The sequence below is a fragment of the Beta vulgaris genome, chromosome 1 (genome assembly GCF_026745355.1).
Source record: "Beta vulgaris subsp. vulgaris cultivar EL10 chromosome 1, EL10.2, whole genome shotgun sequence".
NCBI classification, from domain to species: domain Eukaryota; kingdom Viridiplantae; phylum Streptophyta; class Magnoliopsida; order Caryophyllales; family Amaranthaceae; genus Beta; species Beta vulgaris.
The window spans coordinates 34005745-34077833 of NC_079202.1; the positions used below are offsets into that span (position 1 = coordinate 34005745).

The 72089-nt window shown below is 38.5% G+C and overlaps 2 protein-coding genes and 1 pseudogene across 2 annotated transcripts in view; all 3 read right to left on the reverse strand.

Annotated features, from left to right (window-relative positions):
• Window positions 1–17509: 17509 nt before the first annotated feature.
• LOC130589994 (uncharacterized) lies at window positions 17510–18989 on the reverse strand. Its single transcript, XM_057391795.1, has 2 exons — window positions 18665–18989; window positions 17510–18549 (listed from the first exon to the last, which is right to left on the reverse strand). Exons 1-2 carry the CDS (start codon window positions 18987–18989, stop codon window positions 17510–17512), a joined length of 1365 nt encoding a protein of 454 aa, XP_057247778.1.
• A 115-nt stretch (window positions 18990–19104) lies between these two features.
• LOC130589996 (uncharacterized) lies at window positions 19105–49908 on the reverse strand (annotated as a pseudogene).
• A 21290-nt stretch (window positions 49909–71198) lies between these two features.
• LOC104897694 (uncharacterized) overlaps window positions 71199–72089 on the reverse strand; it is a 1945-nt gene continuing 1054 nt past the window's right edge. Inside the window, exons 2-3 of the mRNA XM_010684634.1 lie at window positions 71561–72089; window positions 71199–71517 (exon numbers count right to left, since the gene is read on the reverse strand). The exon at window positions 71561–72089 is cut by the window's right edge and continues 885 nt beyond it. Coding sequence (XP_010682936.1) covers window positions 71199–71517; window positions 71561–72089 — 848 coding nt within the window. The remainder of the gene's footprint in view (window positions 71518–71560) is intronic.

Consider the following 72089-nt stretch of genomic DNA (forward strand, 5'->3'; position numbering starts at 1 on the left):
CCATATCTCGCGGTCGCGACGTTCACCTCAGATGGCAGGACAGCTTCACACCCATAAACTAACGAGAATGGCGTTTGTCCTTTCAAAGTGTGCGGTGTCGTGCGATTAGCCCGCAAGATGGAAGGTAGTGCCTCTGCCCACTTACCCTTCTTGGCCGTAAGGCGTTTCTTCAGGGTATCAATGATTGTCTTGTTGCTAGACTCAGCCTGTCCGTTGGCTTGCGGATACCTTGGCATTGACGTTAACAACGTTATGTTCCATTCGTCACAAAATTGCTTCGTTTTATTGCTAATAAACTGCGACCCATTGACGCATATTATTTCTAACGGGACACCACACCTGCAAATTATGTTAGTATATATAAAAGAAATCACTTCCTTATCGCGTACCTGTTGAAAACAACCAGCTTCTATCCACTTAGAAAAGTAGTCAGTTAGTGCCAACAGAAAGACCTTTTGAACTGGGGCAGGAGGTAATTTGCCAACTATGTCCATGCCCCATTTCATGAAAGGCCAAGGTGTTAAAGAAGGATGTAAAATCTCACAAGGTTTATGCGTCATACCTGCGTGTCGTTGATAGCTATCGCACTTGGCAACGTACCTTATTGCGTCTTTCTTCATTGTAGGCCAATAGTAACCCATACGCAACGCTCTGTTGGACAAGCTATACCCTCCTGAATGATTTCCACATGTTCCTTCATGTAAGTCTTCCAAGACTTGCTCGCACTAATCCTTTTCAAGACAACGCAAGTAGGACCCTGCGGCAGATTTTTTGAACAGTACTCCTTGAATGAGCACGTACCGTGACGCTTTGAACCGGATTCTGCGCGCCTCTGCCTTATCTGCTGGAAATACATCGTTAATAAGATAGTCGTAAAACGTTTTTGTCCAACTGACACTTACTTCCTCGATCGGGGTCGTTCATTGCTGCGACACTGCTCCCATCCCAGCGACATCTTGGTCGTCCTCCGGACGTTCAGCCGTTGAGGCGACGATTTCTCCATTATTTTTAGCAACTGCAGGGTTTGCTAGGTCGACTATAGGGATGGAAGTGAATGAAATGTCCCTTTAGGAGGATCCAAGGTTGGCCAATGCATCTGCCTGCGCATTCTGGTCTCTTGGTACTTGTAAAATCTCAAACGGGTTAAATACTTTACTCTTACGCTGAGCTATCTCTAAGTACATAGCCATTTTGGAATCTTTTGCCGCGAATTCTCCTTTAACTTGGCTGACTATCAACAATGAATCGCTGAAGACTTTTAACTCCTTTGCTCACATGTCTTCTCTAACTCTGGGATAAAGTCCGCCACAAAACCTGCCAACGCTTGCGACTTCATGGCTGTTCTCGGACGAAACTGAATGTCGTACCCACTTAGCGTTATTGCCCACTTACTCATGCGTCCTATTAATTCGGGGCGTCACAAGAGAGACTTGACAGGATACTTAGTCATAATAATAACAGTATGCGTCTCAAAATAGTGCCTATGTTTTTTAACAACAACAACTATAGCTAAAATGAGTTTTCCAATGAGGAATACCTGGCCTCTAAGTCTAGTTGAGACTTACTGACGTAATAGATTGGGAGCTGCTAACTTTCTGCTTCTCGCGTCAGGACAGCACTGACGGACACACTACTCACAGCGAGAATAAAGCTGCAACGTCTCTCCGTCGCTGGGCTTTGACAGCAATGGTGGTGACGCTAGGTATTTTTTGAGTTCTTGTAGCGTGTCTTCATGCTGCTGCGACCAATCGAAGCCTTTATTCTTCCTCAGGACGTCATAAACTAAATGGCATCTCTCGAACGACCGGGATATGAAGCGATTCAACGCGGCCACGCAACTGGTTAACTTCTGCACCTCTTTGACGTTCCTTGGAGATTGGATATTGATAAGGGCTTTTATTTGATCCGGGCTAGCTTTGATTCCTCGTAGCATAACGACATACCCTAGGAACTTTCCTGCAGACACTCCAAATGTGCACTTAGTGGGATATAATTTCATGTCATACCTTCGCCGAACATCGAAAGCTTCCGTCAAATGTTGGACGTGGTCGCTTGCTTGTTTGGATTTGACGAGCATATCGTCTATATATACCTCCATGGTGTCGCCCAATTATCTTTGAACATCTGGTTGACCAATCGTTGTAGTGGCACCTGCATTTTTCAAACCAAAAGGTATAACCTTATAACAATATATACCTTTGTCAGTGACGAACGCTGTCTTTTCCTGATCGTCCGGATGCATCAATATTTGATTGTACCCAGAATATGCGTCCATGAACGTCAAGAGCTCGTGGCCTGCCGTCGCGTCAACCATTGCGTCAATATGAGGGAGAGGGAACAGATCCTTGGGACACGCTTTGTTCAAGTCTGTGAAGTCTATGCAGACTCTCCACTTCTCGTTCTTCTTGCTCACGACCACAACATTGGCTAGTCAATCTGGGTATTTAATTCACAGATTTTTCCAGTGTCGATCAGCTTTTGGACTTCGTCATTGATGATTTGGTTCCTCTCGGGAGCGAATTTGCATCTTTTTTGCTTTACTAGCCTGTAATCGGGATCAACATTGAGTTTATGTGTTATGACGTCGGGACTGATTCCTGTCATATCCTTCATGGGACCAAGCAAAACAATCTTGATTAGCCTTTAAAAAATCAATTAACTGACCTCGTATTTCCTGCGACAGCGTCGCTCCGATTCGAACGACATGATCGGGGATGGACGGATCGAGCATCACTTCATCCATGTTCTGCTCACTAGGCGCTTCGGGTGCTGATCCATCCTTTAATTGCTAGATGGTTGCCTTTGGAGGTTTGAGCGACGACCTATAACACTCTCTTGCAGATTTCTGCTCGCCCTTTATTTCTTGGACGCCCCACTTGGTTAGGAATTTCAACGTCTGATGCTTAATCGACGGGACGGCCTTCATCTTGTGTATCCATGAAGTGTCGAGGATGATGTTATACGCGGACGGGCAATCCACGACGTTGAATCTGGTCGGCAGGTTAACTCCTTTGGCTAACGTTGGCAACGTGATCTCTCCGACAGTGTGTTGGGCTTCTCCACTAAAACCAACTAAGACCGTAGATTTTTTAGTAATATCTTTATCAGACAATCCCATACCTTCGAGGGCACTTTTGAATATGATATTAGCTGAGCTGCCCCCATCGACCAATACTCGCTTCAACGGGCAATTACTGACAGTCAAGGATATGACTAGTCCATCATGGTGCTCTACGTCGCATATGTTGTCTTCGTCGAAGGTAATTGCCATTGCTTCCAATTTGCGTTCTTCTATTGACCTGCAAGATTTAAAAACGTCGGACGAGGGGCTACCCTCTCTTGCTAGCCTTTTGGCTGCGAAGTATGTTAGTCCACACACATCAGATCTACCAGAAATGACATTAATTACCTTTACGTGTGTCGGTGACACAGGCGGGACGGACTGCGCAGGGTTTGTCTCGAAGGAGGCTTTGCCTTTGTCGCTTAGGAGATCTTTAAGATGCCCCTTATTGAGTATGAACGCAACTTCTCGTCGTTACGCAATGCACTCTTCAGTCTTGTGGCCATGATCATGATGGAACTAACATCATATTGTCTGATCTTTTTGCGCCTCTGGTCGGTCACTTTTCCTTGGCTAACGGACGGGTGCCCCGATCTTGGTTAAGGCGTTTACGTAACCTCCGACATCGACGGAGAATCCATAAGAGTCGAGATCTGGGAATGTTGGTGACTCCATCCTCGTGTCATTACCTGCATTATCGACAACGTCAGTTACATTATTTACCTGATTCGAGCAACTGTATGGATGGTTTCGCCAATTATTCTTCTTGGGGACGAAAACCTTCGGGTCGTTAGGATTTTCTGGCGCACGACGCGTTGATATGGTATTGAGGATGGCATCATCTTCCTCCAACCTCATCTGTGCTAATGCTCGTGATTTGACTTCCTCGAACGTTTGACATGGATACTTCGTCAGACGGTTGTAGAGTTTTGATCGCAGAATTAGACCTTTCTTGAAACATTCAATATCAGTTTTAGTATCAAGATCCTTAATGCTAATCATCTTTTTGTTAAAGCGATTATAATAATCGCGAACAAATTCTTTTGGTCCTTGGACGACGCCATATAGGTCGCTCGTCTGCTTCTCCAGGCTGCGACTGCCTTCAAATTTCTCGTAGAATTTATTGACGAGGGTGGAAAAATTGCCAATGATACCGGGTTTCAGGGATCCAAGCCATTTGAGGGCAGGACCGGTGAGCAAGGTGACGAAAGATTTGCACATACAGGCTTCCACCAGATGCCAAGGAATTGACACTTGCCACATCCTCTGCTTGTATTGGGCAATATGCTCGCCTGGATCAGTCGAACTGTCTTAATTAGCAACAAGGGCGGGCTTATTCAGCTTCTTGGGGAGTACGACCTTCGAGATCCTCTCTACGAATGGTGATGCCGCATAACCATCAGGATGCTCTACGATGCTTGGCGTTGGAGCTCCGGGGAGCTGGGACATGAGCTTCATCAGGCGCCTATTCTGCTTTTCAATTAGGATCACGCACTTCGCCATATGATTTGCTTCTCCCTTGTCAGGATTCTCTTCTGCGTCATTTGAGGGTTCTTCGTCCTCGAGCTTTGCATCATCTTCAGATTCGGCATTATCTGAATCAGAGAGATCCTGAATAAGAGGAATGTCGTTCATATTAGCACGACGCCGAACCTTTGAGGGTTTGGATGACGCCAGCTCTTCTTGCAGCTTTTGAATCTTTTCTTGCGACGATGAGAAGTCATTGGCTAGTCGCTCATTAGCTTGCTTCATTTCGAGCATCTCTGCCCTCATTTGGTCATATAACCTCTGCATGTCATCAAGACTTGGAGTTTCTCCCATTTGATGGATTTTGAACAGTAGTTGATCTGGTTAGGCCCCGCGATGGGCACCAAACTGTTTATGCTAAAATTTGCCTCTTACGACAGAATTAAAGTTAGGGATACTTTAACCAGATTATGTATATGTCAATGCAAAGAATGAATGCAAAAGGGGGATCAAAGGGATGAACACACAAAGATGGTGATGCAGAAAACCCCAATGAAGGTGGGTAAAAACCGCGGGTGGAGATAGTTCCACCAATCTACTATCGATGACCGTCGTTACAAATGAGGGATGATTGATTACAGCTTAAGTATCTCTCAAAGTACCAAATGTCAAGTAGTCTATTCTAATGATATTAATTTTTCTTTTGTATGTCCTTTGCCGTATAATTTTTCCTTTGGCTTTTTCCGAATAAATGCACTATTGAATTCCTAGATAATTACAATGGTAACGGTCCCTTGATTATAGGAAATCCTCCTAACCAAGCTCCAATGGCAGAATCTTCTTTCCTTCTTTATGTAATTTATTTCCATCAACGACTATCTTGGCTGAATAAATGTCGCGCTGAACTCCTTCCTTTTTTGGACAATCAGTTACAAGTTTTAGACGACTTGGTCTTCGCGTCCTCCCGTCGTGTCTTAGTATTAGAGTCACTATGTCATTATGTCAATGTCATCCTGTAAAAATCAGCCATAACACTCTCTACTCTCAAGGATGCAATGGACGAACGATAAAGAAATAAATTGAAGAGTTAGAAATTTCAGAATTGGGGTTTGATGAAGAGAGAGAAAGTTGGGGTTAGAGAATTAGGGTTGAAATTGACAGTGAAGGTAAGAAGGGAGAATCGTCGACGACTATTCTGGTGAGGAAGGGGAAACCAAGGATATTGACGGGAGTTATAGCTCGTAAAAGTGGGTTGTGATGGTGGGTTTTTTCTCAGAATTTTGAGGATAGCTTCATCTCTTTAATTTTGTGTCACTCGTTATTCCTAATTTGGTTTCTCTCTCTATATATGAGAATTATGATTTATGGATATGATTGGTTGGCAAAGATTTGGGATTTACAGCAATTGAAACCTCAGAGTTGCAAAAGAAAAAAGAAGAAAAAAGCAGGTCCATTATGGTCCAAACCCGGACCGGACCGGAATTTTCAGGTACGGACCGGTCTAGACCTCCGGTCTAGTCCCCGGTCCACAAAATCTTGGGATTTTTTTATGCTAAAATTTATCTTTGACGACGAAATTAAAGTTTGGGACGATTCAACCAGATTATGTGTAAGACAATGCAATGAGTGAATGCAATGGGGATCAAAGGGGATGAACACACAAAGATGGTGACGCGGAAAACCCCAATGAAGATGGGTGAAAACCGCGGGTGGATGGAGATCCACCCATCTATTATGGTTGACTGTCGTTATGAGCTAGTGACAATTGTTACAGAGTATGTTTTTCTTTTCTCCTAGTACCAAAGAATGTTCCGTAGTCCTATCTCATCATGCCTCTTTCTCTTTTGTATGCCTTTTTCCTCTTTTGGCTTTGTTCCAACAAATACATTAATAAATTCTAAATTTATTACAATGGTAACGGTAGCTTGATTATAGAAGATCTTCCTAATTATACTCCAACGTTGCAATCTCTTTTCCTCCTTTGTATAATTCACTCTTCACCGACGGATCTCACGGCTAATTTAATGGCTTGCTGAACTCCTTCCATTTTCAGACAATCCGTTACTTATACTTCGACTGACTTTACCTTTGTATCTCTCCATCGCGTCTTTGTGTCACAGTCGTCGTGTCATCATGTCATTATGTCAATGTCATCCTGCAAAAACTCAGCCATAACAGTTTGCCCCCCATTGTTGAATCGGGGTAACACGAAAACCATGAGATAATTGTTCAAAAAACATTAAACCAAACGGAGAATCTTTTATGTAACCAAGGCACTTTACTAAAAAAGCATAGAAAAAGTTTCATACGACAAATGTAGGAAATATCCTACGGAAAAAACGTAAGGAAGGAAACAAAATCCACTTGAGCGGTTATATTGGGCAACCCAAAGGTCTCAAAACGAAAAAGGTAGTTTTTGTTTTTTAAATAGCCGTTTAATTCTAACCGTTGGCCCAAAGTCATGATTGTTTTTGAAGGCATAAATATTGTGGGCGGTTGAGAATTTCAATCCACCAAATCTTTCTCTCTCCTTAAGCAAGATAGTTTCCATAACTTCCATAATTCTCTCCGCCGGAAAACGATCACTAATATCAGGTAATTTTCTACTTTCTGTTCGTCAATTTCTTTAATTCGCATATTTTTCCTCTCTTACTCTATCGAATTTATGGCACCTAGTAGACGAAGTATTAGGACATTTGTAAAAAAACCAGGAAAAATCGAGAGGCTAAGAAAAAGTCGTGGAACAGGGGAATGAAAGTGAAGACGAACTGTCAACGATGTCAGAGGAAGACGTGCTAAGGTTTTTAGACTTAGGGAATTTACCCGGCAACACTGTTATTAGAAATGCCGAATCTGATGAACCACCAGAAACATGTCCCCCCAACTGGGCGGTCCTCTATGAGTACCACTTCAAAATAGGCCTGAGACTTCCCTTCACCCCCTAGCAAGAGACCTGATGCAAATTTACCAGATTAGACCTGGGCAGATTATACCCCAAGTCTGGCGGATTCTGAGCGTCATCGACGGGGTGACGGCGTCATGGGAAGAAGCATTCACCCTTCACGACCTACTGATGTACTATGAAATTAGGGTCAAAGCAAAAAATAGAATAGCCCTACATGCAAAAGCGAGGTTAGAACCTCTAGTTGGGGGAGTTCTGTCGAATGACAGAGGCTAGAAAAACATATTTGTGTTTGTGAAGAAAGTCTTCGCTAGGGGAAGCTGGGAAGTCCCTGATTAGTGGCTGGAACACTAAAGGTGTGTTTATTTCCAGTCTTTTTACATTCGTGTCGCGTCGTTAACACTACTCTTACACCATTTCTACTGCAGGTCTTAACCCAAAATTACTATCGCCTCGCGACGAGTCTTAGATTCTTTGCGACAAATTTTTGAAGTACCGGAAGAAAACAGGCAGTTCAGAAGAATTCTATTCGCTTCGCCAGATAGTTGTTCATCTATGGCATCTGGTAAGTTTATCTATTCTTTCTGTTTTAGGGTTAAACTTTTACCAGAAAAAATCACTTTACTGACTAAACGCTATTGGACAGGTTCATCACAATCGCACCATAGGGGGAGTCTGGACAGCCAAGCATTGGCTGAAATGCTGCGCAAACGCAAGAGGGAATCCTCTGCTGACACTGAGAAAAAAGGACACAACGATCATCGTCCACTCGGACGATGAGCAAATGTCGCGTCCAAGACGCGCAAATCTGACTTTCTAGCCCCTCCAGACAAGAGTGGGCCTTCATACACTGTGATCGTCCCTAAAGACTTTATGTCGTTGGAGAGGTCCATATGGCCTGAGGCTGACAGGTTCCTTTTTTTAGTGCTATGGAAAGGATTAAGGAACACACTCTTCCTCGTATGATGTCGGATGGATTAAAGCTCCTATTCCAGGTATAGACGCTTAACTTACTTTGAGACACTATGTAATTATGACAATGACTTATAACTACCAAATGACACACACACTCTCTTATTTATGCAGTCCTCTAAACATCTCCTTATGGCGAAGAGGGAGATCTCATCCCTGTTGAAAGGTCATCTGACCATGGATCAGAGGATGGAGAAGGCTGAGTCGGACGCGAAGTCCAAAGACACTGAAATGGAGTCTTTCAATAAGAGTGTGGAGGACATGGAGGCAACTCTAAAGAAAAATGGAGAAGAGCTAGAGGAGATTAGGAAAAAGGCGAGTAAGTTGGAAGAATCCTCGCGTCGGGAGATCGAGACTCTCCAAGCGAGCGTTGACGCACAGAAGAATGAGCTTGACCTTCTCGAGGCTGAAGTGACGACCAGGGTCAGGGCTAAGCTAATGTACCAGTTCTTGATGAAGAAGACGGCATCGTGGACGTCACAGAAGGATATCGACTTGTACCTCAAATATATGGGGTCGATGAAGGATCTGATGGACGAAGAAGACTTGGCTGCGATGGCGGATTCTTCATCAAAGGTGGATGAGAATGCTCCGTCTTGTGCTGGTTTTATAGCGTCGGACGTGCCGCCCGACCCAGAGACTAAGAAGGCGGTACCAGTCGTCGCTCCGTCTTCTGCTGCGTTGCCGGAGAAGGAAGCTAGCAAGATTTCTGATGCTTACTTTTTAGCATTTCTAGATTATTCCTTCTTTCTTTAAACTTCATCAAACTTTGTTTTGGGTCACTCAAGTGAGTGACTCTTTGCTTTGTACTTTTTGGGTCACCTACGGGGGTGACCATAACTTATGATATTTATGCTTCTGGGTCGCCCACTGGGGGGGCCATAACTTTGACAATTGTGCTTTGTGCTTTTTAATCTTATGCTTTTACTTTGTGCAACATGCGTGTGTTTTGGTCGTTATTCTGACGTTCCTAAGCCATAGTCAGGCGCTTAGTAAGCCTTCGTTGGTCGTTCAGACGTGACTTTTGGACTTACAACTTTAAATACATATAGGAAATACATAAACACTTACATGCAATTGCCAGAAAAATAAATCGAACGTCGAAAGTAGTTATGGCTTTGAATAGCAATGCCCCTGTCGTAACGTTTAGCTGGGGTAGGTAAAGATCGAAAGGCTTTCGAAAATGATGACTATCGCTTCTTGCTTTATTGTATAATGAGATGCAACTTCACTTGTTACGTCGTAAAGACCATCGCAGCGTTATTGGAACAAGTGGGGATGTCTTGCCTGGAAGTCAATAACACACAGTGAGAGAACACTAAGGTCCCTAGCGGTTAGCGACTCAGAGATGATAATAACATCATTTATTTCTTACACAATGACAGGGAAGCAAAGTAAATTACTTAACTAGAAGAAGTATCGTTTGACATGTGTAGCGTTCCAACTGCGTGGTATGGAGCTTCCGTCGCGTTGGACTAGTTGGTAGGCTCCATTGCCTACTACCTTACTGATTTCATATGGTCCTTCCCACTTAGGCCCTAGCTTAAGCGTTAGCTTCTTGTGTGTTTTGAAACACTTTTCTTAGGACTCAACCACCTTCAACAAAGGATTTGGCTTGGACGTTTTTGTTATAACTCCTTGCGACTACTTGCTGCTGAGCCACCATGCGCACCAACGCTGCGTCGCGCAACTCTTCAATGGTGTCCAAATCATTCACGAGCTCGTCACAGTTCTGCTGCTCCATCGCTAGACCACATCTCGCAGTCGGGACGTTCACTTCAGAAGGCAGGACGGCTTCGCAGCCATATACCAGTGAGAATGGTGTTTGGCCTGTCGCAGTGCGAGGGTTTGTGCAATTAGCCCACAAGATGGAAGACAACTTTTCCGCCCATTTACCCTTTTTGGCTACAAGTCGCTTCTTCAAAGTGTCAATGATCGTCTTATTATTGGATTCAGCCTGCCGTTGGCTTGCGGATACCTTGGCGTTGACGTTAATAACGTTATGTTCCATTCGTCACAGAAACGTCTTGTCTTGTTGCTAATAAATTGCGACCCGTTGTCGCATATTATTTTGGACGGAACACAAAACCTGCAAATAATGTTAGTATATATAAAAAAGAATCACTTCTTTGTCACGTACCTGTTGGAAAGAACCTGCTTCTATCAACTTAGAAAAGTTATCAGTTAGTGCCAACATAAAGACCTTCTGACCTGGGGCTAGAGGTAATTTGCAACCTATGTCCATGCCCCATTTCATAAAAGGCCAAGGTGTCAAAGTAGGGTGCAAAATCTCGCAAGGTTTATGCGTCATACCTGCGTGTCGTTCACAGCTATCGCACTTAGCAACATACCTTATCCCGTCTTTCTTCATTGTGGGCCAATAGTATCCCATGCGCAATGCTCTATTGGACAAGCTACGTCCTCCTGAGAGATTTCCACATGTCCCTTCATGCATGTCTTCTCTCGCTTGCCCCCACTGATCGTTTTCCAGACAACGCAGATAGGGCCTTGCGGCAGATTTCTTGAATGATACTCCTTGAATGAGCACGTACCATGACGCTTTAAACCGAATTTTGCGCGCCTCTACCTTGTCTGCTGGAAGCACGTCGTTAGCAAGATAATCATAAAGTGGTTTTTTCCAACTGACACTTACCTTCTCAGCGTCACGGTCGCTCATAGCCACGAGGTTACTGATGTTACCAACGACCTTTTGGTTGTCTTGAAGCTGTTCAGTCGTTGCCGCGATGGTGTCTCCAACATTCCTAGCGACTGCGGGATTTACCAGATGAACTATAGGGACGGAAGTAAAGGAAATGTCCCTTAAAGAGGATCTGAGATTGGCTAACAACTACAATAAGAAAAATTATAACTAGCAAAACAACTACAATAAGAAAAATTCAGATCATAACTGAAAAATTTAAGAATATATTAGATAAGTTCATATCAGATAAGAAAAATTCATATCAGATTAAAAAAGTGCATTTGATTTAACTTATTTAAGCATTCTATTGCTTATTTAAGAAAAAATCAAATCAAATCAAAAAAATTCTAATAAGATTAGACCAGGTTAGAAAATTTCAAATAATATAAGAAAAGGAAAATATTCAGATAATCAGATCACATAAGATAAGAAAAGTTTCAGATGAGATTATAAAAATTATAATTACAAAATTAATTATATTCAGATTAAATCAGATCAGATCAGAAAAATTTAGATAAGATAATTAATGTCCAAAAAAAATCCAATAAGATAAGATTAGATAATAAAATTTCAGATCAAATAAGATAAGATAAGAGAATTTCAGATCAGATCAGATCAAACAAGAAATTTATAGATGAAACAAACGCACCCTAACTACAAATAAGGGTGTGTTCAGTTCGTCTGAAATATTCTGATATGATCTGATCTAAATATTTCTTATCTTATCTGAATTATTCTTATTCTAGTTGTTTTCATAGTTTTAATTTTTCTGATCCAATCTGAGCTGAATTTTTCTTATCTTATTCAATATGATCTAATCTGTTTATTTTTTTGGATAATCACTAGAGTGCTTTTATAAGTTGAATTGAACTCACACTAGGGATGTGTTTAATTCGTCTGAATTTTTCTGATCTGTCTGAATTTTTCTTATCTGATCTGAAACTTTACTTATTATATTTGTTTTTATAGTTATTATTTTTTTGATCTGATTTGATCTGATCTTAATTTTTCTTATCTTATCTGAATTATTCTTATTTGATATGAATTTATCTTATCTTATCTTATCTTATCTTATCTTATCTGAATTATACTTCCTCCGTTTTTTTACTCGCTACACTTTTTTTTACTTATTTTGGTAACTTTTTGTTCTAAAAAAATTCTTGGGACCCACACTCTCTTCCCTTTACTATCACTATTGAAAAAATGCCTAGGAAAGCGCGTATACAAAAGTGTAGCGACTAAAAAACGGAGGAAGCAATTCAATATGTATGACAACGTTACGATAATAAAACAAGATTTCAACATTTGCGAGAATATAATATTTCATAGCGACACACTCATAAGTTCCATAAATAAACAATAGTGTATTCTAGATATTAAAATTCCAATTATAATCTATTGTTTTTTATTAAAAATTTAATAATGAAAGTTTAAAAAATATGTTAAATTCATCCATTTACATTGACGAATCTTATTGTATAAACGATTGTTACGGGTTGATATTATTTGGATTTCGGATAGTCTTTTTTTCGGGAAACTCGGATTTCGGATATTTCAATACCGGATTGTGGCGGATTCGGATTATATCAGCTGTCGGGTGTAGGTACTATTCGGATTATATCAAGTTGATTAGCTTATTTTATTGCATATTTTCAACCCTATATTTTAGTTATTTGAATATATTTTATATCTATATATGGTTTTTCGGATGAATTTTATTATTGCATACATTCCATTCAGTTATTATTTTTATCGTCTATTGAACTTAATTAGTCTTTTATCTTATGATAGGTATTCAGTTTGCGAAATAAGAGCTCAAGCGTACGCAGTTACACAACTCAAGAATACTAAGCGGGCTCAAGAATTGCACTCAAGGGTATAATTACAAAGTACTAGTTACTTACTAAGACAAAGTACTAGTTACTTAGAGCACCATTAACCATGATTGAAAAAAAAGATCATGGAGGTGATTGAGAAAAAATGGGTCTTAACCACAATTGGGAAAAAGATTGTGGGATGAATGAAAGTGATTGGAAAAAAAAAAAGAGATGGGACGAGTGAAATGGTGATCATGTGTGGGAGTGGGACCCACTGCCTGGTCAGCATTGCACTAATTTTTTTTGCCTCACCGAGCAGCAAAACGCTGCGTTTTGCTGCTGGGTGAGGCAAAAAAAATAAAGCTCGCTAACACGCTGCAGCTGGCAGCTAACACGCGTGTCAGCGCTAACTGTAGCGTGACACTTGTCTCACTCGCCAAATGTCAGCTTCCTATTGGTTCGTTAAAATTAACCGTTGTAAATTTTACAACGGTTATATTTTAAAAAATATAAATCAAAAAAAAAAAATACAACGCTCTATTTTTTCGAGATCTAAATAGAGGACAATTTTCTCTATTTTGGGCACACTTAATTTCTCCCTCTACATAATTTTTCTATTTGTTCTAAGTCTTCTTCCATTGCTCTTTAATTTCAAATTCTTATAATTATGGATCCTAATCATCCTAATTATAAGAAATTCTCAAAATTATTTCCTCAATATGATAACCTCTACATGAATCCCCATCTGAAAATGTCAACCTATCATATCGTCAACTTGATCCTAATTATGGTTTTCTCAATACCAGAAGATGCATCTCCGAACAATGATGTTGATCACGATGGTGGTGAATGCGAAGAAACTAGGCATAAGAGGGTTTGGAGTGAACATGAAGATGAACTCCTGATCTCCGCATTTATGAACACGACTCTTGATAAGGTGAGTGGTACGAGCCAAAAGAAAATGTCTTCTGGGAAAAAGTTTGGGAAGCTTTTGAGGCAGGAAGAATAGCACACCCAACAAAAATTGCTCCAAGAAATGCTGCTATGTTGAAAGGTCGTTGGAGTAGACTTGCCAATACCATGTCAGAAATTTGGTGGCAATGCTAATTAAGTTTGAAATTTTGATATGGAGAAGTTTTATGCACTTTTTTTTTTAATTAAGTTTGTAATTGTCGCGCCAATGTAGCATTTTATGTATTTCATTCTTAAAATTATATTAAAAATGCTAATTGTGTCTCATATCATTAAAAACGCTAACTAGTTTCGTATTTAATTACTTAATGAAAACGCTAATTACATATGCTATGTATTAATAAAAAATAGATAACTTAATTATTAAAATGATAATTAAAATTTTAATTTTAATTTTATTTATTTAATTAATTAATAATAAAATATCAATTAGTAATTAATATTTCATATCATTAGAAAATAAATAAAATATTGTTGATGGTAGTTGGGTGATGAGAGGGAAAGTAGTTGGGTGGAGTCAAAAAGTAAGAGGAGAGGAAAAGTATTGGGATGATTGAAAATGGTTCATGGTTAAGGAGATGAGTGGAAAAGATTGTGGGATGTAATTTTTTAGAGAGAGAAAGTTAGAAAGAGAGTGGGATGATCTTTTTTTTCAATTGTGAGTAATGGTGCTCTTACTAAGACAAAGTACAAGCAATGGAGAAAAGCAAGTCTACCTTTACTCTTCAAATATCACGTGAAGTTAACAGAGAAAATTAGAGAAGCAAGCAAAATAAAAGAAAAATAGGAAACTATTCTGTTTCCTTTCATACGCACAAGAGTAAAAGCAAGAGGACAATTCTCCTAATTCCAAGATTTCTTCCCTTAATTCTCGAGTGTAATTAGGAATTAGGAAGCACAATCATATTACATTTTCTCCTCTCTACAAGTAATTTTCCTAATTACAGTGTTGGAGGGATTCAAAGGGGTATAAGAATATACAATTTCACATTAGTTGGGGGGACGACATATAGCTTTAGGTTTTAATTTTTTTTCTAATTCAGTCTAAATTGCTTCGAATCCTCGGTGACAGCGGCGACTTGGATTACAATTGGTTTGGGTTGTTTTCATTTTTATTCGTTCAAGTGCAATTCTAATGGTAATTTCGTTCCTTTCTTTCTCTAATTTTTATTGTGTTCGTTTGTTTGGTACTCTGCTTTTCTTTTTTGGTAAAAATGTAAGAGTATTATTACCAAAACATGCAAGCACCAACTACGCCCTGAACATCCACACATACAGCAGAGGCACGGTAACTAGCTTTACAGGCCTAAAACAACAGCAGCAAAAAACTACAACCAATTACAGACACCAGACACCAAATACAGACATCAGACCATAGAAAAACATCAGCTAATCTCAGACTTAAGGTTCTCAATCCAGTGGCACTCAGCCTCACTCCATTTATTACATACTTTTGCTTTGACTCTACTAATAACATCACACTGTATCCAAACAGCTTCATTCCAAAGAGCATGATTCCTTCCCTTCCATATGTAGTAAACAGTTGCTGCCAAGCTAGCATAAGCCACTGTTTGTTGATGTTTTCTTTGAAACTTCCTCCCCCATTTTTTCCAGTGCACATACATATTCTCACTCCCACAGTAATAAATTTTCAGCCAATTCATAATCCCTTTGCAAATGCGACTACTGAACTCACATTTAAAGAAGAGGTGCTGGCAAGAATCCATACCAGTATCACACAAAAGGCAACTAATATCTCTACAAATACAAGCTTTATTTAGTCTTTCTCTGGTATTTAGCCTACCCCATGCAGCAAGCCAAGCTATATATGAGTGCTTAGGGATGTTCATTGAGTTCCAGACCCAATGATACCATCTCACTTTCTCCATATCTCCTTTGAGCCACTTATAACCATCTTGAATGGTATATGCTTTCCTATCTCCCAACCACAAATTTCTCTGATATGCAGGTTTCAGCTTCTCTTTTACTCTACAAATCATCTTCCAAGCCCAACTTGCTGTACTTGGTGGATTGTAATCCCACCAATTAGCTGCACAAATATAGATACTATGGATCCATTTGATCCAAAGAGTATCTTCCTTCTTAGCTATTGCCAAATGTACTTTCCTATTGCTGCTGTATTCCAAACCATACAATCCCTAACTCCAATCCCACCACACTTCTTAGGCCTACAAACCCAATCCCAAGCCACTAATGGAGGTTTATGAAGGAAGGTTTTCCCATCCCATATGTAAGCTCTGCATATTTGAGTAACTCTTTGAATGACATATTTAGGGAGAAGGAATACTTGTGCCCAATAGCAATGAATGCTCAAAAGCACAATATTTACAAGTGTAGCTCTCCCTGCATATGAAAGGTGTCTGGAGGACCAACATAGTATTCTCTTCATCATTCTATCAATGAGAACATCACAATCTGAAATGGATATTCTCTTAGAAGTGATTGGTACTCCTAAGTATCTGAAGGGAAAAGATCCCCTTTGAAATCCAGTCACTTGAATTAAGTAATCTGCTTCTAGTTTCCTCTTGTCCATTACCAAAGTAGATAGCAGACTTCCTTTGATTTGCCTTTAACCCAGCAGCATCTGAAAAAGCTTTGAGAGCTCTAACCATCAATGTCACAGATTGGATGTCACCTTTACAAAACAACATTAAATCATCTGCAAAAATGAGATGATTCAATCTCAACTCTTTACACCTATGGTGAAACCCAAACGTCTCTTTTTTCCCAACCTTCTGCAAAATCCTAGTAAAATATTCCATCACAAGAACAAAGAGCAGGGGGGAAATTGGATCTCCCTGCCTCAATCCTGTTCCTTCCTTTAAAAAAACCAACAAGACCACCATATATGCTGAGAGAAAAAGTTGGTGTAGTAATGCATGTAATGATCCATTTCATAAACTTCTTAGGGAATTTCAGTTTCATCAGTAACTCTTCAATAAACTTCCAGCTGATTGAGTCATAGGCCTTCATCAAATCAATCTTCATTGTAACTCTACTAGGGTGGCTCTTCCTCTTATAATGATTAAGAATGTCTTGGCAAATAAGAATGTTGTGCATTATTTGTCTATTAGCAACAAATGCACTCTGCACTTGATTCACTAGCTTGGCCAGGACCAACTTCAATCTATTACATAATAGCTTTGAGATTACCTTGTAAAGAACATTGCAGCAGGCTATAGGCCTGAATTGACTTCTTCTGGTTGCTCAACTTTAGGGATTAAACACAAAGTAGTAGTGTTAATTTGTTTCAGCAATTTGCCTGTTTGAAAGAAGTTCAACACAGCATTTGTAACTTCTTCCCCCACCTGCCCCCAAGATTTCTTGAAAAAACCACTAGAGTACCCATCTGTGCCTGCAGCTTTGTTTTCATCAATTTCAAAGACAACCTGCTTGACCTCCTCCATACTGAACTGACTAATCAGTCTCGCCAGCTATCATCATCCACACTTGGACCTTCAGCAATGATAGTGCTGCAACATGACCTGAAGCGTCACTATCAGACCCAAAAGCCTCTGATAGTACTGTAAAAAGCATTCTCAACCTCTTTAGCTTCATGCCAGGTACCATATTCATCTTATCCTATACACCTGCTGCTAGAGTCTTCTCTTTCCCAACAAGAAGGTAAAATACCTTAGTATTTTCATCCCACCCTTGATCCAATCTTGCTTCATTTTCTGCTTCATAAAGCTCATCTTGGCTTTATTCAAATTTTCATAGACACTCCTAGCTTCATCCTCTTTTCTATGTAAATCACCATTTTGAGGATCACTATGGATATCTTTCTGTACTGCTAGCAACTTTATCAAAGCAATAGCAGCATCATTCTCAATTTGAGAGAATTTGTTTTTGTGCAGATTCCTCAAGCTCTGCTTCAATTTCTTCAACTTGCTAACCACCCTGAACATGGGAGCACCTTCAATTCTCTCCTGCCAGCCATGTTGCACAATATTCAAGAAAGATTCATCCATAGCCCACATGTTACAGAATTTGAAAGGTCTAGCCTTCACACTCAAAGCACTATCCAGTTTCAAAACACCAGCACAATGATCTGAAATACCTTCAAGAGTGAACATGACATTAGCATTACTGAACTTGTCTACCCATCTAGAGTTAGCAAGAACTCTATCAATTTTAGAAAAAACTCTCTGGTCTCCTTCCTGTTTATTAGACCATGTATAATAAGGCCCTGAAAAAGGAAGATCCTGTATTTGACAAAGTCTAATACATTGCCTAAATGGTTCCACCTCTCTCAGTGTGACAGCTGATCCCAATCTTTCCTCTAGATTCAAAACACTATTAAAATCCCCCGTGACAACCCAAGCTTCCTTAACATTCTTGCTCAATCTAACCAAATCCCTCCATAATTCCTCTCTGACCTCCCCATCATTGGCACCATACACCATGGTGACCTCAAAAACCCCTCCAGAAGCTCTATGCAGCACTTCACAGTGAATATACTGAGAAGAGCAACTACAAACATTTACCACAAACACAGAAGGTAGCCAAATGAACCAAATTCTCCCACCAGCATGAAACTGGTAGTTAGTAACCACAGCCCAATCCTTACACACATTAGGGAAGACCTTAGAAAAATTCTTAGTCTTAACCCTTGTTTTAAGGAGTCCAAACAACCCTATATTATAATGATTTAAAAAACTTTTAGCATCATTATGTTTACTTGGGCGGTTAAGACCCCTAATGTTCCAGAACCCTATTTTATCCATTGGGAGAGAGTGAAACCTCCACACCCTGCTGCTGATCAATTGCTTTCTCCTTCAGCCCTACTCCCAGCATAATAGTCTTCTCTTGTCCCTTTCCTACATTCTTACATGCGACATCATCCTTCTGAGATGAAGATCCACCTACTATAGCTTCAGCTCCACTCTTCTCTTTACCTGGGACTGAAATTTCTTTCTGACCCTGAGCAGCTTCCACAGCCTGCTCTTGCTCTTGAATTGAAGGAACTTCAGAATCCCTCTTTTGATTATCTTGGACACCAGCTGTAACTCCACCCAGCACCACTGGGCCTTTGGGTTTAGGAACCCAGACCTTTTTAGGTGGTAATTTCTTCATAGCTAAGTCATACCTCTTTTGTCTACACATCTCCACCGTAGACCAACCCCTCCACAGTCTCCACATATGATAGGTTTACATTCATAAATCACCTTTTGTGACATGATGAACCCTTTTATTTCATCCGGAAATACTTGTCCCATTTGTACTTCAACCAGCACCTTTGCATATTCAATGCAATCTTTCTGAGCTGTAGCCCTATCAGTCCTGATTGGTTACCAACAAGACTTGCAATCTTGTTAAGAGAAGTCTGACCCCAGTACTTCAAAGGTAAACCTGGAAACCTGACCCAAGTAGGCACTACTTTAATTTCCTCCTTCAGCAAATCCATTTCAGGTGTCCATTGTTTCATAATTACAGGTTTATTATCATAAAGCACTGGTCCAGCATCCATAGCCCTTTGTTTTCTTTCAATATTCCTAAACCTGACCACAAACACACCATTCAACCCCATAGCAATCCTATCCACTCCGAACTTCCCCCAAACACGCCTAACAAATCCATTAATAATATGAACAGGCAGTTTAATTCCAAAAACATAGCATACTAACGCAGTATTCCAGAAATCAATTTCTTCTTTCACATCATCCTCTGAAATCACCACGCTAGGAATAGATTCAGTAGTAACAGTATTAACCTCATCAGGTTGATTAACATTACTACATCCTTCTAAATCTAATCCTTCCTCACGAATACTCTCAAATAAACAAGGAAAAATGGATCAAAATACCCCCAACTTTGGACGGTCCGCTTTTAATACCCCCAACTTTGGATTATTTTTAAATACCCCCAACTTTGGAGGTGGTCCGCCAAAAATGCACCCATATGACTTGTAACCTGTTAGCAAGGTAAATTTTTTTTTATTCCATCCTCTACCTCTACTTCCTCCATTACAACCACCACCTAGCCACCAGCCCACCACTACCACGACCTCCCACCAGTCCCACACCCCATCCCCACCCCAGCCACCCACCAAAATCTCCCCCATCCGAGCGACCATCTTTGAACCCCTCCTCCGCAACCCCAGCCACCACCTTTGAACCCCTCCCAACGCCCATCCACCACCTTCGAACCCTTCCCCTCCACGCCCAACCACCACCTTCGAACCCCTCCCCTCCACGCCCAACCACCACCTTTGAAACCCTCCCCTCCACGCCAGCCAACCCTTGCAGTCCAGCCCACGCACTTGCAGTCCGCATGAGCTGCTCCCAGCAAAAAAAATTTTAGCAACAAGCTAAAAGAGAAAGTTAAAGTAATAGGTTGGAGGATAAAGTTTAACCATTAAAAATTTTGAGCAGACTTGTGAAAGGAAGAAAAGATGGTAAAAGTAAAGAAAAACTAAAGTGAAACAAATAAGCATTATAATCCTGAAAAAGATGAAACGCAAGTAAGAAACTAGATGGCCATGAAATTGATAAATGGAAAAAATAATGAAGCAGTAAAGTGATTAAAGAAAGGACCGAAACAACATTAAGTAAATAAACATAAAAAAAAAAAACTGAAAAGAACAACACAACACAATTGATGAATTGAGCGCAAGAATCGAAGCGATATGTCGGAGCAAACAGAGCAACGCGTAGAACAAAGGAACAAAAGACAGGGGTGGGGGATGAGGAGAGAGATGAGAAGAGGGGGGGTGGGAGTTTTGATTTACCAGTTTATCCGTCATAAGGTAAATGGTGCATTTTTGGTGGACCACCCAAAATTGGGGTATTTAAAAATAATCCAAAGTTGGGGGTATTAAAAGCGGACCGCCTAAAGTTGGGGGTATTCTGATCCATTTTTCCAATAAACTATGCTTCCATGGAATGTTACCTGTATTACTCGCCAGATGTTGCATAGGATGTGGCGATGGAACAGTACTTCCAGCTGTAGGCTCGAGGAGTCCTAACCGATGCACTACTGTACTTGAGCTTCGCAGCCTCAAAGTTTGCTTTATCAATCAATGAAGCTCGATTCTCCACGATGCTACAGAATCATCATCCTCCTTTCCTCAGAAGTCAACTTAACGCCACATTTTCCCCAATCTCATTTATGTTCTTCATTTTCCTCGCATCACCAGTTTGGGGTTGCTTCTTTCCTTTATTCTGCTTGCTAGCCTTTTTTCCACCATATATTGTTCTTTGTTCGTTCCTTCTTTTGTGGAGTAAGAATTACTTTGTTTTTTTTCCATACTTGTCATTGTTTGATTATTGTTTGCAGTCTTACTAAACCCCTTCGCATCTTAATAATCAACTACTCTGATTTCATCCTAGATATATTATCATAATTTATGCTTTCAATTCATGATAGTTCAAATGCTCTTTTAGTAGCTATAGTATTAAATTGCTCCTGCGTATTTTTCATATGGTTGATTTTTTTTCTTTTTAGTTCCTTGTAGTGAATGATACTGTAAGTTCTTTTTAAGAGTATTATTTTTGCTTGTGACAAATCTCCTTACACTCGGTAGCAATACAACTTAACATCAACATTCCTGTGGGTTCGACCCGTATTTGCTAGTTGTGCTATATCGTACACCGTGCACTTGCGGTACTAGTTTTTAATCTTACACAAGTTGAATCAGATTCGTTTCAGATTAAAATATCTGAACTAAACTGAATTGAGTTGGAAATAATTGTTTATGAGAGAAGAAAATTGAAAACTGATAAACTAAACTGAAATAAATTGAACTGAACTAAATTAAACTGAAGTAAACAAGCCCTTATTATTTTTGAAGGATTTAATGAGATCTGATTTGATTTTTTAAAGCTTTAAAATTTTCATAAAAAATGTTTAAAGCCCCCGCCCTTCAATGTTTTAAAAATTTTCGTCAAAATTTTTAAAACCCCGCCCTCATATCATTCTGATTTCTTCATTCTAGTTTTCATTTCACTCTCATTTCTTCACTCTCTCTCTCCTCTCCTCGGTTTTCTCTCTCCCACTCACCTCTCATTTCTTCTTCACTCTCTCTCTTCGAAGAACCCTCAATTTCTATTGCTTCTGCTACTGCGCTTTTTACCACCGCGACTGCCGCCTCCTCCAATCACTCACTGACGGTCCTTCACTCTCTCTCATATGCACAGGTATTTTTTCTGTTTTCCTTTTTTTCGATTGAATTGGGATTTTTTCTTCATAAGTTGAAAATCTTGGTTTCAATTTTTGGGTTGTTGTTTCGATCTGAATTTGGGGTGGAACTTTCGAATTTGGGTGGGTTATTCGGGTGGATTAGGGGGTTTGGGTTCATAAACTAGTTCGAATTTTTTGGGGGTTTTATAATTTTGTTTAAATTTTTTGGAATAAATCGAATTTCGGGGTTAATTTTGGGGTAAAATCAAAATTAGGGTTACTTTTAGGGTAAAATTGAAATTAGGGTTTTCATATATTAGTTCGAATTTTGGGGGGTTTTTCTATTTTTATTCGAAAATTTGCTAAGTTTGGGTTTGTTTGAAATCTGATTAATATGTTCTACTGAAATTTCGTTTTCCTGGGTTTGTTTTCAGTTTGAATTCTAATTATTGTGAAATTTCGATTTTGGGTTTCATTTTTGGTATAATTCGATTTAGAGGGAGGGGGGTGTTTGGGGTTCTGATCTAATTCGATTTTCTGGGTTCGATTTGCAATTTCCAGATTTATGTTCTTTTTTATTTTGCAATTATTGATTTTTTTTTTGGGTTGAATTTGCATATTGAATTTAATTCAAGTTTAAGTTTTATGTTGAAGATTCACTGAAGGTTGAATGTCAGTTGAAGATGGAATTTCTACATATTTTGTGTTTTTTTATTTCCTTTACTGAATGTTTATATCAATTCGTCAAATTTGTTAGTAATAAGATTATACTACTAGTTTCCTTTATATTAATTTATAATGTTATTTTATTTTTGTTGATGTAAGAATGTGCTTGTAACTGTTACTGTACTAATAACACAATTTCAGTTTTGTTTATCCTCAATTTTCAGGATTTTTTTTTATTTTTTGCTTCCAACAAATTGCTTCGATTTTTCCTGAATTGCTTCCCCTCCAATTGCTTCAACCCAAAACCGAAGCAATGGGGGCCTAAACAAGGGAAGCAATTGACCCTTTTTCCACTAGTGTCAAAAAATTCGCTTCATTAGCAATTATCGAAGTAATAAGCGTCTTTATTTAATTAAGACGAAAAAAAGCGTCGATAATGTTGACGTTTACTGTCCATATAGTAGCTTCAAATTCAGACATCTTCAATTGCAATGATGCTAAAAAGCATCAACATTTTCGACGCCTCTGAGTGTCGTGAATTATCGGTGGCTAAATATTCGCCACTCCTTTAGGGAGTCAATAATTTTATTATTTTGACGCTTATAAACGTCGAAAAAGCCCAAAAAATTGTCGAAAATGTGGAAATTCTAGTAGTTGTTGCATCTTAAAACATCCTTTAACGACAGACTTATGGTTGCATTAGATGCAACTTAAAATTAGAGACGAACTTATGGTTGCCTTTAAATATAAATGGCCTTACCACCAATGTAACATGTGTGCCCCAAAAGGTGGCATTAGGGGCAACCTATGATTACCGGCTGGCTTATGGTCGCCTCTAAATGTAAGTGGCTTTAGTAGCACTATAGGTTTTGTGCCTCAAAAAGGTGGCATTAGGGGCAACCAATAATTAGCGACAGACATATGGTTGCCTCTAAACAGAAGTGTCTTTAGCGGCACCATAACTTGTGTGCCTCTAAAAGGTGGCATTAGGGGCAACCTATAATTAGCGACGGACTAATTAGAGGCAGCGAGAAAATTGCTTCTAATCACCATTAGAGGCTACAAACATATATTTAGATGAAATTTATGATTGCCTCTATATGTTGCTTTTCTTGTAGTGAAAGGTAGCATTTGTACACGAAAGACATGGACCACAGGTGGCACCGACAAAGTGAAGACAACGCTTAGAAGGTGTAGTGATCAGGGAAAGGGCTGACGCTGAAAAGGGGACTCGGCAAGCAGAACTATAGGCGAATGGAGAGAAAATATGGTTTAATGGGAAAAAAGGAAGACTCTTAGACCAAAGCTACATATGGAAAAGGCAGAAACTTCTACCTAGTAAAAGGAGGCGAGAGAAGCTAGGAAAGGGAAAGAAAAGGAGGACTCATTGCAACAATGTCCTTTATTAGTTGTTTTGTTTACGTTATAATTATTATTTTTATGTTTATTTATTGCTTTCAATAAGGTTTGCATGCCACATAGTTATTTTTTAGTAATTATAACTTGTGTTTGATGTTTTTGTTTTTATTCGGCAATATTAAGAAAAACAAACTTTATTTTTGTTTAGTCCCAAGTGGGCCTAAATATGTCGCAAAATATATATTGACGTATAATTATTTAGCATCGTAGCGAATGTCGGAAGAATGACCGAACTAGTTGCACTATAGAGTAGTGCGCGAGACGTAAACGGGTGCGTCTGGTGCATTGTGTGACGCTAAGGCGCAACTTACGTGCATCTGGCGCAGTTGGTTGACTTTGCAATTTTTTTTTTGGTAAGTTTATTTTAGAATCGTGTGGGCCAAATGATGTTTTTATTATTGAAGGGTCGGACATTCAATAAGGTTGTCTACGTATCGAAATAGGAATCATGTTGCTCGTAGTTCATGCTAAAGAATTGGATTACTTTTACCAATCAAAGAATTTGTTGTGGTTTACACATAGAATTTATTGAGTTGATCAAGATTGGTTAGATTGTGAGATTGAGTGTCGTTCATGTCAATAAGTTGGGCTGCATCTCCAGATAGGATCATCTTGACAATATATGGATCGACCCTGGTAGTTCTGAATTTACCTGGGGGATCTAACACACATTTTTTCTAAACGCCTTGAACACTAAGTCACCCTCTTTAATGTTTCATGGATTGACCTTCTTCTTTAAGATCGTGCAATACGATTTTGATGAACTTGCACATGATGTAAGGCAGCTAATCGTCGTTCATCGAGCAAGATGAGCTCTTCGAATCTAGTTTTGACCCATTCAGGTTCAGGGAATTGACTTTCCAGGATAATGCGTAGGGATTGTATTTTCAACTCGATAGTTTTGATCCATTCAGGTTCAGGGATTTGACTCCACAGACAATTGAATAAGGTGTAGCGCCTGTAGGCAATTGAATGGAAGTGTGGTATCCCCATAAGGCAAAATGTAGCTTGTTTGGCCAATCCTTATAATTATCAGATTTTTTCCGAATAATGACTTTAATATTTTTGTGCGCGACCTTTACACACTAGTGGAAAAAAGTCCATCTGATGCGGTCAAAATCGCATTTACAGATGCGGTTTCCGCATCAGATGGACCTGCAACGGCTAACAAAATATCTGATGCGGTTAAGTCACCTTTCATTATAAAAAAAAAATCATACAAAGCAAATAATGCTTTGTATGCAGCACATATTTCTAACACAAAATCCAGCAAATAACCAAAATATTATCCAACCCATAAATTCATTATACAATAATATAAGCAAATACATTATACAGCTTATATACCAAATAAACTATCAACAAAAAAACATAATCCAGTAATAAAAAACGAAAAAACGAAATTATATATAAAAAAAAAAAACGAAAACAAAACTAAAATAAAACTAAAACTGAAAATAACAAAACGAAATAAATAAACTCAAATCTGGAAATTGTTGATGTCAAATTTTTGATGAGTTCTTAAAACGACGGTGTTGACGAGCGACGGTGGTCACGAGGGACGAGCAATGGAGACGAGCGACGGAGATCAAATTGACGAATTTTTGATGCATTTGATGATGGAAATAACGGTCGATTTCGATTGTGATATCTAAAAAAGATTCATTCAACGTTTGATTTAAAGCAGTTGACGATTTTTTTATGAAGGAGTTGATGAGAGGGGGAAAGGAAAGGGGGGTAGGTGCTGATGAGAGAGAAAGAGGGAGGCGTTTTAGGGTTAGAGAGTGGAGAGGCGCTGAGTGCACGGGAGATAGAGAGGTGTTAGGGTTAGAGAGTAAAGATGTGAGTGGAGAGGCGTTTTAGAGTTAGGGGGTAGGCGCTTATGAGAGAGAGAGTGGAGGCGTTTTTAGGGTTTGGGATTATAAGGGAAACGGACTGGGCTTGGGTGAATTGGGCAGGAGTTTAAAAATTAAAATAATCTTATGCATCAGTTTTTCAAAAACCGCATCAGATTTAAAATCTAACGCGGTTTTTTAAGGACCGCATCAGATTTTGTTTGCGAAATTTCCTTCTCTTTTTATTTTTTGATTTTCAGATGCGGTTTTATTAAAACCGCACCAGATACTAAGTGATATATAAGGTTTTTTGCACTAGTGATAACACCATCAGCTTGGGGTGTATATGGAGAGGATCTGTGATGTTTGATGCTATATTTTGCGAGAATTTGCTCACATTCAGCTTGAAAATGGGTTCCTTGGTCACTTATGATTTCGTCGGGAACCCCATAGCGACAAATGATGCTTTCTAAGAAGGCAGTTATATTTTTGTTATCGATTTGGCATAGGATCCTGCTTCTACACACTTAGTGAAGTATTCTGTGGCCACTAAGATGAATTCATGTTCCCCCAGTGCCAGATGGTGTTATTTTTCCAATGATGTCAATACCCTAACTAGAGAATGACCAATGTGAGGTAAAGGTGTATAATACTGAGGGTGGGATGTGAGGCAAGTTAGCATGGAATTGGCGTTTTGGACAGGTTTTGGCATAAAAGTTTTAGTCTTTTTCCAATGTAGTCCACTAATAGCCTAAGAGAATGATGTTTTGGGCTAACATGCGTCCGTTCATGTGCATGCCACAATTTCCACTAGATACTTGATCCATAACTGTTGTGGTGTCTTGTTCATCGATACAGAACAGGTGCACACCTTGCGGTGTTCTTTTGTACAACATCCCGTTACATTCGACAAATTAGGAGGCCAAGAGCATTAAGGCATGCTAGGTTCTTGTTGAAGCTCCAAATGGATATTCGTTTTTAGTTAGGTAGTTAAGGATGCCAGTAAACCAGGGTTCAGAAGGAATATGATCCTGTTTTGTAACACCCCACTGGGGTCCACGAGCCCGCTAGTAGATATTGTCCTCTCTGGGCCATAGCCCCTCAAGGATTTGCATTGGAGTGGGAACGGCCCACCCAAAAGGCCTCTACTAGGTTGAGGTATCCACCTTTATATCAAGAATGCTTTGTTCTCCTCAACTTCCAATGTGGGGTGGCTTTACCTCCCTTTCCCCACCCCCGTTAAAGGGTGTCTGCATCCTCGAAGGCACGACAGGACATCGAATCGGGCCCTGGCTCTGATACCACCTGTAACACCCCACTAGGGTCCACGAGCCCGCTAGTAGATATTGTCCTCTCTGGCCATATCCCCTCAAGGATTTGCTTTAGAGTGGGAACGGCCCACCCAAAAGGCCTCTACTAGGTTGAGGTATCCACCTTTATATCAAGAAGGCTTTGTTCTCCTCAACTTCCAATGTGGGATGGCTTTAACTCCCTTTCCCCACCCCCCTTAAAGGGTGTATGCGTCCTCGAAGGCACGACAGGACATCGAATCGGGCCCTGTCTCTGATACCACCTGTAACACCCCACTGGGGTCCACGAGCCCGCTAGTAGATATTGTCCTCTTTGGGCCATAGCCCGTCAAGGATTTGCTTTGGATTGGGAATGGCCCACCCAAAAGGCCTCTACTAGGTTGAGGTATCCACCTCTTTATCAAGAAGGTTTTGTTCTCCTCAACTTCTGATGTGGGATGGCTTTAACTCCCTTTCCCCACCCCCCTTAAAGGGTGTCTGCGTCCTCGAAGGCACGACACGACATCGAATCGGGCTCTGGCTCTGATACCATTAGTAACAACCCGAATCTATAACCAACCTAATAAGAAACTAAACACAGCGGAAATCCTAATCCGGGCCATTACCATCACACTCACCACGAGTGTGGACCTCAAAAACAAAGCCTTCTTGATATAAAGGTGGATACCTCAACCTAGTAGAGGCCTTTTGGGTGGGCTGTTCCCACTCCAAAGCATATCCTTGAGGGGCTATGGCCCGGAGAGGACAATTTCTACTAGCGGGCTCGTGGACCCCAGTGGGGTGTTACAGGTGGTATCAGAGCCAGGGCCCGATTCGATGTCCTGTCGTGCCTTCGAGGACACAGACACCCTTTACGGGGGGTGGGGAAAGGGAGTTAAAGCCATCCCACATCGGAAGTTGAGGAGAACAAAGCCTTCTTGATATGGAGGTGGATACCTCAACCTAGTAGAGGCCTTTTGGGTGGGTCGTTCACACTCCAAAGCAAATCCTTGAGGGGCTATGGCCCAGAGAGAACAATATCTACTAGCGGGCTCGTGGACCCCAGTGGGGTGTTACAGGGAGCCAGGGCCCGATTCGATGTCCTGTCGTGCCTTCGAGGACGCAGACACCCTTTAAGGGGGGTAAGGAAAGGGAGTTAAAGCCATCCCACATCGGAAGTTGAGGAGAACAAAGCCTTCTTGATATAGAGGTGGATACCTCAACCTAGTAGAGGCCTTTTGGGTGGGTCGTTCCCACTCCAAAGCAAATCCTTGAGGGGCTATGGCCCAGAGAGGACAATATCTACTAGCGGGCTCGTGGACCCCAGTGGGGTGTTACAGGTTTGGTGTCTAAGGTGTGAATATAAGCACACTCTTGCCTTATCTCAATCATAGGGGGCATTTCTGGCATTGCGCGAGGAATCCTAACCACAGAGGCTAAGTAGGCCAAAGCGTGAGCAAACTGGTTTTCTTCTCGTGGAAGATATGTGTATTGTATTTCGGGTATTTACTCAGCTATGGCTTCTAGATACGCTTGGTATTGCAAGAGGCTTTCACTTCTGGCTTTTTATTGTTTTGAGATTTACTTGATGATCAAATATTAATAACCATATACCCTTAATTTCTTAATGTCCAAGGGATAATGCAACATGTAGTCCTGTGATACATGCTTTGTACTTGGTTGCGTTGCTCGTAACATCCAAGTCGAGTTTAATAGAGAGAGGAGTGTGTTCGCCTTCATGTGATACCAGGAGTATCCCTACACCATATCCCTTTTGGTTGGAAGCACCCTCGAAGTATAGTGGACAACTTCATCTTCCATCATGAGAAGGTCTTCATCAAGAAATCATACTCTTCACGAGATTCGTCTACATGAAAATCTGTTAAGAAGTCTGAAACACCGTTGCCTTTAATGGATTATTGGGGGATAAATTTAAGTCAAATTCGGCCAACATTACTACCCAGTAGAAGAGTCTACCATTAAGGGTTGGCTTTTCGAATAAGAACTTAATAGGATCTAGTTGTGACACTATATGGATCGTGTCAGTAAGCATAGAATGCTTAAGCTTCTTAGTGTCCCAGCCTTGCGCGAGACATACCTTTTCTAAGGGAGTGTAGCGGAATTTCTAGTCTAAAAGTTTTTTACTAAAGTAGTAAATGGCACACTCTTTTTCCTCAACCTCTTCCGCTAGCATAGCCGCAGATGCAGTCTTTGTCAAAGTTAAATAAAGCCTTAAATGTATGTCCGGCAAGGTAGGTGCTAAGATAGGTGGTTGGATAAATATTCTTTGATTTTGTCAAAGGCATTTTGGCAATCCTCATCCCACTCAACAATGACACTTTTCTTGAGCATTTTAAAGACCGGCTCACACACCATGGTCAGGTTAGAGATGAATCCACTGATGTACTGGATTTTACCTAAGAACCCATGTGTTGGCGTGTTTTTATTTCGCTTACGCGGTGTGGGCGCGTATTTGATTTGACTACTCGACTGTAAAGGTTTTGTATTGAAAATATTTTGGAACTCGCCAACAATTATCTAAAGGAAGAATCATAAACCTAATATGATATGAGGAAATCGAAATGACAAATTAAGGACTTATCCAATGTAGATTTCGCCATTATGACTCCATATATGGTCAGAGTGAACCAAAGATTCAGTTCGGGGGGAGGGTACAATATAGTCAGAAATCGTATTGCCGATTGCGGCCTCTACTAAATATCGATTCATTACAGATTTTATGCCAAAGAATAATCATATAATATGTTTATAGACCCTAAACATATTTAGTCTAGATTGATTAAGGAAACACATAAAAAGTCTATTTTCTAGTGACAAGTTATTATCCAATCAATTTACAGGGAATCTAGCAGGAAGTCCAAATTAATCTGATTAATATTAGAACAGTTCTTTAGGTCATGTTTAGCAATAATAACATGTGGGTGATAAGAGTAATAAAGCAAGACAGTCACATAATATGCATATAATAATCAGGCAGACATATAATAATGTATAAATAAAAAGCAAGAAAAAAAGGTTTAGGATGTATAGTAGAACGATTCTATATTAAAGACCCACATCATGAAAGAAACAGTTAGTAAATTTTACATAAAAATACAGAACTCATTTAAAGACCCTTAAGATTATACTGCCGCTTGGGTCTGCAAGATTGACAACTTTCGGGACGAGCAATCGTGGAGCCCCGAAAATTTGAATGTATGAAAGTGTGTAGATTGAATGTATTTGTGTTTGAAAGGTATGCGTTTTGTAGACAGATTATATAATTCGTCGAAAGGTTCGTAATATGTTTATCGAGAGTTTGAAGTGTCTTATGTAAAAAAATATGTTCTTAGTCAGTATGGAAATCAAGCCTTTTTATATGGAAAAGAGAACTGCACCTCATGCGCCAACTACGCCTGGCGCAGCTCACGTGTCAAGCGCATGATGTGGCATTCCAACTAAAAAGCGTACATGTGGCACGCGTTTTGAAAAAGATACGATCGAAAATCCGCGTCTCACATAGAGAACCACGCTTGACGCGGACGTTCCAAGTAGTGCGCTAGATGCATGGCGCAGTGTGTGGCACAATGTCACGTGTTAGGAATGTTGCGTATGGCGCAAGGCTGTGCGCCAAGCGCACGGTGCTACGCCAGGCGCAACAGCCTAGCTTTTGACACGCCTTTGCCATTTTTTTTAGAACGCGTTTCAAAAGATATTTCTTTATTCGTTAATTTCGGAAATTATGATTTTACAGGATAAAATCTGATTTCAACTATAAAAATTATCTTTTCAAAATATTCATTTAGTAAAATAAATCAATTTATTATTGTTAAACCATTAATTAGGATTTTCAATGGATTGGGCTCAAAAGACATTTAGTTATCATGAATATTTAATTGGGATTTAAAATAGGACTTTAACACTTTCCGAAATGGTTTTGAATGGCTTTTGAAACTACTCTACCCTTTGCTCGGACCAATTAAGATCACGGTATATTTCATCATTGGATCCTTAAAGGGGAGACATGATTATGTGTCTCCATAAGCCCCCACATTGACTAAGGTTTAGGAAATCGATAGTCAAAGTATATGGTGTTGGGAAGGAGAACAATACTAAACTCTCTGCAGTTTAGAACTGATGTATATACGTCGGTCACTGCAAAACAATCAGTATGCAAGACAATAACTACAAGCAATCTGATTACCTATAAGGAAAGATGTTAGTAGATAGGTGCAAAATAACTCATATAAAGCACATAATGATGTAATAATGTAAAATTAGACTCTCTAAGGATGCATGAGACGTTATGAAAGGATTAACGTTATGCAAAGCTAAGGGTTGACATGTCATGCAATGTTAGGGTTATGCAAGTCTAGAATGTATAATATGCAAGGTCAGGATTTTGCGAGGCAACAATGCAAGGTCATGATTTTGTAAGGTCAGAAGATGTGTAGAATGATAGAATGATCATAAATAGTTAGAATGATTTTCGAAAATCGGTTTTAGTAAATAATCGGGATCCGTAAACGAGGTCCTTGGATTACAACTCTTCGTGAGTTTGATTCGACTTGGAGGCACCACCACATATATAAAAAGCCCCCTTTGGATAAGCTTGCATTGAATTAGGCTTGAGCCTTAATTGAAATGTACTTGATTTGATATTGAAATGTAGTTGATTTGTCTTGAACGTTCAGAGTTCTTCACTGGGGTTCTTTGGGGAGTTGATACACGCAAAATCAGATATCACCAGAGACCATAGAATTGTCGGAGATTCCTTCGGGGAAAAGGAGAGTTTGGTTTGAAAAATAAAAAGTTGGATTTTGTGATATAAATGAATGTAGGTGGGAAAAGCATGTGCCAAGGCTAGGTGCAGACTTGAGTGCATATCGGGGTCTAGAAAGAGATTATGCTCCTAAACAGAAATGGCATAGGGTAAGGACACTTTGACTCATCCTAAAAAACTAGCAATAAAAGGCTATACATGTTGTACTGTAGATGCACTACCTAAGGGGTTGTTGGAGATACTGATTCTCGTTGTAGCAAGTATTAAAAGTCCGTTGTCATCGACCATGTTTCGCAATGCATTGATGGTATTTGACACTAGATGTCAGATATTCATTGTTCTGATATAATTCACAACAGAAATGTAGGTTGTACTTTTCGAATGTTCTTTTAAGTGCATGGTTTGGAGTAAACCTATAGAAGTTATCACACCTCTAATGTGAAGGCGGTAGATCCTCTGAAAGTGATCGCGCCTCTATTGTGAAGGCGGTCAAAAGTAGTCTTCATGACTCTATGAAGTCGGGTAGTGATGGTACGACTAATGAGCTTTAGAGCGGGCACACATTTTTCTTCCTCCATTAAGCGTTCCTAAGTTGTAATCTTTCGATCGGTCATGAACAAAATCAAGTGGACCTCACTTTTTAGTTTTAAGAAAAAATGTTTTTGAAATGCGAAATGGAAATGAGAAATAGGAAAAGGGAATGAAACAATGGAAATGGAATGGGAAAAAATGGGAATGATTAGAGATTGGTGTGATTTTGGACTAGTACGGGCTTGACCATGATGAAGACACGGGCCTAACTATATGCTAATGCAAGCATAGACCAGACTATACAAGTAGACTTGATTTCATGACTAGGCCATGGTGATAGACATTGAATTACAGGTGAGTAAGCAAGCTACACTTCAAGGAAGGTTGGAAAATAATGGAGACTAAACTCTTAACTTAAGGCAAGTAGGCTAGGCGACTAGACTTTGAACTTACGGGTGAGTGTGGAGGCTAGACAACTAGACTTCGGAACTTGCATTAGACTAAGCAGGCTAGATTATAGAATTGCCTATTTGGTCTTATGGAATACTAGACTTTGAACTTACAGGTGAGCAAGCAGGCTAGATATTTCAGGAAAGCTGGAAAATAATGGAGACTACACTCTAAACTTAAGGCAAGCAACCTAGCTAACTAGACTTTCAACTTATGGGTGAGCAAGCAGGCTAGACATCTAGACTTCGAAACTCACATTAGACTAAGGAGGCTAGACTCAAAAATTGCCTATGTTGACTTACAACATGCTAGACTTTGAACTCACGGGTGTACAAGCAGGCTAGACTTTTGAGGAATTTGGGCTATTATGAACTTCTAAAGGAGTTGGAGTTAACTAGGGCCTACATGGAGATGCCAACTAGACCTCGGATATGAATTAAGCCTAAATGGACCTAAGTTTGGACTGGATGAACATATAAGTTTGACTTAGACTGGGATATGCACATCGGCTTGACATTAGAAATGGACTAGGATAGGAATAAACATGGATTAGACTTGGACTGGACTTGACACAGACTAGGTTCTACACATAGATGTAAATGGGCTTAGATTTTGGCATGGGCTAGACTTATATGGGCCTAAGATCGACTCTAATGCTAGTGAATGTATGGACTGAACTGCACACGTGCATAAATGAATGCAAAATGGATTCTAATGCATATGGGCCTAGAATGAATGCAAATGAATTGAATTAAATTTTGTTGATTGAATTGAATGAAGGTGTTCAAACTAGGCTTAGAATTTTTGAAATTCATTTTTAAGAGGAACCCCGTGTTTTATCTTTTGTTAGGAATAGAGATGGATTAATTTTGAAAATATATTTTTTGAATGTCGTCGTATGATGATAATTGGTAAATGCTTGAAAAAGAGATAGAATAGAAAAGGGTGTAGGATTGATTTTGAAAAATTGAAGTTTTTGAAATTGATTGAATATGGTAAGGTAAGATTGATAGGGAAGATTAGTTGAACAACAGGGAGAAGGTAGACATGCATGAGGACTCTAACTTTACATGACCATTTTTTCCTAGATGCATCTTTTTTTTAGGAGTGATTCAACCTTGCGTGAAAAGACTGAGCCTTTTTTTTAATATTATATTCATGCAAACTTAATATCTTAAACGCGAAAAAAGGTCAAAAGACGAATAAGCATGGGACGAACAGGTTGCGTACCACGCAACTGGTGCGCGCGACATGCAGCCTATGCGTCTGGCACAGGCGCATTGTGCCAGGTGCAACTTAATGCGTTTGGCGTAATGCTCTGCGGCACGCAGATTGATAATTTGTCGGAGATCTGGGTAAAAATGACAATTTTTTTTTCGACGCGATTGGCAATAATTTCGAGTGCAAAGCACATTAGCAGGCAAAAATTGCAATCACACATAAATGTCGGGTAATATGGATGCATAAGTTCTCAACCTGAAGTTCAGTTCTACATTCAACTATTGGTCAGGTTTAGGTTAAGGTGGAAAGTGTACATGACTAAGAGATTATTGATCCCACGCTTCGTACCCCTGCTTAAAGAGATGGCCACGTGTAAGATGCACTCCATTCTAAAGTCATAAACAATAGAATAATGCCATGGTTGGGTAGGTTTGCTTATGACTAAGATCCAACACTATCACTCAGGAAGCTTTTTTGGAAGGACAAAGCGCAAACCCCACAGGGGTGACCTTACACATAGAACACGTGTTAATGAGGCAAGGTAGAATGTCCTTACGGTGGCTGATTAAAAGCCATGCAAATGCAAAATTGTATATTATTCAAAGGCATAAAAATAAGAGTGAATCGTATTTTTCAAGTTTCACCCACTCATTTTTTTAAAAATTAATTACTTAAAATCCTCTCTAGTGAAGTCGCCAAATTATAAGCATGCTTTTTTTCGCGTACGCGGTGTGAGCGCATTTTTATTTGACTACCCCACTAAAAAGGTTTTATATTCAAAAATGTTTTTGAAGTCGACAACGATTCTTTAAAGGAAGAATCATAAACCTAATTGGATATTGAAAAATCGAAGGGACAAATTAGGGACTTATCCAATGTAGATTTCCTCGTCATGACTCCATATATGGTCAAAATGAACCAAAGATTGAGTTTGGGGGCAAGGGTATATTCTAGTCAGGAGCCATAATACCCATTATTGGCTTCTACTAAATATCGATTCACTACAGATTTTATGTCAAAGAATAATCATATAATATGTTTATACACCCTAAAAATATTTAGTCTAGATTGGTTCGGGAAATACATAAAAAGACTAGTTTTTAGTGACAAGTTATTATGTAATCAATTTACAGGAAACCTAGAAGGTTGTCCAAATTAATATGATTAATTTAGAATTGTTCATTAGGTCTTGTTTAGCAATAATAACATGTGGGTGGTAAAAGTAGTAAAGCAAGAAAGCCACATAATATGCATATAATAATCACGCAGACATATAATAATGTATAAAAACATAAATAAAAAACAAGAAAAAAGGTTCAGGAACCAAAGGATTCGTAATATGTTCCTCGAGAGTTCGAAGTGTGTTATGTGAAAAAATCTCTTCTTAATCAGTACGGAAATAAGGCCTATTTATAGGGAAAATATAGTTGCACCTTATGCGCCAGCTGGCCTCGCGCAGCTGACGCATCATGCCCAGTAAAAAACGTACTCACGCAGAGAACTATGCTCAAGGGAGCGAAGTGTCAGACGCATGGCATAGTGCATGGCACAGTGCCACGTGTTAGGAAAGATGCTCTTGGCGTAAGGTTGTGCGCCAAGTGCACCAGTTTGGCTTTTGAACACGCCTTTGCTAGCTTGATTTTTACGGGATAAAATCTGATTACAACTATTAAATAAATCAATTTGAAAATATTTATTTATTAAAATAAATCAATTAATTATTGTTCAACAATTAATTGGGCTTTTCAAAGGATTGAGCTCAAAATACAATAAATTATCATGAACTGTTATTTCCCTAGGAGCACTACAAGAGGGGGGTGAATTGTAGGTGTAGAAATAAACGTAACTTTTTGCGGAAATTAAAACTTAAACGAATAAACAAGCTAAAGGAACACAAGGGATTTTTACGAGGAAAAACTTCTTGGGCCCAACAAGAAGAAACAACCTCGACCACTAGGGATTTTAAACTCAACACTTTCACTAATTAGGCCAAACAACTCTGTTACAACCTAATTCTAACTCGAGCCACACCTTGAGTTCCTAAACTCAAGTTCCTGAACCACTGTTCCCTTAACAGCAGTTCCTCTCAACTTCACTCGAAGTTTTCTCACACATACAAGCTTCACTCAAAGCCTTTCTCTTACAGAACTTCACTCAAAGTTCCCTTACCCCAAAAACCAAAATACAATTGATCGAAATAAGCTTAGTGGAATTAGAGTAAGAAGGCAAAGAACAAATGGCTATTATGAGAGAATGAAGGCACTGACACTTAATAAGTTAAACTCACTTAATTACTTAGTCAGACACAATTTGGAACTTATCTAGACTTCTATATTTATAGTGTTAATCATGAAGAACGTGGGATTAATGTTAGAGTACACGTTTTAATCCATTTACCCATGATGTTCCTTCCCCTAAGGAACACGTTTTACATCATGTCCCATGATCCCATGAACTATAAATGAACGTGGATAAAATGCAGCCATTACTCCTAAATAATAGGAGTTCCTTGAGCATTATCCGAAAATCAGTTTTTAAAACTCTTTTTATCTTTAAATCTGAATTTCTAATCTTTAAGAAAATAATATCTTTGAAATAAAATCTTTCTAACAACCGGATATTTATTTTCTTATTTTCCGAAAAATAAAATCTTTTCCAAAACAGATTTTCTTTTTAAAACTGATTTTATCATTTGAAATTAGAAATAACTAATTTCCTATAATCTAGGCATGACTTACTCCATTATCTTTTAACCGTTACAAATACACGCCTAAGTCTAGTTCCTTATATTAGTTCAGTTCCTTTAACATATTTGCTAAGTGCCACTTAGTTTGTTCCTTACAAACAAACGCTTCATTCTCAAATATTCTGCCACAGTTCCTTACCATTCTTTCTTTGTTCCTTTACATTGGAACTAGAAAATAAAACGCCTAGCTTCTATTATTCTTGATCCAATGCTTGCTCCAGTATCAACATAGAAACTTCTTTACTTAGCCTTTGAAATCCTCTCTTGACTTCTTCATTGACTTCTATTCTCCCAGTTCCTTGCATTGATACCTTAGACACCATACACTTAAATAATTCATTAGTTCACTACTTAGTTTGTTCCTTTGTTTCTTTGTCATTATCAAAACTAGGGTTCAACAATTTCCCCCTTTTTGATGATGACAACAAAGGTACAAACTAAGGAAAATAACAAATAATATAAGTGAATGAAAATAAAAACATAAAGAAGAAAATGAAAAATAAAACACAATTATGTGAGTAACTGAAGTTTGATTTTTCATTTACCTTAACCTATTTTTGATTTTTTTACCTAATTTTAAATTTTTTAATTTTGCATTTTTTCAAGTTTATGTACAGTTTGTTCCTTAAATCCTTTTCCCCCTTTGTCATCCTCAAAAAGAATAGACTCTGCATGAATTGATGAATTGATTTAACACCTTAAGACCAATATGCAAGCACCATTAGTGGTTAAGTTAGAAAATCAAAGAGTAAACTTGCTCAAACATCAATCACATAATACTAGCCATTCCAAGGAAGAAATTATGCAAAACATTTAGAAACATAGACAATATAGCAAAAGTCATTGATTATATAGCACTTGTTCCATAACAAAACAAAGAAAGAAAAGAAAAAGGAAGAAACAAAAGTTGTGTTCCTTGATGAAAGAAACAGGAACAACAAAACAACAATAAAAGAAACTAAGAAAGGGAAGGGGAATGGTGTTCCCTACAACTTCTTCTTCAACCACATCCTCCAATTTTTCATCACCACCCCTGATGTATTGTCAACCTGTTCCTTCAGCTCCTCCAAGTACGAGCCATAGTGTCCATCTTCTTTTCTGCGCAACCACGTATCACTCAATTTCTTCATAAGACTTATCATAGTATCAGTTTTGGCATCCAAAGTCCAATGAAGATGATTGTAAAATTTTATCATATGTTGTGCAGGAAGGCAGACTTCATTAACCCAGTTAGTTCATCCGGATTTCCTGTTCCTTACCTTGGAACTAGAGGCAGATGGGGAGTTGTGAAGGAACTGGGAGGTTTGAGTGGAAGGCTCATCTGTTCCAGGAATGGAAACAGAAGGTGAAGGGTGATAAATGGGAGGAAGAAATGGTGGTGTGGGTGGAAGAGTTGTGGAGGTGGAAGCAAAAGGATTTCGGCCTTTTATTTCATCCTTCAACTGCTCAAAACTTGAAGGAACAGAGAAGGACGAAGGTGAAATGGAGGGTATTTTTGTGAAAGGAACAGAGAGTTTGGGAGATGGTGGGTATTTCCTTGAGAGTAGAGGGTACCTGTTCCTCATTATCCGAAAGGACTAAAGGAGAGTCCTCTTGGAAGGAACAGGAACAGGAGCAATTTTTCGACGAGTGCTCTTTCTCACTCTCAAGGAACAGAGGGTTTAGGCTTAGTGGCAATGTGTTTGCGCCTCTTAGGTTTTGGTTCCTCGGTTAGGAACAGGTTATCCAAGATTACATCATTATCTCTTCTAAGTCCAGTTGGGCATTTTCTTTTTCCTGAGGAACTGGAAGCCATCTTCCTTGAATGAGAACACCTTCTTGGACAGACAAGCCAAGTCCATTTAGGGTCTTCTCATTCAAGATGTTCCCTTGTTTACTCCTATGTGGTCCAACCCGTAAGTCTTACTTCAAAATGATGAAGTAAGGAAGTTATCAAGCACCGTACCAATACACAATTTTCTCAATCAGTGGTTAAGTGTTGAATGAAGAGGGAAGGGAAATTATTTGTATGTGTGTGGTCCAAGCAAAACATGTAACACATATCCAAGAGACCCACTTCATTCCTCTTTTCAGTTCGAGGAATGAGTGCTCTCCAAACCAAGTTAAACAGTACTTTGTGAAGGGAGAGAGTAGGTTATGGTTAAGTTTGTTTTGGCCAGCTGTTCCTCCAAAATATTCTAAGATTTTGTCTTGAGGAAAATTCGGAAAGGAAACAGTTCCTTTCCTTTTAAAATACAAATCAGTTCCTTTGCAAGGAACTTCCCATACTTTGCTTAAAGTTGCTTGATTAAACCTTATTTTCTTCCTCTAACTTCAGTTGTGCAAGTTCCATTAGTATTAACAAAATTTGCACAAAATCATCCATAGCTAGAGCAGAACAAGAGCATTATTAAAGGCGAATTCAAACAAGAATTCCATGCCTTGTTCCTTTAGAATGGAGGTTAATTCTAGAAATTCAATTTTATTTGCCCATTCTAAATCGACGCAAAAGCCCAAGACATACCTAGATTCACTTCGTTCGACCCTTTTCTTGGAAGACGAAGAAACAGTTCCTTTGGAAGGAACAGGTGCAGTTTCTTCTTCTTCCCCCTGAGATTGTTCCGGGGTTTCTTCTTCATCTCTTCCCCAATCAATTTTCTTCTTCATGCTCCTTCTAGGAGATTCTAATTGTGTTCCTCTATGGGGTTTTCTTGAATTATGTCGGTTTCAAGGGTTTTAGTTGGAGATGAAGAAATTTCCATTTTTGAAGTGTCGGTTGTTTTTGGTGTTGGAAAAGGTGAGTTTCTTGAAGTTTTGCCATGATTTGTGAAGGTTTGGAGGTTTTTATGGAGTATCAAAGGGTGTGATGAGTTTCGGTTATGGTGAAGATGAAGCGTTTGAGAGGAACACGGTTTCTTAGATGAATTGAAAAGGAAGTTTTGCATGTAATAGTAATTATGACACGCGGGAAAGAAATAAAGCAAAAAAAAAAAAAAAAGAAAGAAAACGAAAAGATAAAAAGAACCAAGATTTTATTAAACTGGTTCCCCTTATTTTTGGGATTTTATTCGGATTTTTATGAATTTTAATTTTTGAAAGAAAATTGCTAAGGAACTGTGCTATAGGAACAACTAATGCTACATATCAATATCCTTCATACTATGCATGTTTCTTGACCTTAGGAACAGTAAGGGGAGTATTATGTGACATTTGTGAGTTGTTTAGTTCTTTGACTTCATGTTATGTTTTGCAACATTCCAATTTGCAATGGTCTTAGGCAATTAAACACAATTATTTTTAGCACACAAAGTCACTCAAATTGATTCAAACATGGGGGAATTGACATAGGAACAATCACTTAATTTTTATTAAGCCTAACTCAAGCCTTAATTTTCATATCTATCTCTTTGCAAAGGCTTAGTTAGGATATCAGCAATCTGATAATCAGTTTGACAAAACTCAAGTTTATCAAACCTTTTTCAACATTTTCTCTTAAAAAGTGATGTCTGATATGTATATGCTTTACTCTAGAATGGTGCACTGGATCTTTAGATATAATAGCACTTGTATTGTCACAATAAATAGGAACACATTCAAAGTTTATTCCATAGTCACTAAGTTGTTGTTTTATCCAAAGCATTTGAGAGCAACATGCAGCAGCAGCTACATATTCTGCTTCAGCAGTGGATAAAGCAACTGTGTTTTGTTTCTTGGTACTCCAAGAAACTAAACTATGACCAAGGAATTGTGCCATACCTGAGGTGCTTTTCCTATTACAAGATCTCCAGCATAATCTGCATCTGCATATCCTTTTAGTTCGAATGTATCACTTCTTGGATAGTAGAGTCCAAGATCATCTGTTCCTTTAAGTATCTAAGAATTCTCTTCACAGCAGTGAGGTGAGACTCCTTTGGATTTGCTTGAAATCTAGCACACAAACCAACACTGAAAGCTATGTCTGGACGACTAGCAGTTAGATACAAAAGTGAACCAATCATTCCTCTATATTTTGTTTGATCAACACTTGTTCCTATGGAGTCTTCATCTAATCTAGTTGAAGTTCCCATAGGAGTGTGATTTATCTTTGAATTTTCGAGGCCATATTTCTTTAATAGTTCCTTTATGTATTTTTGTTGGTGAACAATTATACCTTTTTCAGTTTGTTTGATTTGTAGTCCAAGAAAGAAATTTAACTCACCCATCATACTCATTTCAAATTCATTGCTCATGAGACTTGAGAATTCTTTGCACAATGTTTCATTAGTAGCTCCGAATATGATGTCATCAACATATATTTGAACAAGCAAAATATCAGTTCCTTTAGATTTTAGGAACAAGGTTTTATCAACCTTTCCTCTTTTAAAGTTTGTTTCTAAAAGGAACTTGATAATCTCTCATACCATGATCTAGGTGCTTGTTTTAACCCATAAAGAGCTTTATCAAGCTTGTAGACATGATTTGGGAGATTATTATTTTCAAACCAGGGGGTTGTTCAACATATACATCTTCGTTTAGATAGCCATTTAAAAATGCACACTTAACATCCATTTGATATAATTTGAATCCCATGTAAGCAGCAAATGCAATTAAATTCTAATGGCTTCTAATCTAGCTACAGGAGCAAAGGTTTCTTCATAATCAATTCCTTCTTGTTGGTTATAACCTTTTACTACAAGTCTAGCTTTGTTTCTTACAATGGTTCCATATTCATCTAGTTTGTTTCTAAACACCCATTTTAAGCCAATTACTTTTTGTTGTTTAGATGAAGGAACTAGATGCCATACCTTGTTTCTTTCAAACTCATTTAATTCAGCTTGCATTGCATAATCCAATCAGAGTCAGTTAAGGCTTCTTCATGATTTCTTGGTTCCATCATTGATAGGAACGCATGAAATGCACAAAAGTTCCTTAACTGAGATCTAGTTTGCGTACCTTTGGATATGTCGCTGATTATGAGTTCCACAGGATGTGACTTTTGTAATCTCCAAGGTTTTGGTTGAAACTCTCTTATAGGAACATGTTGTTCCTCATGAGTTCCTTGAGTGGATGAGGAACTCTGCTCAGTTGTTCCTCTGTTAGCCTCGGTGGACTCAGTTCCTTCATTTAGAGGAACAGGAGCATCTTCTCCTCCTTGAGGAACAGGAACATCATTGATTTCATTATTTTCGAATTCCTCGTTCCTTTCCTCTTTCACTTCTTCTTCTTCTTGTGAATCTGTGTTCCTTGACTAGGTTTGCTAACCCTATCTCATAGTCATCAACCTGTATGCTTGGATTATGTTTGTCAGATTCATCAAAGATTACATGAATGCTTTCTTCAACACACATAGTTCTCTTGTTATATACTCTATAAGCTTTACTATGTGAGGAGTATCCTAAAAATGTTGCTTCATCACTCCTTGCATCAAATTTTCCAAGATTATCTTTTCCATTATTATGCACATAACATTTGCATCCAAATGTTCTAAATAGGTGATGTTTGGTTTCTTTCCAAAGTAAAGTTCATAAGGAGTTTTATTAATGATAGGTCTCATCATGGCACGATTAATTATGTGACAAGCAGTATTAACAGCTTCAGCCCAAAAGTTCCTTGGAAGTTCACTAGCAATTAACATGGTTCTAGACATTTCCTCCAAAGTTCTATTTTTCCTTTCTACAACACCATTTTGTTGTGGTGTTCTAGGGGCAGAAAAATTATGATCTAGGCCATTATCTCTGCTTAGGTCATCAAAATTTATAATTTTCGAATTCCTTGCCATGATCTGATCTAATGTGCATTATTTTATGTCCACTTAGGTTTTGAACTCTTTTAGCAAAGACAAGGAACTCATCATAAGTTTCATCTTTACTAGAGAGAAAAATAACCCAAGTGTACCTAGAGTAGTCATCTACAATCACAAGTACATACCTCTTTCCACTTCTGCTTTGAATTCTCATGGGTCCACATAAGTCCATATGAATTAACTCTAATGGTTTAGTGGTACTTACAATCGTTTTAGATTTGAAAGAGGATCTTACTTGTTTACCTCGTGCACATGCATCACAAACTTGATCAATATGAAATTTTATAGATGGTAATCCTAAAACAAGGTCTTTTGATCTAAGTTTCTCAAGTAATGAAAAGCTAGCATGTCCTAGACGCTTGTGCCATAGAAGTGAATCATCTTCAATAACACTAAGACAAGTTAAATTGATTTGAGGAACAAGGTCTAGATCCACAATGTATGTGTTCCCTTTCCTTGTTCCTTCCAAATAACCTTCTTAGTTTTAATGTTGATGATTAAGCATTTTTCTTATCAAATTTTACAGTATTTCCTTTGTCACAGAATTGAGAAATGCTTAATAGATTATGTTTTAGACCTTCAACTAAAAATACATTTTCAATGGAGTGTAATGGTGACTTACCGACCTTACCCATAGCAACAATGTTACCTTTCTTATTATCACCAAATGTTACACTGCCACCTTCATAGGTTGTGAGTGAGAGAAACTTCGTTTTGTCTCCTGTCATGTGCTTGGAACAACCACTATCGAGATACCAAGTGTTGTTCCCCCTCACTCCAACCTGCAAAAATCAACTAGTTGTTAGTTGAAGGAACCCCATCTTTCGTGGGTTCCTGTTCTTGACTAGGATTTGTTTTGACAACCCATTTTTTCTTACTTATTGTCACATTTTTCCCAATCATCTCAGATTTTATTGACATTGATTTATGTAATGACCTACCTTGCCACAATACATACAGAATTATCACTAGGTAGATCAACATATTTCTTTGTCTTGTTCCTTTTCTTGTAGTTTTCAAAACCAAGACCTTCCTTCCTTTTGGTCTGTGGTTTTTCAATCCACTTAGGAACTTTCATGATTTTGCCTCTGTTCCTTGCGACAACCAGTTCCTTTTTAAGATTACAGATCTGTTCCTTTAAAATATTTTTCTCTTTATTTATTTTTTCAATCTCAGATCTGTATCCTTTCAAAGGGGTTGATCTTATATCAAAGGAACTCAGAACAGGGACAAATTCCTTCAAGTGTGAAATCTCTAAATTAATTAGATAATTTTCATTTTTCAAACTCTCATAACATTCTTTGATTTTTAAGTTTTTATCAAACAAATCAAAAAATCTAGTTTCGACATCAGTTCTCATTTTCTTAAGCCATTCTATGTGTTCCTTGCAAACTTTTAAGGCTTGTTCCGTTTGTTCACGTTTTTCACGTTCATCTCTACATTCAAGAATTGCATCATAAAGAAGATCATATATTTCAGTCCTAGTTTTACCATCTAGTTCTGACTCAAGTCCATGTTGACTTACCTCAATTTTTTCTTCATCTTCTTTTTCGTCAGTTTGCCATGAGGCAAAGGTTTGCTGTTTCTTCAGTTGGTTGTTCCTCTTCTTCTTCCGTCTCTGAATCTCCCCAAGCAGCTATCATAGCTTTGCGCACATTTGCCTTAGAGAAAGGTGCTTTTATTCTTTGTTCCTTTCAGCAAAGCGTTCCTTGTTCCTTTCTTTGGTTTTGTCTTTTCCCAAAGAGGACATTCTTATGAAGTGATCTGTACTTCCACATTTATGACAAGCAGCTTTGTTAGAAAATTTCTTAGTTTTACCTTTGAAGTTTCCATTCTTCATGTTCCTGTACATCTTTCGAAATTTTCGAACCATGAGGGCTGCTTCTTCTTCTTCAGAGTCCGAATCATCTTCATCATCTGCTTTGAGAGCAATTGATTTTGATTTGGAGCTTTCACCATATTCAGTATCAAGGTGAAGCTCATGAGTCATAAGTGACCCTGCCAGCTGTTCTAGGTTGAACTTAGTGAAGTCTTTTGTTTCTTGAAGAGCAGTGACTTTAGCCATCCATCTGTCCTTAGGAAGACTCCTAAGAACCTTTCGAACCTGTTCCTCAGATGAAATAAACTTTCCAAGAGAAGCCAACTCATTTATAATGTTAGTAAAACGAGTAAACATGTCTCGGATGCTTTCTTTGGATTTCATGCAGAACAGTTCATATTGATTCATAAGTAAATCAATTTTCGATCTTTTAACTTCATTAGTTCCTTCGCTGGGTTACTTCTAGTAAATCCCATATTTGCTTTGCGGATTTGCATCCCATGATCCTATTATGTTCATGGGGTCCAAGTCCACAATGCAATAATTTAATAGCCATGGCATTTACTTCCATTTTTTCAAAATCAGATTTGTCATAATCAGAGAGGGGTTTAAGAGTTACCTCATTTTTGTCATTTGTAGTTGTGACTTCGAAATCACCAACTTCAATGACTCTCCATACCTGATAGTTTTCAGCCTTGATGAATATCTCCATGCGGTTCTTCCAATAGTTGTAGTACTTCCCATTGAACATAGGAGGCCTTTGAGTGGAATAACCTTCTTCAAGTTTCTCGGTGGTATTCATTGTTCCTTGGATCTTTTCCTCAATAGGGTTTCCTATCTTACGTGAGTTCTAGCTCTGATACCAATTGTTATTTCCCTAGGAACACTACAAGAGGGGGGTGAATTGTAGGTGTAGAAATAAACGTAACTTTTTGCGGAAATTAAAACTTAAACGAATAAACAAGCTAAAGGAACACAAGGGATTTTTACGAGGAAAAACTTCTTGGGCCCAACAAGAAGAAACAACCTCGACCACTAGGGATTTTAAACTCAACACTTTCACTAATTAGGCCAAACAACTCTGTTACAACCTAATTCTAACTCGAGCCACACCTTGAGTTCCTAAACTCAAGTTCCTGAACCACTGTTCCCTTAACAGCAGTTCCTCTCAACTTCACTCGAAGTTTTCTCACACATACAAGCTTCACTCAAGCCTTTCTCTTACAGAACTTCACTCAAAGTTCCCTTACCCCAAAAACCAAAATACAATTGATCGAAATAAGCTTAGTGGAATTAGAGTAAGAAGGCAAAGAACAAATGGCTATTATGAGAGAATGAAGGCACTGACACTTAATAAGTTAAACTCACTTAATTACTTAGTCAGACACAATTTGGAACTTATCTAGACTTCTATATTTATAGTGTTAATCATGAAGAACGTGGGATTAATGTTAGAGTACACGTTTTAGTCAATTTACCCATGATGTTCCTTCCCCTAAGGAAACGTTTTACATCATGTCCCATGATCCCATGAACTATAAATGAACGTGGATAAAATGCAGCCATTACTCCTAAGTAATAGGAGTTCCTTGAGCATTATCCGAAAATCAGTTTTTTATAAACTCTTTTTATCTTTAAATCTGAATTCCTAATCTTTAAGAAAATAATATCTTTGAAATAAAATCTTTCTAACAACCGGATATTTATTTTCTTATTTTCCGAAAAATAAAATCTTTTCCAAAACAGATTTTCTTTTTAAAACTGATTTTATCATTCGAAATTAGAAATAACTAATTTCCTATAATCTAGGCATGACTTACTCCATTATCATTTTAACCGTTACACTAATTACACGCCTAAGTCTAGTTCCTTATATTAGTTCAGTTCCTTTAACATATTTGCTAAGTGCCACTTAGTTTGTTCCTTACAAAGGAACAAACGCTCATTCTCAAATATTCTGCCACAGTTCCTTACCATTCTTTCTTTGTTCCTTTACATTGGAACTAGAAAATAAAACGCCTAGCTTCTATTAATCTTGATCCAATGCTTGCTCCAGTATCAACATAGAAACTTCTTTACTTAGCCTTTGAAATCCTCTCTTGACTTCTTCATTGACTTCGTATTCTCCCAGTTCCTTGCATTGATACCTTAAACACCATACACTTAAATAATTCATTTGTTCACTACTTAGTTTGTTCCTTTGTTTCTTTGTCATTATCAAAACTAGGGTTCAACATGAACAATTAATTTGCCTTTAAAATAGGACTTTAACACTTTTCAAAATGGTTGTGAACGGTTTTTAAGACTGCTCTACCCTTGGGTCGGACCAATTAAGACAACGATATATTTCATCATCAGATCTTTAAATGGGGGAGACACAACTATGTGTCTACAACCCCCTTATCTTCTTTTCGGGTGGAGGCATGGTGATGATGGTTGTTATTTTGGTGGGACCAATTTCAATCTATCTAGATCTGATGACATAACCTAAGAGTTTCTTCGAAGTGACCCCAAAGGATCATTGTTTGTGGATTACGTCTCATATTATATTTGCAAAGTTTCATGAAGAACTTCTTAAACGCGGTAGGATGTCCCTCTCTATCCTTGGACTCAACTATCATGTCATCTACTTATACCTCTACCACTTTGGTAGGTGGCCCCAACGTTTTTAACCCGAAAGGCATAACAGTATAGCAAAAGCTCTCCCATGGTGTGATAAAGGTGGTAATTTTTATATCTTTCTCGGCCATTTTTACCTTTATACCCCGCATACCCTTTTATAAAGAAGAGACGGGCATGATTCGCAATGTTGTCTACTACTTGGATGTCTATGTGAGGTAGGGAATCCGTCTTTGGGACTTACTTTGTTGAGGTCTCTATAGTCAATGCACATCTTAACTCTCCCATCCTTTTTAGACACATACACAACGTTGGATATCAAGACAAGATAGTTAGCTACTTTTATTAAACCATCATTAAGTTATTTAATGACTTCTTCATTTATTTTTAGAGCTACATCTGATTTCGTTCTGTGCAGCTTTTGTTTGCCAGGTTTCATCCCTCTGCGATTTCACGATCAATGCCTGACATGTCCTGGTAGGACCATGTGAATACGTTGATATATTCAATTAATGTTTTGATTAATTGAGCAGGCTCGTATTCACTTGAAGTTAATCCAATTCTTACCTCATGTTCATTATGATCTGAAAGATTACTTTTTTCTAGTTCCTCGATGATCGGAGTCTTATTTTCATGTTCTTCAACTGCTTAAATTATTTCATTTTCAGATTCATTGTTGTAATCGAAAGGAAAAGGAGAACAAGAAGTAGATATAGTGCATAAGTTATAAGCAAATGAGTTCATATTATTGAAATCAAAAATTATAGAATTGAATAATGACTCAACCGAAAGTAAAGACACTTCTACTACACTAGGATCGATAGACTTAAACATAGTCTCAATCGGAATATTGGACTAAACAAACTTGGACACAGACTTATATGACTCAGACTCATCAAACATCAGCCTATCCCCGGTAGTGTAAATCATCTTCCTTCTATCTGGTGCAGTAAACTTGATAGTCTTCTTCCATCATTGCATGGTGCCACTCACAGGAGTGATTCGCATAGTAGAGTCAAAGGTGTCGTTTTGTAGCACGATCTGGATGTGATCATTATTTTCTAGGCATTTCACTCGTTCTTGAATGAATATAAGTTCAATGTCTTATAGTCGTGAACTGCTTAATTTAGGGATTAGGAATCCCTTCTTCCAGAAAGTTACAATCCAGAAATATTTCAAATCTGACGTAGGTCACTCCCTCCTGAGCCTGATAGAATGGTTCAGCGAATTTGTAGCAAGGGTAATCTTCTCCTTCCCTCAAAACTACCCATTCAGAGTAAGTTGATAGAAAGGAAAAGAGATATTATCCTTGTTCTTAGTATTGTGATATGCCATCCGTTGTGTCATACACTCTCTAAGCTCCTTCCTGGTGGGCTTGTATCCTAAGTCAAATAAATTTTCCACTGATTTAGAATTTGTGACTGGAGGTGCTCCAGACTTCTCACTGCCCAATGACATGCCGAGGAAGTGTCCTTTCTTGAGCATTATGTAGTTGACTGATAGGTTGGTGCATCAATCAAAATCAAATGGCGCTCTGTCCTCTTCAATAAGGGATACCTCTTTGGAAACGAATCCTTAAAGATCTTCATCCTCGTCATCATGGTTTATATGAATGAGAGGCTTTTCGATTACTTGTACTTTCATTGTAATGGCATCGAACGTTATGTGAATGTCTTCTACAATCATCTTGAACTTTTGATGAAAGGAAAATGGGACCGCACCAAGATTATGAAGCCATGGTCGTCCTATCAGTCAATTAAACGAGGGCTTCATGTCAATGACCTGGAAAATCGTGCGCTTTTGTATAACCCCTGAGTGGATGTTTAAGGCAATAATACTCAAGGATTGACAGCAAGAATTGTCGTATGCTCAGATACCTTGATGACATCTAGGACTAAAATCCTCATCCCTCAAGCCTAGACGGCGCGCAGTTTGCAATGAACACACGTTAATTGCAAACCCATTCCCTACCAATGTCATTGGGACATTCATACTCATGCATGCTACAGTAAGATGCAAAGCTTTATTATGTTTATTTCGTTCAAAAGGCAGGTCATTGTCAGTAAAGGAAATAATATTTCCTTGGATTGGTTTATCAGTAGTCCGGAAATTGATTAATCCTTCAGGGGAGGTGTAAGATGACACGTTTATTTTTGTAAGGGCATTTCGTAGTGCCATATGATGCTCATAAGAAGAAGCTATCAATCGTCAATTGTCAATTTCGGCTTTTGCCTTCATTAGTTGTTAAATAAGACCATTCTCTTTGCGAAGAAGCTCTTCAGGAGATGGAGACGATTATGGAGGATTGTCCTGAACTGGCTGATTTAGCCTTCTAGTTAAAGTAAGCACTCATATTGCTTCCTCTTCATCACTTTTGTACCAATCCATCCATAAGTAATGCAATCAGTTTGAAGATCGGCAAATTCATCCTCATCATATAATCCTAGGGGTGGGGGGATGCATGTTCTATGGATGTAGTCACTTTGTTTTGTAACATACTCGTCTTTTTCATCAATATCCCATATACCATCAATATCGGGTGATGTGTTAGCAATAATGATAGTGGGGACAAGATCCCCTATCGGTGTAATCAAAACGGATCTATGATAATAATATTGTTCCTCAGAGATAGCCAAGTCTTTGTTTAATGGCCTATCTTGATTGTTAGGCTTCTTTCTCGCAGGAGGATTGGGGAGTCTACCTTCATCAGTAATGTCTTGAATGGCGTGTTTCATTTTTTAACAGTCCTCCATTTGGTGACCATTCCCTCTATGGTACTTGCAGTAAGAAATCTTGTCCCCACTTGGATCACTTTTACTTTCTCCGATAAAAGGAGTTGGTCCAATGAGGAACAATGCGCCTTTTGAGTGAAAGCGATCAAAATCAGTGCCATATGACATGCCTATTGGAGTGAACTTCTCCTTTGATTCCTCAGGAAGGATTTGTTCGGTGTCTCAGGAAAGTTCACCTCTCCACCTTTAGAAGTGGATCCATAATCATTTTTCTTATTGTTATTATTACCCATATAACGATTGTTGTCATTTTGGGTATTTTTCAACAAGTCATCTTTAATTTGCACACCTATATCGTATAGCTTAGTGAAACTTTTGATACCTAAATACATGAGATGAGTGTTGTACTTAGGAGACAGGTTGTTGACGAAGATGCGAATGAGGTCTTGTATTACGGTATTGTGTTCTTATTGTTTCCTGAACTTTATAGTAATATCACCCCATGTTTCAACATGTTTGGGGTCTATTGAATAGAAGCATTTTTGGCAGACGGGGTCTAATCACATCGGGAATACCGTTGGATAGAGTTCAGGATCCATAGACTTAATGATCATAGTGGCCTTGAAGTTCCTCAACTGGTACTTGTTATTGTAAGTAGGTTTGAACTTAGGAAAGTCACTCATGGAGAACTTTCCACACAGTTTTCCCTTGAATTTTCTGTTCTCATCCAAATCGAAGTAGGACTCCTTATTGGTGACTTTTTGAACAACACATTCTCCATTTGTTTAGTGAATCCATCATTTTCACAACTTTCCACTTGGTGCAGACAGAGAGTGACCTCCTCCAAGTTATTGGACAATTTCTCAATGACATTGGTCAATTCAGTAATCCTTTCATTCCCATGCTTGCTTCAGCAATTAGTTGTGTTTCGGCTACTTGAACAAATTGAGAATTTCTTTCACATGAACGAGTTATTGGATATGTTTTTCTCGATCCACCTATTTCACAAGGACGCATTGACGTGGGACTTACCTCAAAAATGGATAGGACAAGAAATGAAGATGAAGGAGAGGATGTTTTTGAAATAAAGTTTTTTTCCAAAAATATTATTTTATTCGTTTAAAACTTTTCCAAAAGGAGATGCTTATGGAAGGAAGTTTATTGCAGAGGGAAGTGTATAATGATATTCTGGATTTTGTGAGTATGGATTTTATGACAAGCTTTATGTGGTGATATGTATGTGATGACATATGGAATGGGATATGCTGATGTAGATATTTATGTGGAGGTATAGAATGGTGGCTTGGCAAGAATCTTTCACCAATCAAAGTGAAGTGTTTTTTTAAATAAGAGGGATAAGTTTTGAAATTTAATGAAAGATTTATTTTTTATATCAATGGGGTAAGTTGTTGGGAGGATAGGAATACCTGACTTTCTCCCAAAAAAGTGAAAATAGAAAAAGAAAATCCTAAACATTATTGTTCATCTAAATGAGACCTAATAACACTGGAATTCTAAATAAAGAAGAAGGCTCTTTTTTTTTAGATTCAATACATTCTGAACAGTCAAAACCTCTAATGCAGGTAGACAGGAAAATGATGGAAAATTGGCCTTTAAATTTTCTAAAGTGACAAAAAATGTGAGATGCACAAATAGCGTGCCACGTGGCAAAAGATCGTTTTCTACAGTGCTATGCGTCTGGCATAGGACTACTGCATTAGGTGCATCTTCATGCGTCTAACGTGCTGGTCCGACACACGTTTTTATGGCAATTTTAAGCGATCCTTTAACGAATTAGGCATAATTGCGGGACACGACAACTAACATAATGACAACATCAAGTTTGACAAACCAATATTGACGCAAACTTGCTATTTTGGACTTGAAAAAAGGTCAAATACCAATAAGCATGGGATGAATAAACTGCCTGCCACAGAACTGATGCGAGCGTGTGCAGGCTATGCGTCTAGCGCAGGAATAGTGCACCAGGTGCAAATTAATTTTGCACACTTCTCCGCGACATGCGTATTGGTAAGCTGACAAAGATTCGCGCGAAATGACGATTAGTTTAGACGCGACATGTATTGTTTTGGGCGCAAAGCATACCAACATGTTAACGAAATAATATATCAGCAGGCAAAAATTACAATCACACATGAATGTCATTGTAACGTGGATGGCTATTAAGGTTTTATTGAAAATACATTTCAAAAGTCGCCAACAAGTATTTAAAGGAAGACTCATAAACCTAATTTGATATTATAACTTTATGGACATCTTACGGACTTATCCAATGTAGATTTACCCATCTAGTGTCCATAAACAATCAGAAACCAAAAGTTGAGTTCGGGGATGAGAGGAAAACACAATCAGAAACCATGTTGCTTAGTGCTGGCCTCTACTAAATATCGATTCACAAAAAAATTTATGCCAAAGAATAATCATATAACGTTTTAAACACCATAAAGATAATTAATCTAGGTTGGTTTAGAAAACACATAAAAGACTATACTTTTAGTGACAAGTTATTAGGCAATCATATTACAAGGTTCCTACCAGGTTATCCAGATTATCTGAATTAGTTAGAACGATTCTTTAGATAATAACATGTGTGTGATAAAATCATGCGTATTGTTATATAATATGAGCACTATAAGAGGGGGGCTGAATTATAGTGAGAGAATAAGCTATACTTTTTGCGGAATTAAGAGTAAACTTGGGAACAAACAATGGGAACACTAGAGATTTTACGAGGAAAAACTTCCTAGGCCTAGTAGGAAGAAACAACCTCGACCACAAGGGATTTTAAACAACTTTCCACTATAATAGGCCAAAAAACTCTGATTACAACCTATTACTTTTCTCTCGATTCTCAACTTAAGTCACTCAACTCAAGTTCCCAACGACAGTTCCCAAACTGACGTTTTCTCTCAAACTTCACTCGAAGTTCCTTTCTCTTTCTCTTTCTCTTTCTCTTGCTTCACTCAAAGCTTTCTCACACTTACAAGAGTTCACTCAAACCCTTTTTCTCAAAAATACACTTTATAAAATAATGGAAGAGTAATAAACTCGATTAATGTAAGTATGAATTCTCTTAAGGAAAAGGCACTGACACTTTAGATAACTTAAGACAAATTAACTAAGTCAGACACAATTTTCTCAAATGAATTAGGCGCCTATTTATAGACAATTAAGACAAGACATGTCTCCACTAATTAGACCATTATCACATGTTCTCCATGATGTTTAATTAATTAATTAAAATTAAATTAATTATTCCATGTCATGTAAAGCATCCACTAATCCACTACTTCACTTCATAGAAGCAGTAACACATTACGTGGTTTTTACAAACTTGGAGATTAATTAAACTTATTTAATTAAATAAATACTTGGAGGATAATTAACTTAAGCCACTAAATCCACTAACTATAAAACGTTAGCTGTAGACTTTAGGCGTGCAATCTAGATTTTAGGAAATAAATAAATAAAATACTTTAGCTAGTTTTTAGGAAAAATATCTTTTTCAAAATCTTTTATAAAACCGGAAAACAGTTTTTATAATTTAAAAATCCGAAACATTTAAAAACCGGAAATATTAAATTTTCGAAAACTAAATCTTTTAAATAAAATATAAAAGATAAAATATATATTTTAAAAAGATAATATTTGAAAATCAGTTAATTTAAAATCAGAAAATCTTTTTAAAATCTTTTCCTAACAAACTTAAACTAACTTCCTAAAATAATGGATCTTAGTCAAAATATCCCTAAAAACTCTAACAACTATATTGGGCAACAATTCCTTAGGCGCACAATATTAGATCACTTAGAGTTCCTAAATTAGTTTTAAGTCTTGTTCCCTAATTTTAAGTCTTGTTCCTTAGCCTTGTTCCTATAGTGCCAGGTCTGTTCCTTTCATGGGAACAGAACCAAGTTCCTTTGAGAATTCACCACGAACTTAATAAAGCTTTTACTCAACCTTAACAAGAAGATTAATAAATACCCTAATGTATTCTAATCTTCATTCCATGCTTGATTCTTCATTTCTCGAACATCTTTACTTCGATCTTGATTAATTCTCCGCTTTAATCTTCAATCAAGTATTCTCTTAGCTCGAGCATGAATTACCTTGCAATAACATAAATAAAATATACTATGTCTTTTGTGGTTAGGTCATCTTCAAAACTCAAGGGTCAACACATATGACATGTAAAACAATCAAGAATATTATAATAATAATAATAAGTAAAAATTCACAAGAGAGGGTACGATACCCATTTCCTTTTATAAGTCACAACTATGAATTATTTCCTGCAGGTCAAAAGTTTACTATCTTGTGATTTTCACAGGTCCTGATTTATTTATAACCAGTTAGAAGGTAACAAAATTTGGACGTTTACCATATTCGAACGCTTCCAACAAGTGATAAAAACCTATAAATTGGGACCAACATTTAAAATCTTACCTTCTAAACCGGATATAAGTAAGTCGGGACCTATAAAAATCACAAGACAATAAACTTGGGATCATTAGGAAGTAATCCATAGTTGGCACTTATAAAAGAAAATAGGTGATATTTAAGCCCCCTCTTGTGAATTTTTCCTAATAATAAAGGGTCATAATTCACAACAATCACGATTATCAATTAAAGATCTACATCATGACAAGAAATTAGTAACTTTAATACAATAAATATATTTGATTATTCAAGGATGCTAAGGAATTATACATATGTGTATTAGGTCGAAGAGCGTAACGACTTTCAGGCACAACAATCATGGAACCAAGAACGAACGTAATATAATTAAGAAGTGGAGAATAATTTGAAGTATCGTAAGTATTTTGTGTTTCCAGATACGAAGTGTGTTTCAGAGATAATCGTAAGTTTTTATGTTCATAAAAAATAAATTGGAAAACCGTTATTGATTCGGGAAGTCCCCCATATTTATCGGCAATAATAAATTGTGTGCGTGTCATGCGCCTATTGCGTCTGTCGCAGTGAGACATGGCAAGCGCAAATCCACGTGTCAGGCGCCCATTGGCGCGCCTGACCTAGACTGCCCAATTCGTGTTCCATACGTGTAAATGTGTGTTTAAAAAGATAAAGAAGACATTTGCATCTCACACAGGGTCTGCGCTAGGCACATGATTTGTGTGTCACAGGTCCACGTGTCAGGCGCAAATTGACGCACCCGACGCGATCTGACCAATGTGTTGGATGCATGTGGCACGCTGAGCGTAGCCTCCGCTTCTGGCGCATTTGCCAGCTTTTTTATTAGTCGCATCTTGTGAAGATAATTTTCTATCCCAAAAATCCATAGATTGAATTTTACGTAAAAAAATATGATTTGTATCAATTAACCTCAATAACAATGATAAAACTAATTACTAAAACCATTCTCATAAAATCTCAATTAAAGAAACTAATCTAATTAACCTTTCTTAAAACAACCTACTACACTGATCAAACTAAATCCCATAATAAAACCTATGAAACCCATTTTCATAACTCTTAAACTTAACATCAAACATAACCACTCCAACTAAAAATTCAAACTTACTCAACTAAGAAATAATTCACTAGAGTATAAATCTAAATTAAAACTAAGACTTAATCGAACAGCTCAACAACAACAGCTACAATGCAACAACAATAACAACAACAACGTAACAACACCTACTGCAGACAACCACCACCCAAAACAATAGTGGCAAAACACCACCACCACAACAATGCATTACCACCACCAACAATCCCAACAACAACAATAATACAACAACGACAACAACATAATAACAACAACGCTAACAACAACCATCATAACTCCTCTCAATTATACTATACTCCATAATAAAACTCCTAATAATAATCTAAATATAAATTAGGCTTGAACTACAAATCAAGAATTCTAAATTAAAGACAAAGAGGTAAGTTACCTCTACTCTACTAGGAGCAGCAAAGAACAGAGGACATAACAGAGGGGTTTCGAAGCTTCGGTGCACAACGGCAAGCACCGACGAGCAGCAGTGCATCAGCAGGTCATGCGAGCTACAACACAACAGCAACAACATCAGCAAGAGGAGAGAGAGAAGGACGCAAGCATGGGAAAATGAAACTCTGACGAGCACAAATTAACGGCAACAAAAGCTAGGTTGAAGCGACAACATCGACGGCCTAAAACCACCGGCACTGACGCACGAGAAGAAATAACGAGAAAATAGAGAAGAGGTTGGTCGGGTTTCATGAGGAGAGAAAAAAATAGGACAGAGCATCGGCAACCCAGCAGCGACGACAATAAAGAGGTGGGGGAACTCCGACGAGCAAGGTTGACGGAGCAGCAACGCTTGGGAGATGTGGGTGAGCGAGAGAGATAACACGGGGTTTGGGTTTTTCGGGTTTTCATCAATTAGGTTTTGGGTTTCTTTTTGAGAGACACGAGGACAATGAAGGAAGAGTTTAGGTTTTGTTCCACATAAACAAACCGACAAATGGGAAAAGAAATTAAAGAGGAAACAAACTTTGACTTCCTATTTGACCAAATACCGCACAATTTAGTCGCACATGAGACCCAAAATAATTTAATAATAATAACTTCATAAACTTGAGTAAATATATTGCAAACACGAACAATATAATTTATACTCCAACTCAGATAAAATAAGATGTTTGAAACATAATTAATTTAATAAATATAATTAGCTTCTAAATACACGTTCTTAAAAACAGGGTTATTACACTTTGAGTCATGCTCTGCCATATGTAGAGTTATGAGAAATCACTAACGGAATTTCATGTGTATATTTTCGTCCCCAATACCTTTTATGGAAATAAATAGTGTCGAAATTCTTGCAATCCATATAGCAGTCAAGATATCTCTGTTAAGTGAATCGATAAAGGGCGCAAAGCTGATCCTTGAATCTGACTCTGCAAAGGCAGTTCTATGGGGCAATGGGACAATGGAGGCCCATGGAATCCGAACTTTCACCTTAATTTCATCAGGAATGCTCGCATAAGAGACCCTGATATCTCAATTGTTCATAAGGGGAGGAGTGCAAATTTCGTAGCTCAGACTGCATCGTCAATTAGAATTTATAGCATGGTTGTAAACCTTCCCAAAGCATCTTAATTTGCTTAGTTCGCCATTCCCTTGGGTGTCATAGGTTTGATAGGATTCTTTTAGTTCACTGTATGCTTATACTTTTTATGGCCTGATTGGATGTAAGTGCCCTTGAAAAGCACTATTTGCTTTTATTCAAAACATAGAATATAATATGTTTGTTTGCAGATGGAATATTACTTATCTAATGTCGGGTGTGCTTGGCACTATAAAAGTTATCTTTTTTATTAAGGGATACCTTGCTTGAGTAGATGTTCTTTTCTATCTGCTTGATTAGTAAAAATACAAGCTTAATTATCAAAAACAAATTGAAACGAAAGGAGTATAAACTTTCATATAATCTTACCTTGATTTGACAAAGTTGTTTTGGATATTATATTGGTAATGTAAAAATTATCATAATATAAGATGAAATATAATAGTTGTAATGATATCCACTCCAAAGCAAGTGACATTTATGAATATTAGAGGTCCGTCGTTGCTAGGTGTGGAATTAAAATTTAGATAATGACGTTTACATTTGACGGGGGGCTCACAACTCAAAACTCATTAATTCGTTGACAAATTGAACGTACAGTGCTTTGAAAATGAATTGTCCAAAGCATTACATAGCCTAGAATTTTGATGTGCAATCTTAAGACTTATTGACTTTATTTCTAACCTATGGAGAAGCACCACTGAAACATCACGCATTATTGCGTGACTTTTCTTCAATATCTTTATAATAATAGTAGAACTAAAAACTCGTCTTGCTTCGTACTACTAATCTACTTTTGTCTACGTACAATCTATCATATGTATCATATATATTATATGGGTCACATATAATATATAAGTCACCAAAGATCCTTGGGACTTGGGTTCAATGGTATAGCTTCCTATCTCCGACATTATGACTCGTTATCTATAAATGACTCCCTAAACATATAAAGTGATCCATCTAACTTACAAAATGACCCTTTTAGGAAACAAAATTATGTGACCTTACCATAATTTTACCAAAATGCAGTCTTATAAAATGACAATAAGTCCTATTGGATATCAATCTAGCAAGTAATATCAAACAATAATAATAGAATAACAAAAGCATTAAATGACACAAGAGAACTTTTATGTGAAAACCCAAGAACTGGGAGAAAAACCACAAATATGCACTATGAATCGATGAACGTTCAAGAAAATATTAAAAAAGCTCTCCGAGATCTCTCTCTAGCTTTTTCTCTATTAAATATGGGAATCATAATGAATAATACACTTATAAACGCATTAGGTTAAATCTATTTATAGCCCAAATTGGAAAAACGCGTTCTCGCGTCAAATTAACCATCACCTAATCGGGTCAGACGACCTCGCCCGATCGACCGGCCAATTCCACCAAACAGAATTTACACGCGGGCCCGATCGTGCGGGGATCTCCCGTCGTAGTTCACTGATCACACCCGATCTAGCGACCCTACCCAATGTGATCAGGCGATCCTGCTTCTCCCCTGCTATATCATTCTTCTCGGGCCCGCTCGACAACACTTGCCCGACCCGATCGGGCAAGATCTAAGAACATCAACTTTGACGCAGTTTCTTCCACACAACCTCATCTCCACACAATACACACACCTCGATTCCCATATTGACTATATGTCTAACAATCTGCCACTTGGAAATAGGTGTAAATGAAGAACGCCTTATATCATCATCATCCTTTCATTCATCTCAATAACTAAAGCACCACCTTCATCAACTATTACCGAAGGCCAACTAAGTTTCTGCATAACCTTAGTTTGTCACAACTCACACTCTTAGTTAGCATATCAGTTGGGTTCTTAGCACCCAACACTTTCTCCACATACAACACATTATTCTCCTCTAAACACCCGATGTAATGTAAGTGTCTCGAATGTGCTTACTCCTACAATGATACATAGGATTCTTAGCCAAATGCACCACGCTTTGACTATCCCTACAAAGTACCACTTTCTCCTCTTCAATGCCCATCTCTTCAAGAAAATCAACAAGCCATTCCATCTCCTTAGCTGCCTCCGACAGAGCCACATACTTAGACTCTGTAGTAGATAAAGAGATATACTTAAATAACTTGGACCTCCAACTCAATACAGTACCACCAACAGTATAGACATATCTAGATGTAATTTTGCTTGTATAGATATCTCCACTGAGATTAGCATCAACATAACCCTCAAGCTTGACTACTTTCTTCCAAAAGCAAAGCCTCATACCTGAAGTGCCCTTCAACTACCTTTGTAACCACTTTAAAACATCTTAATGTTTTTGTCACCTGGAGTAGAAACAAACCTACTCACAACTCCCACTGCAAAAGCAATTTCGGGTCGTGTGCAAATCATGACATACATCAAGCTACAACCGCCGAAGCATAGGGAATAGTGGTCATCCGCTTTATTTCTTCTTTTGTAGTTGGTGAGTCTTCCATTGTCAATTTGAGGTCGCTAGGAAGCAGCGAGTTTCTGGGTTTTTTCATCTCCCACATTAAACCTCTTCAGTACCTTAAGAATGTAATCTTCTTGAGACAACTTCAAGATATCAGCAGATTTGTCCTTGAAAATCTTCATACCTAATATTTGTGTGGATTCACCTAAATCCTTCATCTCAAATTTCTATGACAGCTTACCAACAATTAACATATCATCAGCATACATAATTAAAGTACACATAATCATTTACATACCTCTGAAAATAGCAACAATGATCGCTATCAGCTCTCTTGAACCCACTACTACACATGAAAGTGTCAAATTTTATGTACCATTGTCTCGGCGCCTGCTTCCATCCACATAAGCTCCTCTTAAGCTTACACACTAAGTTCTCCTTTGCTCGAACCTTAAAGCCATCCGGTTGCCTCATCTAGATCTCCTCATTTAGATTACCATGTAGAAACGCGGTCTTAATATCCATCTGTTCTAAGAAAAACAATTTAGTAGCAATAATAGCCAACAAGATACGAATAGTAGTCAAATTCACAATAGGAGCAAATATCTCGTTGTAGTCAATGCCCTCCTGTTGTAGGAACCCGTTTACTACTAATCTCGCTTTATACCTGACACTTCCATCAGGCTCTTTCTTCAATCTGAAGATCCACTTGTTGCTAAGTACTCTAATACCTGGAGGCAATGCAGACAACTCCCATCACTAGTAGAATAAATGCTTATTGTTGCGGTCATTAAGTGGCCTATTGTGGTGGTTTTGGCCGCGCAGCAATTAAAGGGGCAACAATAGGTAATTAATATATTTTTGCGGTTTTAAACCACAGCAATAGGCCAAGATATTGCTGCGGTTCCTAGCCAAAATCGCAGCAATAGGTTTATGTTTTATTTAAAAAGCACAACATATTGCTGTGATTGTTGCCCAAAACCGCAGCAATAGGCCCCGATACAGGTAAAAAAATTATTTTTTTTTGCATTTTGCAATTAAATTTAAAATATTAAAACCATGCAACTAACACATTCAATATCCACCAAACTCACAAACGAATTGAAAATGAAATAACATATGAATCTAATTAATATATAAAGATAAAAAAAACTAGTTACATAAATAATACAAAAGATCAAAAATAAAATGAAAAAATATATATAAAAATAACCCTACAACTAAATGACTAATTACAAAAAATATAATAAAAACAAAAAGTAAGAAACTGATCTGATAAAAAATATATTACAAAAAATTAAAAAAAATTCTAAAACACAATCTACTAACAGATTAAAAATCGAACAAAAAGGAAACAAAAAAAAACAAAAATAAAGGAAAATAAGCAGATACGTTTCTCGTGAAAAGCCATTGCGAAGATGGAGAACGACGAACGGTGAATGACGAATGATGAACGAACAGTGAGCGGAGTGAGAAAACCTATGACGAGGTGAAACGCCCGTGTTGGGACGAGGCGAACGTCTGTAGAGTGAGGAACAAAACATCGGTGTTGCGACGAGGCGAACGAACGAGAGATAGAGATGAGGAATCGTCGGTGGGTGAGGAGGGAGGAAGCGAACGAACAGCGAGAGCAGAAAGGTGAGGGTGAGAGATGAGAGAGGTGAGGGTGAGAGATGAGAGAGGTGAGGGCGAGAGATGAGAGAGGTGAGGGTGTGAGAGTTAAGGGTGAGAGGCTGAATATTGAGAGGCGCGGTTTTTGTCTTTAAACCCTAGATCTTTAGCACTAGATTTTTAAATACTTTTAAGGACCTATTGCTCCGCAGCAATATATTAAAATAATATTTTTTTTACGGTTTTTTCACCAAGTACCCCCGAGTTTTCAAAAAATTCACCTGGTACCCTCCAAGTTTTCAAAATTCACAGGGTACCCCTAAGTTTCAAACTAATACACGGGGTACCCTTAAATGCCCTTAATGACTAACGGCGTTAATCGCTGTTAGTCATTAACCCCATTAAACCTTAATTAGGCCTAATTAACCTAACTAAACCCTAATTACGCCTAATTAACCTAACTCTAACCCCTAATTTCAAACCCTAACTTTAACCCCACTACCACCCAACCACCACCCCTCCACCCACCCCACCCCCTGCAGCCACAACCCCCACGCAACCCCCCACCCCCACCGCAGCCCCCCACCCTCCCTCCCCCACTCCCCGCAACCACCGCAACCCCCTTCCAAGAATTCCGCAGCCCTCCTTCCCCTTTCCCGTCGCCATCCCCAACCCCGTCGCACCCCCCCTAACCCCCGAAGAATACCGCACCCCCTCCCCCTACCGTGACGCCCCCTTCCCCACCCTCGCTTCATCTCATATTTGCGCCGCCCATTAGTTCCCCCACCCACTCGATTTTAGGGATGAAACACAAGTGACGCTGACGCCGAGCAGTTTGAGGGGGCGCTGAAGAGGTGGTGGGGCGACTCGTTGGTGGGCGGCTTGTGCCGAGAAAGAGCGAAGGAAAGGGAGTGCATAATTCGATGGTGTTGGGGGAGGGAGGTGGCGACGGGGCAGGGGAGGGGTGGTAATTCAGACGGACGAGAGGCGAGGGGGTGGGTCAACGAGGCGTGGGTAATTTCGACGGGGGTGGCGACGGTGTAGGGGGGGGGCCGCCATGGGTGGTGGTGGGGGGCTGTTAGGGTGGGGCTGCCAGGGGTGGTGGGGGGTGGGCTGGTGGTAGTGGGGTTAGGGTTAGGGTTTGAAATTATGGATTAGGGTTAGGTTAATTAGGCCTAATTAGGTTTTAGTTAGGTTAATTAGGCCTAATTAGGGTTTAATGGGGTTAATGACTAACGGTGGTTAACGCCGTTAGTCATTAAGGGCATTTAAGGGTACCCCGTGTATTAGTTTGAAACTTAGGGGTACCCTGTGAATTTTGAAAACTTGGAGGGTACTAGGTGAATTTTTTGAAAACTCGGGGGTACTTGGTGAAAAAACCGTTTTTTTTATGTTATTTTAATATATTGTTTCGATTTTTGCCAGAACCGCAACAATATGTTTGGTAAAAAAATTCAAACAATTCCTGTTGAAACTATAGTGTTGTGGTTTTCGACCGAAACTGCAGCAATATAGCTATTTTATATTTTTCCTTTCCTTTTTACTTGATATATTGCTGCGTATGGGTAAAACTCCAGCAATACCACCGCGCAACAATAAGCAATTATTCTACTAGTGCATGTCTGATTCTTTTCCACTCATCTTTCATGGTTAACTCCCACTTGGATGAGTCAGACGAATTTATTACTTCTTTATATGATTCTGGTTCACTTGCATAAGTTAATAACAAATAACCCATAGAAGGAGAATATCAAAGAGGTGTTCTGGACACCCTTGCTGATTTTCTCAAGTTAACTTGAGAGTCTATTCTCCTTGTCCTGAATTACCTTACGGTGAGTTATCTGACTCATCTGAATAAAACCTAGCAGTAGTGTGAAATTCATCTTTATGTTGCTCAACCCATTCTGGAACAATGTCATCTTTTTCATCAATTCATTCGATCTCCGCAAACTCCTTCTCATGAACTCCCATTAGCTCAGTCATCTCATACTTATCACCATAAACATCCTTATACATCTTAGTCTCATCAAATGTGAATCACAATGTCTCAAAATTTTCTTACTTTTAGGTTCCCAACACCAATTCCCATACATCTCAAAACCATAACCAAAAAAATAACATTTAACGGCCTTTGGGTGTAACTTGTCGCGTTTTTCGGATTGAACATAAGCAACATAACCAAATAATTTCATAAAAGAACAATTTACCTCCTTCCCACTCCAAACTTCCTCTAGTAGCTTGAACATGAATGGAACTAATGGTCCCCTGTTGATCAAGTAAGCTGCTGTACTAACTAAATTTTCCTAGAATGTTTTAGGTAGCCCTGTATGCAACTTCATACTTCTAGCCCTCTCAGTCAGTGTCATGTTCATCCTCTCTGCGAATTCATTTGTCGAGGTTTCCGTGGAACAATCGTCTTCAAAATGATGACATTCTCCTCACAGAGCTTTGTGTACTTTGCCAATTCATACTTAACTCCATTATCAGACTTAATGCACTTAATCTTCTTTTCAGTCAGATTCTCCACCTCAATTTTCCACTTCTTGAAGGTTTCATGAAGCTGAGATTTCCTCTTTATGAAATAGACCCATATCTTCCTACCGTGGTCATAAATAAAGGTAACAAACTAACGTGAGCCTCCAAAGGATCAGACTGGGAAGGCCCCCACAAATCATTGTGCACAACTCTAGCGTCTCAGTTTTCAACTCTTTCTTGACTTTTGTGAAAGTCATATTTTTCCAGCTTTTCATAGACAAAACTCTCACAAAATTCCATGTCAACTGATTTTAACCCTGACAATTTGCCAGTTAAAGATGAAATCTTCATCCCTTTCTGATAGGGTCGTAAAAGTGTGTGTTTTTATTATCTTAAACCCTTAATATGACATTGAGTTTTATATTTTATAAAGATTTTTAAGTTATTTTTCTTCCGAGACATGAGTTACGACGATTTTATTTATTTGTCTGCAGGAAGATGATTTGGGTAATAAATTTGCAATCGGGTTTGGGAGCCCATTTTCCCTCTCATACTTGGGCTTTTGTTTTAAGGAATTAAATCTCATGTTGGGCTTGTGCGATTATCCTAAGATGAATAAGTGAAGCTTGGTGGCCACAAAAGACAAAAGACAAATAATAAAAGAGAGAAATGTAAACCTCAAGAGTTCTCTTTCTTCCAGGGGAGAAAATGGTAGTATATGAAAGGCAACAACAAGTGGGTTTCATTTTTGGAAGATAAAATTCAATCTTTAGCAATCTAGGAAAGATAAAGGAAGTTTAGGAAAATTAGGTATTTTTGGTGAAGAGGAATAGATGGCGGCAGGGTTGAAAATAAAAAGAAAGAAAGCAACGTTAAAGAGGATGGAATACTCAACGCTGAAAATTACAAGAAGCAGGAAAGCACAGAGCATCGTTTGGGGAGAAGGAAATCACAGTGCGAATCGTAAGAGTAGAAGCACAACACCAATAAGAAGATTACATATTACTGACAACAACATAACTGTAGATTATAGCTTACAGATTACAGTAGGACATTTCCTTCCATCAGCAATTGTGGTATTTTATTTTGGATGTTCTTTATTACTTTTAGACTAGTTTGCTTTATCTCCATACAATTGGCACTTGAACTTGGATTAATGATATAGTTATTAGATTTTCTAAATTTTCAATTATAAATTCTTGGAAAAATTGATTTTATCAGTCCCAACTATGGGTGCCCTGATAAAAACAGTCCCAACTTTTGTTTTTTATTGTTCAGTCCCAACTTTTGGGGGTATTTTACAATAACGGTCCCAGCAGGTTGCTAACCTGCTGTAGCAGGTAAACTTGCCAAAAAAAACAATTCCCTTTTTTTTCTATCTTCTTCTTCCTCTTTCCTCTCTCCTCTCTTCACTGCTCCCCCCACCTCTCTTCACTACTCCCCCCACCCCCTAACAACCCCAGCCCCCCAGCCCACCACCCCACCACCAACCCCGACCCCACCAGCCCCCTCCCCAAACCACACAACACCAGTCCACCAGCTCCCTCCCCCGCATCCACCACCCCTCCCCCACCCCTGCAGTCCCCTCCCCTGCAACTGCCACACCCCCTCCCCCTTCCCCACCCCACGCATCCCCCTCCCCTTCCCCACCCCCCGCAGCCCCCTCCCCTTCCCCTACAACTACCGCTGCACCCCCACCCCTTTCCCCACCCCCGCAGCCCCCTCCCTTCTTCTGCAACCGCCGCACAACCCCCTCCCCTTCCCTTCTCCTCCCCTCCCCTTCCCCCGCAAACGTCGTTGAACCCCCTCCCCTCCCCTTCCCCCGCAAACGTCGCTAAACCCCCTCCCCTTCCATTCCCATCAAAAGCCGCAAACACCCTCTGAAATGCCAAAAAAAACCGACTGTGCGCGAAGGGACGGGGAGGGGAGGGGGGTTACGCGACCGGCGGGGAAGGGGAGGGGACGGCGCGACTGGCGGGGAGGGGGAGAGGTTGCTGGGTGGTGGGGCTGGGGTTGTTAAGGGTGGTGGGTTAGGGGAGAGAGAGAGGTGGTTAGAGCAGGGGAGGGGAGGTGGCAAGGGAGGGGGAAGGGGAGGAAGGAGAGAGAAAGATGAGTTAAAATAGTAAAAAAAAAAAAAAGTAAAAATTGTTGAAAAAAATTGACCTCTTCAACCGTTTACTGGTTAACCTGGACCATTATTGTAAAATACCCCCAAAAGTTGGGACTGAACAATAAAAAACAAAAGTTGGGACTGTTTTTATCAGGGCGCCCATAGTTAGGACTGATAAAATCAACTTTTCTTAAATTCTTTCTCTCTTAATAGTATTATTTTTATTCTTAATATATTACATTAAATCTCCTTAGGGTAGTGAGTTATATTTAGTATTGGATTATTATATTGTGAAAATGGAAAAGTTGTGATTTTCATATTTCGTTCATGTTATATTTTGATTAATTTGATACTATGTGTTATTGGTTAAAACTAGTTTGATTATACTTTAGATTAGCCATCTTTGTGTAATTTGCTAGTTTTATTGCTAGGAATTGACTTGTGATACGTAATTGTCCTTGTTATTTCCGTTTGGAGCAATTAGGTGTTTGAGTAGTGCCTAAAACTAGTCACAATACCTAAGATTATCAATCTGTTAAGTTGCACAATCCGAGCTTGTGAGATTTCGGCTTAAGTTAAATTTTTCTACAATTTTCATGCTGTTAATTAATCTAGTCTAGAGAGCTTGTTCAAGATTATTAATTTGTTAGACAATATTCCTAGAGCTCATTTGGTTTATTTGTAATTTAGAAAGTTTAGAGTGTCTATGTGCATTCTTGAGTTAATGTCAAAGTATATGCGTGATTTATTAAGTTCAATGATCGATTAATATTCCAATACCAATATGCATCTCCCGATGCCTATTTTAGTATAATTGATTATCTCTTTCGTAGTTCAGTTTTCTAGTAGATATTTTACCTGCATCTTTATAATAGTTTATGTAGTTAATTGATATTCTATCAAATCAGGGGTTTTTAACTAACACAAGAAATAATAAAATAAATCCAATTCTCTATGGGAACGACCCTGACTTACCTGACTACATTGCTAGAAGGTTCTAGTTAGGTTATTTTTGGTAGACACGCGATAATTGTACCAAATTTTGGCGTTGTTGTCGGGGACTTTGGCGTTTTTATTATATTATTTCTTGTGTGATTTACTAACTTATGATCTAGTTTCTTCGTTGTGCATGTTTGACAGAAACTCTAAGCATAAGTTTGCGAGATTTTGAAGCAAATAACCAAAGATCATAGTGCCGAAAAGGACTCGGGCACAACAACAACTTTAGCAAGCGCGTCATACTCCCCTGCCTCTTAGTGATTGTTCATCTTCGGAGGAGGAAGAAGAAGTTAAATTTAAGATGGCACGCACCTTGAAGGAGTTAACAGCTCCTACTTTTGATTCCAACTTACTGTGCATTGTTTATGCAGATGCGGAGACGGAATGTGAGATAAAACCAGGCCTTATCCAAGCTTTACCCACTTTCAGTGGTTTCAAAGGAAATGGCCCCTTCAGTTTTGCATACATGACTGATCCAAACAAGTTCCTTAAAGAATTTCATATAGCTTGTTCCGGAATGAAACCGAATGGAGTGACACTTGATAAACTGAAGTTGAAAGCATTTCCATTTTCGTTATCAAATGCTACAAAAGAATGGCTATATGATTTGCCTGCACAATCCATCACTACTTGGGATGAAATGCAACGAGTATTTTTATCAAAGTATTTTCCAGCATCTCTTGCGACAAACATTCGTCAGGATATTTGCTGGGTTCGGCAAGTTGACACAGAGAAACATCATGAGTATTGGGAACACTTTAAGAAGTTATGCAATAGTTGCCCAAACCCTCAGATCATTGACAACTTCTAGTTCAGTATTTCACAAAAGGGTTAACGTACAATGATAAAAATATGATTGATGCGGCAAGCGGTGGATCACTAGGTGATAAAACACCTGCCGATGCAATGAAGGTCGTCATAGCAAACATGGCATCTAACTCTCAATATTCTGGAAGAAGAAATTGAGTTCTAGCTCCATCTCATCATGTTAAGGAGGTGGGTATTTCTAAGCTGGAGGAGCAGGTAGCCAACCTCACCTCCTTAGTAGAACAAGTCGTGATAGGAAAACGCCAGGCCAAGGCATGTGAGATATGTTTCACTGTAGGACACCCTACTGGTATGTGTCCAAGCCTACAAGATAAACAAGTGAATGCTATTGGGGGCTTTCAAGGACAACAACGGAGGTATGACCATTTCTCTCAAACCTAGGATCATCCAAACTTGAGGTATGACAACACTCAGCAGCAAGGAAACCCTCATTTCAGACCAATAATCCATCAATGGCAAGGATTTAGTCCTCCACCTAGATTCTACACGAGCCAACCTCCGCATTTCCATAGACCACCGTTGCAGTAACCTATGGCACAACAACAACATGGTGGCATGTCTCTTGAAGACATAGTGAAGACGATGGCTGCAGCACTTTGCAATTTCAGCAAGAAACGCAAAGTGGGTTGAGGAACCTTGAAAGTCAAGTCTCTCGGTTCGTTGATACTCTTGGCAGGTTTGCAAGCACAAAGCTCTTCGAAACTACCTAGCCAAACTACGAGAAATCCTAAGGAGAATGCTAGTGCTATTTCTCTTAGGAGTGGCAAGCAATTAGTGATTCTAGTGAGAAGGAAGAGTGAGCTGGTGATAATTTCGGAAAAAGAACATGAGGCAATTGTAACAGAAAAGGATGAGCAGCAACAAAACAAGGTCAATTTTGATGTTTCCGTTAACAATAACAATGTTTTTACACCTGTACCTTTTCCTTGCAGGTTATTATCAAAGAACAAGAAGCATGATCATGAGAAGGAGATGTTGGATATCTTTCGCAAGGTAGAAGTGAACATACCTCTACTAGAAGCTATAAAACTAGTGTCGCGATACGCAAAATTTTTGAAGAGTTGGGCACTAATAAGAAGAAACTGAAAGGTGATGAGCAAATAAATGTCAGTGAGAATGTTTCCGCTCGTTTGTAGAGAAAAGTCCCTCCAAAGTTTAAAGATTCAGGTATATTCACGATGCCATGCCGAATAGGTAACACGAGGTATGAGAGATGCATGCTAGATTTAGGAGCCTCAATAAATGTGATGCCTTTATCTATTTTCAATGCTCTTTTTTTTGTTCTTTAAAAGAAACTCATGTTATAATTCAACTTGCTGATCGTTCTAATGCATACCCCCAAGGGGTGATTGAGGATGTTCTAGTACAGCAGGTCAATGAGCTTGTATTCCTCGCTGATTTTTATGTGTTAGATATGCATGATAATGAATCTTCTAATTATTCTCCTATATTATTAGGAAGACCTTTCCTCAAAACTGCTCACACTAAGATTGATGTTCACAGCAGCGTATTAACTATGGAATTTAACAATGAGGTTATTCGTTTCAATATATTTGATGCTATGAGATATCCATCTAATTGCGAATTTGTTTCTAGCATAGATATCATTGATTCATTAATTGATCAAATGTATTTCATTTATGGTAATGATTCTTTGGAATCTGTTTTAATTAACCCAATGGAGAAAGAAAGTTATACAAATTTACAGGAAATTTTTGTGGTTGAAAATGAGGTAAAGGAAGCTTTCTTTGCCTTGGAATCACTGCCCACTAAGCAAGAAATACTTGCGACTAAATTCATGAATCTACCTCCTAATACTCACAGGTTGTTGCCTTCCGTTGTGCAACCTCCAAAAGTAGAGTTAAAACCACTTCCTGATCATCTAAAATACGCATTTCTAGGAGAAAATGATACCCTTCCAGTGATAATCGCAAGTAATCTTACTCCAACTCAAGAGCAAAAGCTTGTTAAAGTTCTTGAGGCACATAAGATAGCTTTGTGGTGGACGGTTGCTGACATAAAAGGGATTAACCCCTCCATGTGCACACACTGAATATTCTTAGAAGAGGGAGTTAAATCAGCACACCAAGTGCAAAGGCGGCTTAATCCATCTATGATGGTGTTGTAAAGAAAGAAGTATTTAAGCTTCTTGATGTAGGGGTGATATACCCTATCTCTAACAGTCCTTGGGTTAGCCCTTTACAAGTGGTTCCGAAAAAGTTGGGGTTGACGGAGGTAGAAAATGACAAGGGAGAGATGATTCTTACTCCATGACTCGAAAAGATCATTTTCCCTTACCTTTTATTAATCAAATGGTTGAACGTCTTGTTAGCCATGCTTATCATTGCTTTATTCTTGATGGTTACTCTAGTTATGTGCAGGTTGCAATAGCTCTAGAAGATAAGGAGAAAACAACTTTCACGTACCCATATGGTACCTTGGCCTACCGGCGCATGCCTTTTGGGTTATGCAACACTCCCGCTACTTTTATGAGATGTATGGTAAGCATCTTTTTAGATTATATTGAGAAATTCATTGCAAGTCTTCATGGATGATTTCACTGTCCATGGTGACTCTTTTGATAATAGCTTAGATAATCTCACTTTAATTCTTAAACGTTGTTTGGAATGTAATCTTATGCTCAATTCTGAAAAATGCCATTTTATGGTTCTAAAAGGTATATTCTTAGGTCATATTGTTTCTACTAACGGAATAAAAGTCTATAAAACTAAAATATACCTTATTACCTCACTGCCTTACCCTGCCTCTGTGTGAGAAGTTCGTTCTTTTCTTGGCCATGCAGGGTTTTATCGTAGGTTCATCGAAGGCTTTTCAAAGACTGCACACCCTTTGTGTAGACTATTGCAAAAAGAAGTGGAATTCTCTTTTGCTGAGGAGTGTAAGATAGCGTTTGACCAGTTGAAGAACAAATTGGTCACTACACCTATTTTGCAGCCTCCAAACTTAGAGCTCCCATTTGAATTGATGTGTGACGTGTCCAACCATGCTCTATGAGCAGTATTAGGCCATAGAGTTGGAAAGATTCTTCATGCAATTTATTACGCTTCAAGAACTTTGAATGGGGCTTAAGCTAATTACACTACAACTGAGAAAGAACTTCCTGTTGTCGTTTTTACTTTAGATAAATTCAGGTCCTATCTTTTAGGTACTAACATTATTGTTTATACTGATCATGCAGCGTTGAAGTTTCTTTTGTCCAAGGAAGAGGCGAAACTTAGACTAGTACGCTGGAATTTGTTGCTTCAAGAGTTCAACATAGAAATTAGAGACAAAAAAGTTTCTGACAATAGTTTTCCTGATCATTTGAGCAAATTAGTCGGGGTTGATGGAGATAAAAGTCCAATTAATGAAGAGTTTCCCGACGAGATGAGAAGTTGCATGCTTTGCGCTCAAGCACTCCATGGTATGCAGATTTGGTGAACTTCTTAAATTCTCAAAAAAAATCCAGCCAGTTTTACCAAGGCTCAGAAGGATTGAATGCGTAGTGAAGCAAAGCGCTACATTTGGGATGATCCGTATCTATGGAAACATTGTGCTGATCAAGTGATCAGAACGTGTGTACCTGAAACTGAATTTCTTTCTATACTAACCTTATGTCACTCTTATGCTTGTGGCGGGCATTTCAGACCCAAGCGGACAGCTCGCAAGGTTTTGGAAAGCGGCTTCTACTGGCTATTCTTATTTAAAGATGCATATGAGAATTGCAAAGTTTGTAAAAGGACAGGTACATTAGGTCCTAGAAATGAAATCCAGACTATTCCTACTTTCATTCTTAGTTTGAGCTACACTAGTAGCAGTCTTATTAGGCAACACACAAGCCATATCCTCAATTTTATCACCATTATGTACATCATTGACCACTGTATTACAGACAGCAGTGTCAATACCTGTCACCTGTCTTTGTGTAAGCTTCACACTCTTGTGTCTATCAAAGTAATATAAACCATGTTTTCTTGTACCAGCACCAAGAAGAACTGATTTATTGAGGTCCCGGAAATAACAACCAGTACTTGCAAATTGCACTGAAATATGATTCTGTTCAGTCGGTCTACCAATGGACAACAAGATTGTGTTTAAACTCCTTAACTAACATAACATCTTTCAATACCAACTTATCACTCAAATTCACATCACCAATATGCTCCACAATCTTCCAGGTTCCATCGGGTAAACCCACTTTCACAGGAATATTAAGCTTTCTTGTATTAATTAACAAACTCTCATTATATATCATATGATCACACGCACTAGAATCTACTATCCATAAGCATTCTTCACTGAATTTATTCATATGACAATTAAGGGAATATGACACAATATTTGCAAAGTTGGGAAGAGAGTAACTGCTGTTTTTAACATAACCACCGGATTGTGATTGTTTGCCCTTCATTCCTCTCATAACTTCTTGACATATTGCATTTAACATATTTGTATTCAGACTAGTTTCTCCAGTTGAATCATCAAGAGGATCATTAGCATAATACTTCTCTTCAGTGTGAACATTAGCCACCGGTTTACTTTTACCTCCAACAGCAACGTTATTACCTTCCTTTGCAGCTTTGATGGCATTATACCACTCAGGATAACCAATGATCTTGAAACATTGATCAATGGTATGTC

What these genes read in the sequence shown, in the direction of transcription:
- LOC130589994 (XM_057391795.1), bottom strand. Translation starts at nt 18,989, where the DNA reads ATGAAGAAATTACCACCTAAAAAGGTCTGGGTTCCTAAACCCAAAGGC. An exon ending in AGCAATTGATCAGCAGCAGG is followed by an intron (nt 18,550 to 18,664) that starts GTGTGGAGGTTT and finishes ATTATAATATAG; the next exon opens with GGTTGTTTGGACTCCTTAAA.